Source organism: Eucalyptus grandis, chromosome 10 (assembly GCF_016545825.1).
Source record: "Eucalyptus grandis isolate ANBG69807.140 chromosome 10, ASM1654582v1, whole genome shotgun sequence".
Taxonomy (NCBI): domain Eukaryota; kingdom Viridiplantae; phylum Streptophyta; class Magnoliopsida; order Myrtales; family Myrtaceae; genus Eucalyptus; species Eucalyptus grandis.
In genome coordinates, this window is record NC_052621.1 from 10,993,688 (window position 1) to 11,055,912 (window position 62,225).

The 62,225-nt window shown below is 39.9% G+C and overlaps 6 protein-coding genes across 7 annotated transcripts in view; 5 read left to right on the forward strand and 1 right to left on the reverse strand.

The window, feature by feature from the left end:
- The first annotated feature begins 15,442 nt into the window (after positions 1-15,442).
- LOC104421710 (18.1 kDa class I heat shock protein) lies at positions 15,443-16,519 on the forward strand. The gene has a single exon (XM_010033768.3). The coding sequence runs from the start codon at positions 15,751-15,753 to the stop codon at positions 16,255-16,257; it is 507 nt and encodes a 168-aa protein (XP_010032070.1). The 5' UTR covers positions 15,443-15,750; the 3' UTR covers positions 16,258-16,519.
- Positions 16,520-18,264: 1,745 nt separating this feature from the next.
- On the forward strand, positions 18,265-26,604 carry LOC104421711 (ACT domain-containing protein ACR12). Its single transcript, XM_010033769.3, has 10 exons — positions 18,265-18,548; positions 19,047-19,101; positions 19,927-20,046; positions 21,127-21,221; positions 23,060-23,144; positions 23,275-23,334; positions 24,921-24,976; positions 25,110-25,215; positions 25,322-25,390; positions 26,196-26,604. The coding sequence occupies exons 1-10, from the start codon at positions 18,367-18,369 to the stop codon at positions 26,256-26,258; spliced, it is 891 nt and encodes a 296-aa protein (XP_010032071.1). The 5' UTR covers positions 18,265-18,366; the 3' UTR covers positions 26,259-26,604.
- Positions 26,605-27,417: 813 nt separating this feature from the next.
- LOC104421713 (germin-like protein subfamily 3 member 2) lies at positions 27,418-28,636 on the forward strand. Its single transcript, XM_010033770.3, has one exon. It carries the CDS (start codon positions 27,832-27,834, stop codon positions 28,468-28,470), a length of 639 nt encoding a protein of 212 aa, XP_010032072.2. The 5' UTR covers positions 27,418-27,831; the 3' UTR covers positions 28,471-28,636.
- A 1,378-nt stretch (positions 28,637-30,014) lies between these two features.
- Positions 30,015-32,250, reverse strand: LOC104421714 (protein trichome birefringence-like 36). The gene is made up of 5 exons (XM_010033771.3): positions 31,851-32,250; positions 31,549-31,720; positions 31,103-31,284; positions 30,765-30,923; positions 30,015-30,478 (listed from the first exon to the last, which is right to left on the reverse strand). Exons 1-5 carry the CDS (start codon positions 32,201-32,203, stop codon positions 30,181-30,183), a joined length of 1,164 nt encoding a protein of 387 aa, XP_010032073.2. The 5' UTR covers positions 32,204-32,250; the 3' UTR covers positions 30,015-30,180.
- A 3,397-nt stretch (positions 32,251-35,647) lies between these two features.
- LOC104423522 (disease resistance protein At4g27190) lies at positions 35,648-40,265 on the forward strand. 2 transcript variants are annotated; one of them, XM_039303237.1, is made up of 2 exons: positions 35,648-35,749; positions 35,920-40,265. In XM_039303237.1, exon 2 carries the CDS (start codon positions 37,255-37,257, stop codon positions 39,946-39,948), a length of 2,694 nt encoding a protein of 897 aa, XP_039159171.1. In that variant the 5' UTR covers positions 35,648-35,749; positions 35,920-37,254; the 3' UTR covers positions 39,949-40,265. The 2 variants fall into 2 exon arrangements, with proteins under 2 accessions (XP_039159171.1, XP_039159170.1); XM_039303236.1 differs by having other exon boundaries at positions 35,649-35,813.
- A 20,793-nt stretch (positions 40,266-61,058) lies between these two features.
- The window catches only part of LOC120285870 (disease resistance protein At4g27190-like), a 3,522-nt gene continuing 2,355 nt past the window's right edge, over positions 61,059-62,225 (forward strand). Inside the window, exon 1 of the mRNA XM_018864394.2 lies at positions 61,059-62,225. This exon is cut by the window's right edge and continues 2,355 nt beyond it. Coding sequence (XP_018719939.2) covers positions 61,485-62,225 — 741 coding nt within the window. The 5' untranslated portion in view covers positions 61,059-61,484.

The following is a 62,225-nucleotide window of genomic DNA, read 5'->3' on the forward strand; positions in this document are numbered from 1 at the left end:
GTTCGAACTAAAAAGACGGTAGTCTAAGGCCCCCAATTCTTAGGATACTGACCCATTACGGAATAAAGTTAGAAAACTTTCTTAAAAACCATGTTTTTGTGGTCTACACAGGCCAAGGTATAGGTAATCTCAGGGCCGACCTAGACCTGCCCGGTTAAAACGTTGGGACGAGCATCGCATCGTCTGGCATCGTAAAGGACAGCGACTTGATAAATAAATCGTCCGTAGGACAGAGCAAGGCAATGGTTGAGAATCGTTTGGCAGGATCGTACCCCTCGGCCTTTATCCCGAATTGGTGAATATTTGCCGACGCGGTGATTTTTTCGAAGCATATCCTTTGGATTCTCCTGTAGGGTGGGCGAGGGAGGAGCGTCTAGCAATGCCGACCGCCAAGCCACCAGAGACCAAGAGAAAGCGAGTAGCGCCTTGTATAGGATAGGTGGAGCTTGAAGAAACGAGCCCCTTTCGGATAAAGTCACTGTGCATAGCCATAGCGATCTAGGAGTCCTGTCCACATTCTCACTCAGGAGATCGGAACGTATGCCGGGGATAATAGGCTAATGACTCCAAGAGCTCTCATCGGCAAAGTGGTTTGGCACCCCATAATTTTTCAATAACTTTCTAAACTTTTAGGCCACGAATTTATCGAATCACTCTTTCACTTCCCAATAGCGGTTTTTCGGACAAGGATTATCTAAATCCTTCGGTACCCTTTCTTCGGTATCTCAACAACTTTCAGCTATATTCAAGTTACAAATTTCATAACCAACCTGTTCCGTAAAGGGAATATTAAAAATTTCTGAATGTCAATGAAGTTCAATAAATTACATAAATCATTTGACTAAATGACAATATAGCGGATCAAATATATTATATATATGTCACCCTAAAAAAAAAAAAAAGTGGTTGCAAGGAAACTCACTAGAGTTTGGAATCAAGTTTGAAAGCAGCCTGGATGGTTAAATTTGATGGATCATGTAATCTTACTCTACATATGAAAATGTTGGCTAGTCATCAGTCACCCATGGCTTCACGTTTGGAAAAGGAAAGGCAATAAAGGATAACGAAAATAAGTGAGATTTTGAAATTTTTGTAAGAAGGAAATGGAGGGAACATCTGGAAACTGGGGCATTTTCTCCCAAATTCTATTCCTCGTGTGCTCCCAAACTTCCTCGTGATGTCTGGTCATGCGCACACTCAGTTTTCTTATGATTTTTAAATGCATGTTTCATCTTTTAGCTTCGTTTTCATTTTGTCCGGCCTCTTTTGGGAAAAAGAATTTCTTCCAAATGACTATCTACCTTCAGCACATGGGCTCATATGCTGTAATCGTACTAAAAGACCAAATTGGCTTTCCGACATGTCAATACCAGCCAAAACATGATAAATTATTGCTGGAAGGAGAAAAAACTGCACCAGGTACGGAACCTTGAGGGATTTGATTGCATTTTTCAAATGCTTGGAGCTTGATGAACTTTTGGGGCAAACATTTTTAAATCGTAATTTTCTCATTTTATTTTTTTTTTTAAATATCACGTGATCATGGATGCTCAAGCGTTTATGCAGAAAAATAAAACTACAGTTGAATGAAAAGAGCTTGCGTTCCCTACTTTGGAGCTACAGAAGATTCTGAAGTCAAAAGCATCGGGACATCGATTACTCTAGATGACCAGATCCCGATTCTCTTTCGTGTTCTTGAACTTGCTGCTACATAACCTTCCAATTTCCATCAGTAATCGATGCAAAATCGACGAAATCAAGCAGTTGCATTGCCATACCATGATGATCCCATGTTGATCCGTCAATATGCTACCTTCCCCAAGGAAGATCAGCTCCCAACATCACAGAGGTTTCATGATTATTGTTGTTTCGAGGGGGCCGAAGATGGTAGCCAAGGGAGTGTTTCCACTCGATGGGGGCCATCTCCGGTAGCCTCTCAGTGGAGGGCCTGGCATTCCTTTTATTGGAAGTGAATATTTTTCTTCCTCACTATCCGGGAATACTAATGATTTTTATACTAAAGAGGAACAAATGTTGATAACTCTTCACTTCAAGTCATCGTTCTCCTTGAAGGGCCATTGAATGTGTAGAGAATCCAAAGGATATGCTTTCGAAAAATCACCGCAATCAGTACAATATTCACCTGGAATAAAGGCCGAGGGGTACGATCCTGCGAAACGATTCTCAGCCGCTTCCTTGCTCTTTGCTGTCGGACTATTTGTCATCAAGTCGCCGTCCTTGCGATACCACGCGATGCGGTAGCTTGTCCTCGAGTTTAAACCCGACGGGTTAAGGGCGGCCGTGAGATTACATGGTAGTTTTAGGAAAAGCTAAGGTGACTGCACCGTTACCCGTCCAGAGTAACGGTGCAATCTCCACCCAGCATTTTCTCAAGGAAACCGGATGACTTTTTTGTCCCTTGGGAAATCAAAATCCCAGTAGTTGGGATTTGATTCTATAAATAATAAAAAAAATTTGCTAAAAGTAATTTTAAAAGAAAATAAAAACCTGAAAATATTAATGAACAAAATTCAATTTGCTTCCCAAGAATGATTGTGAGGACGCGATATTTGCAACGCCCTTTGAAGCTTACATGGATTGACAAACACCAAATCTATAGAAAAACACCTTAATTATAAAGTGAGAAATGCTCAATGTGCTTGATGAATTTTGCTAAAACTTTATCCTATATCATTGAAGCAATGCAATGAATAGTTGCTATCGCGGTGATGCCACTGTAACAGTCTCTACTCTTCTTTCTCTGACCTAAGGTGTTGTTTTTATTTTAGCCGGGTCTTAGGATTCATTTTTGAACAAAATCATTTTAGGGAAATTGTTTTCCACTTTTTGGTGTTTAAATGATGGAAAACTAATCCAATCAATGAAAACGTTTTCATGAAGTGAAAATAACAAGTTTTGATTGAGAAAACTGGTTTTCCCTTCTAGCAAGAAAAGGAACCTTAATCTTCTCAAACATCTCAATGAAAATTTTTATCTAGGAAAATATTTGGGCATAAATTTTCATTCAATAATGAAAATATTTTTAATTAATTAATTATTTGAAGTGATACAAGTGATCATTTTTTGGAAAATATTTTTTAAATCATTAATTTTTTATGAAACAAAACACAGCTCAAGAAAAATTTGTTGTGGATGCTTGGGAGGAACTGCATGCTAATTGCCTTCTAAACTTGACATCTCAGTTAATAATGTAATTTGCATACATCAACGGAAATTTGTCCAATCGGTCTTAAACCTATTGTATAGATGCTGATTTTTTCTCAATTTTTTTTTTAATTTGATCAATTTAATCATAAATCTTTATGCAAAATTCTGGTATAATCCTTCCGGCCAATTTTCACCATAAATCGTTGATGTGGTGGTATGCCACGTATGACAACCTATGATGATTATATCACCACGTCAGTGATTTCCAACGAAAATTAATTGGATGGACTATCTTAGAATTCCAAAGATTAATAGGCAAAATAAAAAAGTTTAGGGTTAAATTAGTATCCGTACAATAGATTTAAGATTAAATGGATTTAGGTAGCACTGTGATTGTATGATCACCTCTCAAAGATCAAAGGTTGGAACATATGAGGAGATCAACACACCACTAAGGAGAGGCAAGCATTCTCTCCTTTTAGTTTCGTGATTTCTCTGTTTAATTTTCTCCCAAATTTCTTTCTTACCATAAAGATTAGGCCATCCACATTGGAAGATTCCTAAGAAAATACTTCCTTCTCACCCTCACAAGAGACTATATCAAGTATGAATTGAACCAGATCTCACGCTTCTTTAAATACATAATTTTGATAATTTTTCTCTTTATTCAAGCCACCACTAGAGGCATCTACATTTACTTATATCCCGAGTAAGTATACTTCAATAGTGTTTCGAATCAGTAATTCAAGAAGCATCTAACTTTATCAAAACTACGAGGAGCATAGAGGAAGTGGAGAGAGCCATGGCTAAGTGCGGCGGGTTCGAGATCTAGCGGATGGAGTATTGGTGGATCAGGGAGCACTCCGAGGAGAAGCAGGAGGAGGGTCCCGAGACCCGGCCTCGTGCGGCAGGTCCAAGGTCAACCTGGTCAGGGCCACCCTCGGGCCCATCGTCAGGCCCACCTCGGCTGGCCACTCGCTCGAGAGTCTTCAACAGAAGGCGAGTCTTTCGATCTTGGCCTCCTCGTGAAGAGGGTCATTGTGGTCTGTGCCGTTCGGAAATCAAGACGGTCGAGCTTGGTTTATTTACGAAAACACTTTACTATTGATATCACATCACATATAAGAAAGTGTCACTTTATTTCCGTATTGGGTCGGTGTCTTTCTTAATATGGATTGCCAGACACTAATAAATCTGTAGAAAAACACCTTGATTATAGGAGAAATGCTCAATGTGCTTGATGCATTTTGCTAGAACTTTCATGTATCATTGAAGCAATTCAATGAATGGTTGCGGTCGTGTGACACCATTGTAATGGTCTCTACTCTCCTTTCCCTGACCTAAAGCATTGTCTAGGTTATAAGGTTTGTTTGTTTGAAAGAAAACTATGTTCAAGAAGTTAGTTTTTCGACTTTTTCGGGTATTTGGATGACGAAAATCGATCTCGATCGATTTAAAACGTTTTTCATATTGGGAAAGACTGATTTTCCCTTCTAGCAATAAAGGGAGCCTTAATCTTCTCTAAAGATTTTGGTTAAAATTTTTCATTGTCCATGAAAATATTTGGGATAAATTGTTATTGAAAATAAAAGTATATTCCATTGATTAATTATTTCAAGTGATACAAGCAATCTGTTTTCGCAAAATATTTTTCAAATAATTCATTTTTTATAAAACAAATGAAGCTTAAGAAGAGTTTGTTGTGGATGCTTGGGAAGTATTACATGCTAATGGCCTACAAACTTGACATCTCCAGTTAAGAATGTAATTTGCGTACATCGAAGGGTAAATTGTCCAATCAGTTTTAAATTTATGTATGGATGTCAATGGTGTCCAATATTTTTCAATATTGTCAATTTAATCATAAACATTTGTGCTTAAGTCCGATGCAATTCTTACGGCTAATTTTTATTAGAAATCGCCGATGTGACGGTAAGCTACAAGCAGACGATTTATGATGATTAGACCACTATGTCGCGATTTTCGACAAAATTGATTGGAATAACTATATTAGAATTTTGCACAAAATTTTATGACAAATTGACAAAATTAAAAGATTAGGATTTAATTGACATATGTACAATAAATTTAGGGTTAATTAGTTTAGGTAGCACTATTGTTGTGTGGTCACTTCTCAAAATCTGGTGCACAAAAGATGATTTAAGTGACCACCTAACCTTTATGGCAAAAAGAAATTTGGGAGAAAATTAAAAAGAAATTATGAAACTAAAAGGGAAGGATATGCTTGCCTCTGCATAGTGGCGTGTAGATGTCCCCATATGCTCCTTCTCACTTCGATCAAAGATAGGTTATCCTCCGGATAACTTTGCACCTTTGTTGTTGTAGGAGCACTAACCCGCAAAACAAGGCTACATTCTAATGTAAGAATGAGGGTGTGTTTGTTTCACAGAAAACACAACATTTTGGAAAATTGTTAGTTTCCTTTATTTGGTGATACGTGACTGAAAATATTTTTAGTGTTCGACGCATATGAAAAAATGATCTAACAATTGACAATAGTGTGCCTCCTACTTCCAAATTAATTTGTTGAGTCCATGTTACTTTATAAAACGGATTTTTCTCAATCAATTTAGTAAATCTAGAATTTGAACTTGCAAAATAAAATGAAACCTGAATTCATGCATGTATTTTTTTTTCTCGGAAATGGACATGATTTTTAGTTACAAGAGCAAGTCAAATGATATCATTAATCGCTTCAATACATTTGGCTCTCTTCGATAGATGCGCCTCCCATGCATGATATTAATTAATTTGATAAAAATTAATAAAAGATAAATTCATTATAAATATACTAGTTTAGAGGTTCTTTGTGATAATAATTTATTTATAATAATTATATCGATTTGAGATCTTTTATATATAACATTATATTAATTTGTATTTTTTCATGATATTAAGTAGGAAGTAAAGAAAGCGAAAAGAAAGAAAAAGGGAGAAAGGAGGAAAACATCACCATCTGTCCATATAATCAGCATTAGCAAGCTAAAATCTCTTTCTTTCCTTTTCTTATTATATATATTTGAATATTTCCAAAGGTTGTGCTTCTTTTTAAATAAGAGGCAAGAAATTTGGGAAAATAAATAAAAGAAATACATCTAAAAGGAAAATAAAAAAATCTTAGAAGAAATGGAGTCCTTTTCAAAGAGAGACATAAATCGATCCCCCAAATGTGAAGCCCGCTCACGCACAACCATCCAAAATCAAATCCATTTTCTGCTCAAAATTACCAAAAAAACCCACCAAATAAAAAATTAAAAAAATGGGTTGTACACACACCAAACTCCCTCTCTCTCTGCTCTCTCTAGCTCGACGACACCCATGGCCAACCCGTCCTCCTCGCTGCCCTCCTTCGATCCCTAGCCTCCTCCCTCCCGCCATACTGTGTCGCCTCCGCCCCCCCCCCGAAGCGGCGGTGCCGTCGGCGCCATTGCAGCAAAGAAAGTAGCTGCGGATCCTCTTCTCGTTCCAGGCGGCCAGCCCTCCGAGTCACCTCCGAGTACGACGGTAGCTCTGTCTTCCTCCAAAAGATCTTGTGCAAGCTCCTCGACGGCCTCGCCAAGCTCCAAGTTCTCCTTCCGCAACAACCAAAAGGGTGAGGTCATGGAACCCCAGCTGGCCTTTGTCTCCAAGCACCTCTCCTCCATTATGACGTCGAAAAGTGAAAGAACCCGGAATCGTGTTGAGCGTCGTTGAAGAAGAGCCAAACCTTCAATGATGAAGAAGAAGATCTGGACGTTCAACGGAGAAGAAGATGCACATTGTTGAAGAAGAGCCGAAGAAGAAAGATGAGAGAAAGAGTGATGGGAGAGAGCGGTGTACCTCAAGAGAGGAAAAGTGAAAAGTCGGAGAAAAAAAATGAGAAGGAAAGTGTTTTCACCTTATCAGGCGGAGGAATTCGTTTTCCTAAAATAATACATAATATTTGTATTGACCAGAAAGTATTTTCCATTGATCAAATCTTTTTTAGAGAACCAAACAGCTGAAAATCCGGAAAACACTTTTTGGTAAAATACTTTCAGTGAAACAAACACATCCTAAGTATTTATACACTTTAAAACCAAATTTTCATTTAGTTACTGACACCATGACTAAAGATCACCCATCGGCTTCAGAGGAGTCAATCCTGCAAGAAAATTTGTCAATCCAAGAACCTACCTTGGACCCTCCTACTAACGTTGTGAATCAAGAGTAACAAATTCAAGCCCAACCTAACTAGGGATAGCCTATTCTAGGCCAACCTAATTTTGGACAATTTATTGGGGGCCAACCCGTCATAGCCAGTCCATCTAGTGGCTACCCATCCACATGGGACCCAACCCATGTTTTATAGGGCAGCACAAACAAGCCCATGGCCAACCAACCAAGGCCACATAGAGTAACATAGTGGAGGCCCATCGATTGCATTCAGGGCAAGCTTAGCCACTAGGTCAAATTTTTTTCCATACTGGTTATACGGCCGGGTCGGATACTATGGGTGCGGGAACGAATCCCTACCCGATTCCCCAACCCGATTTCCTTCCATACCAGATTGTTGTCACCAACGGCCGGCCAGAGCTCGGCGACCCACTCTACACATTGAGCACTAACGGAACAAAACTAAATCCCATTACCCAATAGTAATCTAGTTTGACAACTACTCCACTTGGTCGCGAGAGTTCCGGCGTGCACTAGTAACAAAGGATGAAGATGGATTTCTTGACGAAACGATTCCGATTCCGTTCGATGAGTGTTTGGAGTGAATTTGGAGGAAATGCAACCAACTTGTCCAAATGTGGATCAGCAACTGCAATACCCCTAAAGTCGTGACCGAACTTCCCCCAACTGAGGACTCGTAGAAAATATGGGAAGATATTAAATAAATGTATAAAAAATAGATCGAGTAACAATTTTTTCCTTAACTCAGCAAATCTCGAGTTGAGACAGAGCAACATGACCGTTGTTGCCGTTTACAACAATTTTCGGCCCTATGAAACGAGTTAGAGGTAGCCAAGGAAAAGTTTGAATGGCCAAAGCTGATTTTGCAACAGTACAAAACCATAGGGGAGAGAGAGAAAGTGATGAGGTTTCTCCTCATTTTGAAAGGGTCTTACCTCTTGTTTTGATCATAGATCTTGACCATGAAGCCCATGTTGATGCTTGGCCAAATCTACCAGCTTGTTGTTAAGGAGGAAAGCCAACATCTCGTCGCATTACACTACAACAAGGTTGGAGAAAGAGTGGTTTTGGTGGCGGTGACCCATTTCGGTGCTTCACCAAGAAGAAAAGCAGGCAAAGGACAAAGGGTTTTTGGAGGAAGAGCCGAGAATCTTCAAGAAAGGAACGAACGTTTCAGATTTCATGGGACGATCGAATGGCCCACAATCGCACTTGTCCCCTTTTGGATCGGATGGCCTGCACGCCTTCATCTCTTTTAGATCGAACGGCCCATACGAGTCAACATTAGCCCCCCTTTTTCAGGCCATCTAATGGTCCCTCTTGTGCCACGTCATCAATGAATAATGATTAGAACCTTTAAGGAAAAGGTAAATTATATTGCAATTATTGCAAACGTCCGCATTATATGATTGATAATTGCTGGAAATTGCATGGCAAATAAAGAAAAAGGGAAGAGGAAATTTTCGACTGCTTTTGATGGTCAACAAGGTGACAAGTCACTTACCAAAAAAAAAAAAAAAGGTGACAAGTCAATTAACCATGATCAATATCAAGAGTTGATGAAAGCTTTGAAGAAATTGAATGCTTTTGATAAAGTTAGGAGTTTCACAGGTATTTCTATATTGCTTGATGAACGCGATGTCCAAGGATGCATGGATAATTGATTCAAGTGCTAGAGACCACATTGTCTGTAATGAAAGTTTCTTTTTCAATGTCAAAAAATTACCTTTTCCTGTCTTAGTGCAACTTCCAAATGGAAATGTCACACATGTTGCGATGACTGGTACAGTAAATCTTAGTTCTCTTATTACACTCCAATACGTGCTTTATGTTATTGATTTTCATTTCAATCTTATTTTCGTTTCTTAAGCTTGTGAAAAAAAATTCTTGTTATGTAAGTCTCTTTCAAGCCATTTCGACTAGCAAATTGATGGCCTTTGGTAGAATATTTGAAGGGTTATATTTTTGGATTGATTTTCTAAGCAATTTAAATTATCTTTTGCTGAATTGAATAAATTATTGTGTAACACTGCTACCGATGATAAGAATTTTCTTAATCATAAGAGATTGGATCATACTGCTTCTTTACCCTATCCTCAATGTCCCATTTGCCCCCAGCAAAATAAGCACGTGCACCCTTCTAGAATAGCTACTTTAATGTAGAAGGTATTTTTTTCCTTAATACATGTTGATGTTTAGGGACCCTATCACACTCCACATGGTGATGGCTCTTGATTTTTCCTTACAATCGTAGATGATTTTTCACCTGCCACATGGGTATTTCTCATGCAATCAAAGAGTCAAGTCCTTTCTCATTTGAGAAACTTCTTTTCTCAATCAAGAAATCAATTTGGGAAATTGATTCAACGCATTCGCATTGATAATGGAAGAGAATTCTTCAATGGTGAATGTGCCTTTTTCTTTTCCTAAAATGAAATTTTGCATGAGAGTTCTTGCACTTAAACCCCACACCAAAATGGAGTCATTGAGCGTAACCACCATCATCTCTTAAAAGTAGCACATGCTCTTAAATTCTAAGCATCTATTCCTAGGACTTTTTGGGGAGATTGTGTGATCATGGCAGCTTATCTGATTAATCGCATGCCATCATGCATTTTAGACGATAAAACTCTATTTGAGTTGCTATATGGGAAGAAACTAGAACTAAACCATCTCAAATTTTTGGTTACTTATGTTATATTACTATGTGGGGCCTCAAGATAAAATGGGTCATCATGCCCATTGATGCATATTTATGGGATACCCAAGCCTCAAAAATTGATATTGGGTTTTTGAACTATCCACGAGAGAATTCTTTTATGAGCGGGGATGTCATTTTCATGAGGACACATTCCCCCTTCCAAGATGAGGCCTCTTCATTTGAAAATCCAAAGAGAATAATAACTAATTGTCAATTTCTGTCTGAAGAGGATTTATCTTATGGAGAATCATCTATTGTTCACTCCCCCAAAACATCAAACGCTAGCTACAATATCGCTTCCAACATCTAATGAAACTTATATAGCAGTGGGCTATTCAAATGAAAATCCACCCATGTCAACCAAAGAGGAGTCTCAACTTTTTCAAATGATAGCTCCTTTAGTACCAACTACTACTAAAGAACCATCTTTGATGTAGCAACATGATGCAACATGACGATCTAGTCATGTTGCTCACCCACCAACTTGGACGAAGGACTATGTATGTGCCACCTTCACTAGGTGCTTATTATCCTATCTCCTGATATGTTTCCTTTGACCAACTATTGTCAAAGCATATGTGTTGCATTAGTCGTATATCTGAGGAACGAGAACCCTCTAGTTACAATGAGGTAGTGAATGATCCACATTGGCAAAAAACTATGGAGGCAAAATTACAAGCCTTGATGGAGAATCATACATGGGATATTGTACCACTACCTTCCCATCACAAACCAATTAGATACAAGTGGATATACAAGATTAAATATAGAGCAGATGGTTCTATTGAACAATATAAGGCTTGGTTGGTAGCTAAAGGCTTCATATAGTGAGAGAGATTTGATTACCAGGAGACTTTCTCTCCTATGACAAAAGACGTTACAGTTTGTTCTTTTTTATTGGTTGTTGCTTTTTGTGACTGGTCATTACATCAAATAGATATCAACAATGTTTTTCTTCATAGTGATTTGGATGAGGAGATTTATATGGATCTTCCACAAGGATTATGGAGACAAGGGGAGTCCAAAGTATGTTGACTCTGCAAATTTTTTTATGTCCTCAAGCAAGCTTTTCGATAGTGGTATGCAAAATTTACCAATGCACTTACAGCTATGTGATTCAAATAGTCTAAATATGATTATGCTCTGTTCACATAGACAAAAATGTATGTTATATATTTACTTAATAATCTATGTTCATGACATACTTACCATGGGAAGTGATGAATCTACTGTGAAAAATCTTAAAGAGTATCTACATTTTACCTTTCACATCAAAGATTTATGGTCACCTAAATATTTTTTTTTGAAATTGAGATAGCCCATTCAAATCAAGGAATCTCTCTTAGCCATTGGAAATTCATACTAGAGATTATATCAAAAGTAGGATTATCATGGTGCAAACCAACCATTATCCCCATTGAACAGAATGCAAAAATTGACTACAATTGATTATGACGCTGGTATATTGTCTCCAAATAATGATCCATTACTCAAAGATCCATCAAGCAACCAGAGACTCGTTGGACAATTGATCTACTTCACAATGATTAGGCCAAATATTTATTATGCAGTACAGGTTTGGCGCCAATTCATACATAGCCCGAAACAGTCCCATTTGAATGCTGAAGGTTGTGAAGTACTTGAAGAAATTCCCAGGTATAGGGATACTTCTTTCTCGAAAGTGCAACATGGAAAATGACAGCTTATTATGATGCGGATTATGCGGCTTGTCCTATGAGTAGGAGATCTATCACTGGTTGTGTATCAAATTTGGGGAATCGTTTGCTTTCATGGAAGATAAAGAAATGGTCTACTATGTCCTTGTCATTAGTTGAGGTCGAGTATCATTCTATGACCAAGATTGTTTGCGAAATAGTATGGTTGCAAGGCCTGCTTCTAGATCATGGGGTACAAGTTAAAGGACCGACCTTACTTTTTTTGTGACAACGATTGGGCACTCAAACTTGTGGCAAATCCGATAGGACATGAGAGAACGAAGCATATAGAAATTGATTACCATTTTACTTGAGAAAAGATCCAAGAAGCAGTAATTGAGACAACATGAATTAGAACCACGGAGCAACCCATGGATACGTTTACTAAACATCTTTATCAAAGGCAACATGCATATCTATTTAGGACATACACAAGCCACTAGCTTGAGAGCGAGTGTTAGAAGATATATTCCAAATTTGAGAGATTTCTATGGATTGTAATTTAATACATTTAATCGGGGATTGCAATCAATCTAGGATAAGATTTGATACACCTAGATTAGAGAACATATTCTTTCTTTTTTATATTCTCTTCCCAATTTCTTCTCTTCGTTTCCCTCCTTCCATCTAAAATTGTGACACACATTAGAAGATTCGCAAGGACATACTTCCTTGTCACTCCGCCGCAAGGGACTACGCCGAGTACGAAATAAATTCGAGGTCTTAGGCTTCTTGACGTACATAGTTTTGATAATTTCTCTCTTTATTCTAGCCACCGCTTAAGGCTTCATTTCCTTATATCTCGAGTAAGCATATTTCAATAATCTTTCGAATTAGTAAATCAATTTTGATAAGCTGCCACGTTCTTGATATCCAGGATCAACCTCTCCAGATGGCGATATGACAAGCCTCCGAAGCCCGAACTGGTTCCGACAAGCTTCGTCATCTTCTCTGCAGAATCTCTAGCCTCACCATCGTCCCTCTTCGGATCCATCAGATCCCTCACCGCCCTCTCAACCACGGCTCTGTTGCACGCGTCTTTCGCGTCCACCCCGTTCCGCCACACTCGGCCCACGAACCTGCTGGTCGGCGAAGCATGGCCAGCAGATCATGGGGACGCCGGCGGGCACGGCCTCCAGGGTCGAGTTCCACCCGCTGTGGCTCATGAAACAGCCGATGGCCGGGTGGGCCAGGATCTCCTCTTGCGGGGCCCACTCCACTAGATACCTGTTGGGAACATGCGGCGATGGCGAGCTATTTTCAGAAGCGATGCATTGATTTTTAGCAGAGACATGCCAGCTTGGTGCGACAATGGCACAAAGCATCTATCACTAGAATTTCAAATGATGGGAAAGCTTTGGTTAGATTCCCAATGAGAAGATTGAAAATTCAACAGTACCCTTTCTTGTTCGTCGCCTCCGCGAGCTCGGCGCGGATCCGATCACTGCTGTCTTGCTCGGCCACCGAGTCCGGCCTCAACACCCACAAGAATCTCGCTCCACTGCTGACCAAACTGTACCAGAGCTCCATGACCTAGTCCCTAGTGATCACCGCAATGCTCCCGAAGCTCACGTAAACCACCAACTTCGGTGGCTGATTGTCAAGCTAACCCATGTAGCTTCTATCCTCTCTCAAGATCCCATTATTTCTCGAGACCAGCACATTGGCTCCAGCCACCGTCAGTCTCGATTTGAGATGGACGTGGAGGGGTCCGATGGCATATAGTTCAGGGAAAGAGCCGTGGTTGCGGATGTGAGTGAGGATTGGTGATTCGAGCTCTTCAAAGGTGTTGAAGATGAGCGCATCGGCTCTCGCGTTCTATTGGCTCTCGCTGGCGATGAACTGGAGAGTGGCCTTGGTCGCGTCGATGGAGCGACAGAAGCCTGGAAGATCCTGCCGTCTCAGGAACTTTTCCATCCCCAGTACGTTCTTCACTGTCTCGTCCAAGTCATTGCCTGGAAGAATTTCAAATTGAGTTAGATTCATGTGTCTTTACATCTAGTTTCACATCTTCATTATTAAACAAATCTGAGTGATACCCATAAATGGAAGCTCCCAGCTTCAATAAGCTCAGGAATACAAAGATTAACCCAAAAACGGGCAGCACGAGTAGTCCTGAACAAGAAGCGACGAACTCCGATCTCCTTCGCGGGAGGGCAGAGGCCTTTGGTGTCCCCTTCAGTCAAGAATTGGGGCCTTCCAGCCCATCCGCCAAGATGCAAATGACCAGCGACCTCGACGCGGACCTCAGTTGGCCTGAAAGCAGAATCTCCCTGAATACTGGCCTTGTCACTGCTTTCGTTGAGTGGAGCAGCTCTCAAGCCTCGAAACCGCAGCGCGGGTGGTCCTCCAGCAACCTGTCCGTTATCGCGGCGAACCAGAAGCCCGGGTACTGTCCGAAACGGGACTTGACGTCGGAGGACCGGAGCAGGCGGCTCTGGATGTAGTCGGAGTTGAGGAAGGTGACGTTGAGATCTGTGAGGCAGAGAAGCTCGGCGAGCTTGATCATGGCGCTCGCGTGGCTCTGCACTGGAAATGGGAAGACGAGTACGTGCGGACAGGACGATGTCGGGTTCATCTTCTCTTTGTCCTTCTTCATGCAAAAACTAGGGTTGCCTCTGTTTTCCAAATGTTTCTAACACTTCGTTTCCTTTAATAGCGAAAGGTTTCCGTCATATATACATGCAAGAGCGAAGACCATGTAGCCATCGGCCGCGAAGCAAGCGCTTATGGTGGAAACTCGGCTTATTTTCCGAAACATGCATTCCTGAACGGAGTCTTCTCGAGATGGCAAAACGAACGCAGATGTTTAGTGCAACCAGCGCAGACGTAAGGTCTTGAATATAATCGAGTTCGATGAGAAGTTTCGGGATTGATCATCGTGAAAACGTCACGAATGACCTATCATTGACTTATTAAAAATGTGATTTTAATCTAATTTGCCAAAATGAAGGAACTGGACTCTGAATAAATGTAAGATGAGATATAAATAGTGTCGAGTGATTGAGAGCGTTGAAGTTATGGATAGGCGACGCTATTAGAAGCTGGGGTTTGCAAGTACTAATGCTTGAGCACTCTTAAAAGAACCTGGGCAATTTGCGATCCTTCACCGAGTTAGCAGTTAAATAAGCGTTCTCTGATATCAAGATCTCCCGCTGCTGTCGAGATTTGACCGATGTTAGCATCCGAACCCTGATAGCCACACTTGAATTGCACGAGACGCCTCTTCTGTAGATGATAGTCATCTACGAGATGCGATTCATGTACTGCGTCTAGACTTGTCAAGACCTATCATAATTAGAAAGCTTGATGAAGATATGAACTAAAAAGCCCTTGAAGGAGTATTCGAAAATCATCACATCATGTGACAACCATTTAAACATGGATCTTACTTATGAATAACATCAAAACGCACCACTTATTCAATACAAGATGAAAATGTCATAAGAGACATTTTCCTAGATAATTAGATTGATTTTCACACAATAAATCTTGATCTTCATTGTCAGACAATAACTAAATTCAATTTTTATAATGATTCAAGTCTTTGGTATCCCCTTCTACCCATTTAAAATTCCTTTTTTCCCTTCAAATTCGGGTGAACCCATGAAAATCAAAGCTGCCTTTTTACTACTTCATATCGAGTTCGATAGCGAGCCCAGTCCGCTCAGTCCCCAAGTTCAGCCTCACATCGGCCCATTCAACTCCCTCGCCCTTCTGTCTTCCTCCGTCATCTCTTACACGTGGAAACATTCGGACTCAACCTCAGCTCGGAATCCCGAAGGAGCCCGTGGAAAGAGATCGGATAGACACCTTTCACTTCGCACCGATTACATGTCACCGCCCGGAAGCGCCATGAAACCACCGCACTCCCTCTCGCCGTCCGTATAAATTCCTGCTCCCTCACGTTCCTTCGTCCAAAGCCCTCTTGAAAAGCGCCCAGACCCACCGAAGCATACGATCACCGCTTCAAGAATTTCGTCGAACACCATGTCACTGATCCCGAGCTTCTTCGGCGGGCGTCATGGCGGCGTCTTCGACCCCTTCTCCCGCGACATATGGGACCCCTTCGAGGGCTTCGGCCTCGCCGCGGCCGTCCAGCCCCCGTCCGGCGGGGACCGGGAGGCTGCGGCCATAGCGAACGCGCGGATCGACTGGAAGGAGACGCCGGAGGGGCACGTGTTCAAGGTGGACCTGCCGGGGCTGAAGAAGGAGGAGGTGAAGGTGGAGGTGGAGGACGGGAGGGTGCTGCAGATCAGCGGGGAGAGGCGGAGGGAGCAGGAGGAGAAGACGGACAAGTGGCACCGCGTGGAGCGGAGCAGCGGGCGGTTCGCGCGGCGGTTCAGGCTGCCGGAGAACGTGAGGCTGGACGAGGTCCGGGCCAACATGGAGAACGGGGTGCTGACGGTGGTGGTTCCCAAGGCGGAGGAGAAGAAGCCCGAGGTCAAGGCCATCGACGTCGCCGGCGGAGAGTTGGAGAGGGAGAGGGCGGAGTGAGCTGAAGCTGACGAGGGAGGCGCGAGGAGAGAAGAGAAGGTGGTGTTCTGGTGAATAAGGCCAACGTCATGGCTGTGTTCCTTTGTTTGCTTTGGTTTTCCTTCTTGCTTTTTATCTTTTCCGGGGTATAATATCGTAGATGAAGATGAAGATGAAGATGGAAGGTTTCGATGTAAGGGTTTTTTTTTTTTGGCTAAAAGATGTAAAGAGGGGTTTTGTGAATCGCCACAGTGCGACTATATGACATAAGTGACAAATATAATGACAATACTTATGAAGCGAATAAATATAATGATGGACCGAGGAAAGTACTACCCCTATAAGAACGCACTTTTCGAAGTCTTTAGACAATTTTTTTTCATCATTTTTCATTCGATAAATTTTGGAATTTTTTAAAAAAATTATAGATTATTGGCATCGAGGTGCCCAATTGCCCATGCCCCGATCCCTGTCGGACTTGAGACTTTAATGCGGTTCTTCGATTGTGATTGTTCATTAATGCTCGAATCAGAAAAATATTTTTCAGTTTATTTTTAGGTTTTGGCAATGAAAATCAAGAAAATATTGTTATTTTTGAAAATTATTTTTCTAGAAAATGTTATATTTTTCGTGGACTTAAAAGTATAATTAATTTCCCCGACATTTGCCCAGCGGTAGTGGTGGAATTTCCAATTACTAACTAAGCGTAAGTGAGACATATGATCTATCCATCCATAAGGTATGATCGGACTTACAAAATGAAAATCAAACGGCCACCAAGAAGCTCCTTCAACCAAGCATTTTCCAATAAAAACAGAAAAGAATAACGGGAAGGAATCCTTGAGGTCAGCCTTCGTCGGCGGAGAATTAATCCACTGCATCACGAGCGCGACATTAGAGCGGACCGGTTTTTCTTTTTGCTTTTTTTTTTTTTTTCTTTTCTATTTTTTATTTTTTTTTATTTTATTTTTATTTTTAGCAAATATTTTTTTTTTTTAAGCGACTCTAATTTGTGGTCACGTATTGCCACGTGGCCTTTCATTCTTTTTTATAAAGACAAGTCGGTACTTTTCATCACACGGATCAGACGGAACTAATAGAGGTACATGATTATATATATTTTTAAAAAATTTAAAAAATTCTGTTGTATTTTCATGATAAGCTTTGCAACTTTTACTATTTTTCATTTTTATATACATGACATTGACATAACACATTCAAAGACTGCAGTGCATGAACATCAAGGCAAAGACTGCAGTGCATGGTATAAAGAAATTCTGGGAGGGAAGTAACTGCCGTATTTTTTAAACTATGGAAGAAAATATTTTAAACAAACATTTAGGTGTTAACAAAAATCAAGTGGCTTGCATTATTAGTTAGGTCATCAACTTTTTGTTTGTTTACTCCCTGTCCATGTCAGATGTTGATTTGGGGACTCGGTCACTAAGAAGTTGTTTGTTTACTCCCTTTGTTTACTCCCTGTCCATGTCACATGGTGGTTCGTGGACTCGGTCAATAAAAAGTTATTTGTTTACTCCTGTCCATGTCAAATATTGGACTTGGTCAGTAATTTTTATGGAAGAAGAATCGAAATCATATTAAGAAATTAATCAATGGATGTGCAAACGAAATTGAACTGGGGCTTAGCAATCCAAAAATCAGTTTCGAAGTTTTTGTTCCAATTTTATATTCAATTAGCTTTATTTTTTTTGTCTAAATCCGGACGGAAATACGGGATTTTGTGTGTGTAATCTTCCCTTTTTTTGTCCTTTCTTCCCTGTTTTGGTCGAATCCCTTTTTCTGTTCAATAGTCAAAAGCATAGGTAAGCTCTGGGAGCACATCTGTTACGCTGACGTGGCCACAGCCTCAAAGTAGGTCCCGCCAAAGTGACGCAATACCCCACCTCCAATCATGAACCAACTCGCGTGAGTCACGACTCACCGCCAGCTCGGACATCCGAAAACCCGGTTCAGCCCTCGAGAGTCCTTCAAAATTACCAAGAATGCCTGTCCCTATTCCTGCCATCCTCTCGCCTGGAATATCTCTGGGCCGATCCTCCGTTGCCACTCTGAACTCTCTCCATTTCTCCGCGTGCGTGACGGACGGAAGCTTCCGGAGCTGCTTCTCCCATGGCTTCATCGCTCGCCTCCTTCGTCGCCTCTTCGTCGCCGTCGTCTTCGCTCGCTCTCCGCCGCTCGAGAGCCTTCTCCGATCACCTCGCTCCTCCGCCATGTCCGCCTCTCGGAACACCTCGCGCTCCTCCGCTCGACTGCAAATTCCCCCTGCTCAGCATCGTATTCTGGCGAGATAGGTGAGCGACTGTTCTTTTAGCGTTCGTGCTGTTTTGTCCCGCTTAGGATTAGATTGAGATGGGAATCCGCAGCTGCGGGGACCTCGGTAGCTCTTCTGTTTTTCTTTGTCCCTGGATTTTGAGTACTTTGCGGCCGATGAACTTGACCGATCGTCGGGGCTCTTGATCGGGAGCGTCGATGGTCTGCGTCTCGGAATATAGTTTGACGAAGGAAATCCGGTTGGTTTCTCCTGTATCTTTTTGTCTGATCGCTCGTTTTCTACGCGCATCTGCGATCATCGCATTAAATAGCGTCGAGGAAATTGTGATCGAACGGTTGCCTGAACTCTAGTTTTAGTGTTCTAGTTGGCACCTATCTAAAGCGAGGATAGAACGATCCTGCAGAAAAAAGGCTGATATACACGGCTTCCGGAGAAGCAAAGAAGTATTTTGTTGTTGTTGTTGTGCGCGTTTTGTTCGGCTTATTTATTCTTCATATTCATTTTGATTATTATGCAGAAACATTGTCCATGCTTCTGCTAATGGCACGAATGCTGTGGATGTCACCTCAATGGTAAGTAACTCGAAAACAGTGCGAAAGTATTGGACATTTGAACCATGAAACACAGATGTCTCTTTTGATATTAGGTGTTGGTGCCTATTGGATCCTTTAAGCTCGTGATGAAATTTGTGGAGAAGTGGCCTTCCATCTAAATTTACTTCAATTGTTAATAGAGCTTAACTGCCAATTAAAATCAGTGTTTTTTTCCCTGTCTTTGTTGAGTAATGAATGCCTTCATAGTGGCCATTTTCTCTTCCATTGCTAATTGTTGGCAATAAACAAGCATCTTTCAATTGTGATGTTGAAAATCAATGTCTGGATGGGACCATCCTTTCTTTATATATTGAAAATCTGTAGCTTGGTTGACATATTGTGAAGGCGTTTTGTCTTTTATTTTTCTTTTCTGTTTACCAACTATTTTCTGCAACATGCATCTTCTGCTTACGTTATTCAGTTGTAAGATGGAGAAGCTGGTCTTCTGCTGTGGTCATTCCCACAGCTTCACTGAGATTTACTATATTGCACTCATCAGTCCTTCCACGTTTTTTGTCCCCTCTCATGTAGATGACGTACAAATAGGAGCCTAAATGTGATGTTCTGTCGTGATTTAGCCCTTTACTTGTTCAAACGTTTTCTTTGATAGGAATCTCAATAATGCGATAATGAGATTTTTTAAATTGTTCTTCAAAGTATGAAGTGCTATTAAAGCTACTTCACCTAACTAGACAGTAGTTTCAATAGAAGCATGGGTGTCATTTATAGTTCGTAGAGAGTACAAAAAGTGTCTCCACATGTTTCTTGTCTGATGACATGACGCAAGTGCAATTTTTTCTACAGTCTGATGACAGTGCTGATTATGTTCCCATGCCAGTGGTGCTGATTGATCAAAATTCAGATTCAGATGCAACTATAGTGCAACTCAGCTTTGGGGATCGCCTTGGGGCTCTTATTGACACGGTGAGGTGGCTTTTTATAAAGATTTTGTTGCCAAATCTTTCCTAAAAGTAGCAGGGGTATTGGTTTCAGTTTCAGGAATATTAGACTTGGAAACTAGTCATAGTCTCCATGATGAAGTTCTGAAAGCATGGTTGTTCTTAAACATCCACTCATTAGGAGGCAAAAGGCTTTTCTGGTTTTGCTTTTGTTCTCTATTATTCTTGCCCTTGGTGGCTGCCATATAATTTTTTCCAACACTTGGTAAATATAGTTGGGGAATTCAGGTATGGAACACGAATTTGAAGATTCATATTCCAAACTGGAAATTGGATCCAAATGCATATGGTAAATTCCAGGGCACATGTAGAAATCTTTTGCTTTTGCAGTAAGAAAGTGTGCCCTTTTTGTTAAATGCATTGCATGGCTAGTTTTGCCTCTTCTTTGCTACTCTTTCTGGTTGTGTTCAATAGCTTCACTGGTGTAGAGGCTGCCTTTGTATAAGTTGCAGGTTGCTTTAGTTGCATGCATGTGCTGCCAATGCTTGTTCCAGCAACAATTCTCTCAGTTTTTCCCCTTTTTTACTGAGTGACTGGATATGTCTGCTTGTCTGTCAAAATTGTGTACATCCTACCAAGAATGATGGCTAATATACCATTCCTATTGCCTTTTGGCGAATTGGTCTAATTAGGGCTTTTTCTGTGTTATTCTGCATTCCCGGATTGACTTGCTTAGCCATTTTACTTTTGTTTTAGGAACCAATCATTCAAAATTTTCTTGTAAGCCCCTTTTAGGCTCAAGACTCGAACCGGACTATATAGCATAAACTTGTGAGCATAGTGTCTTGTATCTTGGGTTGCACTGTCCAAATGGTTGAGTTATTCGAATAAAATAGCAATGAATCATCTAAATTGGTTGCTTTCCTTTGAGTTATTCTTTTGATATGAATGTGTATTTTCTTAGGGTTGGAAATGATTAGAGTACATCCATTGAGTACTAGAATAAATCTACCTGTAGAGAAGTTCTTAATGGCATAGGAATCTGGGTAGAGTTTTGCTTCCTTGTGTATTTTCTGATGAGATTAGATTGATGATTTATGTGTAGATGAGAGCATTGAAGGATTTAGGATTGGATGTATCAAAGGGAAGTGTTACCACAGAGGGAGCTGTCAAGCAAACAAAATTCTACATCACAAGACTGTAAGAGACTTCATCTATACCAGCCACACTTGACGTATTTTCTGACATAAAATTGTTTGTCTCTATGGAATTGTTGATCCATGTCCTCTATGCATATTCTCTCATATGTAATTCTCTGTGGTTCAATGTTATTTATGTTTTTGCGTTGAGGATCAACTTTTCAGTATTGTTAGCTGAATAAGTTGTTGCACTTGCAGTGGTCATGACTACTTGTCTGTTATCATCCATGCTTTAAAGATTTCATTTGTAGAAACTATAGAACACAACAGACTATTGTCCCCTGTGCCAGTGTTCTCTGGCCTTCTGCCATGTCATTGCAAGCATTTGTCTTCTCTTCTGGCAGCCACCATCTAAGAGTATTATCCTTGAAAAGAAAGAACTGAAATTAGCTAGCGGCATACATTGGTTCCTACAACTTTTTGCTTTTGTACTCCTATTCGACAGTTGGGTAGCATGGAGATCAGTGATAGAGTAACTTGTAACCTGGAAAAATAGACCTCCTAGCCGAAAGATATCTTCATTTCTTATTCTAGCTTCTACGTTTCGGGTCATTTTAAAGGAGACAGGTAGAAGGGCTTTCAAATATTTGTCTTTCATTCTAGCTTTTACTTGTTGGCCCGTTCCAAAAGAGATAACTAGAAGGGCTTGTGTAGGCACTTGAGAGGATAAGTTGCCATCCTCTTTGGTCCCAAGTTGGCAAGCTTATTTGACATGCATTCTATGGCACCCCCAAGTCCCGCATGAAGTTGGACTGTTGGAGGGAGATGGTTGAGTGACATAAGTAGCAGCCCAGCCCCCTTTTTTTTTTTTTGGGGGAGAAGCAGCCCAGCCCTAATGATCACCAACTTGAGTGCCCCTTTTGGGGAGGTTGGCTTGGCCATTAGATCAGGGTAGGGTCGTTACGCATTCCTCTTCGAGTTGTGGCCCAGAGAGAACTGACAGACGGTTTTTGCATGGATTGCACCTCTTGGTGGTCTATTGCAATTGTGTTTGTGTGGTAATGGGACATTGCCTAACTATCGGCAGAGTTACCTCTAGCATGTGCCATAAAAGAAGGCTATTAGTAAATTCCTTTGGTACAGTGTAAACTATATATTTGATGGCCGAATTTCTCGGCATTTAGAAAATTTTGGCTCACATTATTGGCCAGCAGTCGTACATTTACCATGTCCTGTAGTGGTTAGATAAGCTCTGTGAGTGGACAAGCTAGGCAAAGGGGCCTATTTCCGCCCATATTTTTCCACCCCACAAAAGAAGCAAGCATCACATTTAAGGACCTGAGAAGGCTTTAAACATCATTGTTTAGGTCTATTCTCAAGAATATGAGTGCATCTTTGTTGTCATTTTCTATCTTCTTGAAAATTGGTTGAGTCAGTGAGAATGAAAATTCTCAATAAAAATTGAAAATTGTGAGAACATGCTCATCGGTATCCATCAGAATCATGAGAAGTTATACTTCGGTTGTATCTAAACCCTCTTTTTCTCATTTAAAAAAAAAAAAAAAACTCAAAATAAAGAAATTGTATTCTGTTTGTAGGTTTAATTTTGCAAAACAGCTTACCTGTTTTTGCTGGACATTGCGTCGAAGATAATATCAGACATTTGTTGTGACCTATTATCACAGTCAGACGTGATTTGAAACAAAATTGTTGGATCTTCAACCAAACAGGCACTAAGTTTCTCTGTGGACTCAATTTTAGCTGTGGTTGTCTTTCGAATATTTTCTCCCTTCGTGCATGCAAAGATAGGTAAATTTTAGTATCACATTATGGGAAGCAGTCACTTATCAAAACAAATGAAAAGGGGTAAGCAGTCATTTATATAATTTTGTTCTTCAGGGACACTGGCCGCAAAGTTGACGATCCAGAGCTGTTGGAGAGGATCCGCCTTACGATTATCAACAATCTTTTGAAGTATCATCCAGTATGAATTTGGATTCTTGCTTCGTAGTGTTTTTTAAACTGGGTTCTTTGGTGAGAATATCATAAATATTTTCTAGTGGACATTAATACTGGTTGTGAATTTCTTGGTACCCTTACTATTTAACCTGTAGGAGTCCAGTGCACAACTTGCATTGGGTGAGGCATTTGGAATACAAGCTCCAGGGAAGAAGGTGATGTGCTTTTTAGATTTCTGCAAGTTACATTATCTCGGTTTGCGTCAATTTTACTTTGTCACTTCTTCGCTCATTCCTAGTGATAGAAAGTCCTATAAAAAAACTTAAAGCTTTTAGGTTGAGGGAGTTTTGTGTATATAAGGCCAGTGTAAGACCTATCAACAATTAATCTGGGTAGTTAGTTAAGCACATAAAATAGGATTAGCCAATTGTGTGAAGGTATGAGGAATTATCTGTTTTGTAACTGCTGGGGGACATACTTGTTTTGATATTTTGCTGTTCGCCACCAACTGGAACCCACTTGCTTCAGAATTTTGTGAGAGTCCATGATTCTTTTGGCATAAATTCAAATTTTCTCTTGGTTTCCTCCATACAAGCTTATGTCTCATCATCAGTGCATAATTTATTCATTTTCCTATTCCCATACAGAGGAAGTTAGTAAGTTTGGCACCATTACTAAGCCAGCATTGCGAAAACACTATAATATGCTACTGGTTGGAGTTGTTCACAGAAGAAGAAAAATATTCTGGAGAGAAGAAAAATCTAGGTGAAATTGCTGATGATTTTCGAATGATAAATATATAATAGAGATAAAATGGTTTTCTACTTTGTCAAATTATATCTTTTTCTTTTTTGGGAAACATGAACCTCATTCAGTCAACTTTAAAATTATGTAGGAACATTGAGAGAACTATCTAAAACACTACTTGAAGAATCCATTAGATCTAAGCAACATAGACTGATTACCTGTCGTGTCAAACTATTCTTGCTTCAATTGGTCCACGATTTTGTTGGGAGTCCGGCTTTTAGTTTGGATTGGTGGGTTTGCATTTGAGAGTGTTTTTTAGGTAATTTTGAGGTCTTTAAATATTACACATTCCAATGAAGCTGATCATTAGAAATGCTTAATCATTTTTTCCTTCATAGGTTCTTACTCTTTTTTAATCCTTACCATACACATTCTTCTGATAACTGTTGCTTCTGCACCTTGTGTGACTGTGTTAGGAAAGATGTGCTTGGACGACCATATAGTAGAACCATATCTTGGTCAAGAAGTAATCGCCCTATGATGGCAGGCCATACATCCAATTTAGCTTTGAGTGATAGATAATTCAAGTTGTAAATCACGCAGTCATCTAACAGTTTAAACTTTCATATAAATCTGCAGTAGTCTGATACTTTCTGCATGTGGAACATGATTCATCAAAACTGACATATCCCCACGGATAGCTGCAAAATTTCTGTGTTCAAACAGCAGGAAGAGGAAAAAAGATGCCATTTCTGTTTTTCAGGCAAATAAAATCTCTCCGTGCTCAGAAATGATTTGTTTTAACATTTTTCTCATGACGAATCTATTTCAAAAGTTCCCCTTCCTTGTTCTGGTTTGGCATGAAAGATATTTCATTTATTGCCTTATGGTACTTCCTGTTTAGGGAACTAGTAGTTTGGCCATTTCACATTCAGAGCTGTGCTATGACCGTGTATAATCTGATGTGCTAAGATTTTCTACTCCAACTGATAGAAATTTTGCACTTGTGCTGTGAAGTTATCTATAATGAGTGGCATTCTTTATCTTATAACAGCTTGATGTTGACATCACTACTCGCATTCAAGTGAAGGAAGATGGACCGAAGAGGAGGTATGCATTTTCATCAGACCATCTTTGTATAGCCAAATACTAGATTCCCTGGATTTTGGTAAATTACACATCTTTGTATTCAAGAGAGGTTATTAATAGATTGCTTATGCAAATTTATCCTGCTTTGGACCAGCTTGCTTTACGTAGAGACAGCAGATCGACCTGGATTGCTTGTAGACATCATCAAAAATCTTGCTGACATTAATATCAATGTCGAATCGGCAGAGATTGATACAGAAGTATGATAGATTAGCCTGTTTCTTGTATCACTTCTGTTTGCAGCTCTATACATGTTCAAGTTGTTTGTATATTATGGTCCCATTTAAAAGGTGTTCTCACTTACAGGGGTTGGTGGCTAAAGATAAATTTTATGTGAGCTATGGAGGAGCAGCACTGAATAGCTCATTGTCTCAGGTAATTGATGATGACTTAAAAAATCTTGCTTTCAGAGCATCTCAAAAGACTCTGTGCTCACATATTCTGTTGAATTCCTGTCAAATGTAGTGATTTGGGTGGAATAGATGGTTGTTAAATTCCTATTCTGGATTGTAAAATCATAAGATCATATGAGTTAAGAATAATATAACACAATGATTTGAAAGTGCTTATTCAGTATTCTCCTCTTCAAGAGTACAGAAAGAAGCTAATTTATAGGGCATAGAAATCAACACCCGGACCAACTACACAACAAATTCTCCAATGTGCCCCCCTCAAACACGATCTGGTGGACAAGCACACCAATTAAGCACAAATTATATCTTCAGTGCTATGTATTGAATCCCGAAAGCCAGAAAGCGGCTACAGTTGTGGATCTGAAACATAACCATGAGTCTATATCTTTAGAAGGATCTTCTTGGGTTCCTATCTTAACTGATGAAAACATGGGAGTGATTCTTCTGATCTCATGGGCTAAATTTGATATAATTACCATATAGATTACAATTCTAAAAAAAATATATTCATTCGAAATTTTAAGTTCATGAACTAAAATATATAGACCTTACTGATATTCTATTTCTAGAATTAATGTGTGTTTTTAAATTATTCATGAGTTTTATCTAATTAAAACCATTATTCGATAAAAATAATTATGTTTTATACCATGTAGGATCAAAATTTTGACTATCATCTTTGGGAGCACGTTGTATAAAGACCTTATCTATAAAGTCTGTTATTTGTACTCACAGGTTTTACTCGCATTATTATTCTGAAATTGCAGGTGCTAGTTAATTGCTTGCGATACTACCTTCGAAGGCCAGAAACGGATGTTGATAGTTACTAACAACTGGACCAAGAAATTGTGATGTAAACAAAATGTAACGATTCTTCTAGCACAAACTCTATTGTCTTGGATCAACAAATATACATTTTCATCAGTGTCAAGTTCGATGTGGAAGAGACGTGGCAAAACTTTTCCACCATGAACCTATGAATGAGAAAGCAGTAGATAGAAATGTGGTGTCAATTTCTAAAGGGCCATTTGTGCGTCATAGAGTGGCCGCTGTATTCTCATGGCGCATTCTCTTTCCCAGGAGGTAATTGATCCACATCATCTTGTGTGATTCTATTTCTTTCAGCCAGAAAGGATGAATATCATTTGCTTGGTTATCGTTACTTCACTTCTTATGCTTTTGATGTCTCTCCCACATTTGATTGGAATTCCTACGTCTTCCCAAATAATATTTATACATTGGCTTGATTTTCTTCGTATATTATTTTCTTGAAGCACAATGGCCGCTGCTGTCACCGAAAGTTGACCTTATTGTGTTTATGATCCAGTCAATGGATGCATTGACCAGCACGGTAAACAGTTGAATCGATATAAGTACGATGAACTCGTAATATCATCATGGAATCTTTCTCAACATTACATTAAGGTAGTGACTTTTACTTGAAAAAAAAAAAAAATTGCCTGACTTATTTATACTCGTTCAATCTATTTCTTAATCAGTATGTTCGAACTTCAAACATCTTTTCCGGAAGTCTTATGTCCACTAATATTGACGGATGGAAAAAATTGTGTACATCTTTTGCTTAGTGTGACGACCTCTTGCCTAATAAAAGTTCTAATGTAAGCAAGATTTGTGACCAGTGACTAGACACAAGCAGTCATACCTGCTACCAGCGTTGCTTTATCTGTTATCTATTGTCGAAGCACTGATCCTGCCATATTCACAGCTTAAATTCAGTTGCCCAAAAAAATTTGCTTGAATACCTTGGAATTGCAATGGAACTTAGTTGACAGTAAAGCCCTAGGACTATCCCACCTTTTCTAATGATCATTTTTGTGCATCCTAAAGTCACTACTCTATTCCGTTAAGGGTGAGCACTAGGCAAATGCTAGAGTTATCTGTATTTGTTTTCTTCATAATGGACTCCAGCATAATTTGCAGTGTATCTCAACATGTGGGATGAGTGGTTGGCGGATCAGAGTGAGACAACGATGTCGATGATACTAATATACTTTGTCAGGAGGAGTTGGAGAGCCATACAAAAGAGTGGCTTTCTTCAATTTGCTTTCTTTATACTCTTCAAGCATCGAATATATGGTATAAGACAAGAACACATCGATATATTGTACGAAGTGGCCACAGAAAGGCGGCCAAAAGTGAGCCTGAGTGACAGTTGGTGCCATGTTCAAGTGAACTACTTCCTTCTTTTCAAAGGAAAGAGTTCTGTTTTTTAAGAGGAAAAGACAGAATAATGGCGTTCTATTATCCAGGAAACAATCTGCCGTGCTTGTCCTGACGTAGAAATCCTCAAATGTGCAGTTTGCATGTCTTGATTCTTGCGGAGAAAAAACTCAAATCCCAGCTTGTGCAATTCTTGCTTCTCCCCTAAAGAAGGGCAAACAAATGTCCCCCAAATTTCAGATTTTGTTCGTGACGCTCCTCCATGTTCATCTTATTAGGGGTTCTGACCCTGATCCTATCCAAGACTTCTGTATACCCAGCAGAGAAGAATCTGCGACCACCATCCAGTGCAAGAATTCATCGCTAGTCACGGTAGAAGACTTTGTGTTTTCCGGGATAAAGTTCCCTGGAAAGTTCAGCCAAACAGGATTATCAGCCACATCGGTGAATGCAAACATCTTCCCGGGGCTAAACACGCTCGGTATGTCCTTTGTAAGGGCGGATTTCGATATCAACGGGATTAATGTCCCGCATCTTCATCCCAGAGCAACCGAGGTGGCTTTCGTGGTGGAGGGAAGGGTTTATTCAGGGTTCGTCGACACTCAGAACAAGGTCTTTGCCAGAGTTCTAGACAAAGGTGAGGTGATGGTTTTTCCGAGAGGTCTAGTCCACTTCCAAATGAACGTGGGAGATAAGCCTGCCACTATTCTGGGGAGCTTCAACAGCCAGAACCCTGGACTGCTGAGAATTCCATCTGCCATTTTCGGGTCCGGGATCAGGGACGATCTCTTGGAGAAGGCTTTTGGGTTGAGCTCTGAGGACATGGCTAAGTTGAAGAGAAGGTTTGCTCCACCTACATAGGGTTGAAGTGGTGCTAATTTCCAAATTTCGAATAAGAGGTTAAGATTGCTTGTATCTGTCAATCAGACTGTAGTATTATGTATTTAATAAAATGAAGTGATCGAATCAAGGGTTCCGAACATGAAAATTCATCGCATGTTCTTGGATTCCCTTTATGTTCTCGACTCGATATGGAACAAATGCAGTCATAAGTACAGATTGGTCTCCTGTTCACCACCCTTAATTACTTCACATTTTCTTCAACAAGACTCTTTCTTCCGGTTGGTAGGATTAAAGATGAGTCGACATGATTGAGTACGAGGGAAAAAGGCTGGCGGGTAACTCATTTTGTCACTCCGAATGTGCTGTACTGAAAAAAGCCATCATATCTGCTCATGTCAAAGCCATCATGTCTCCTTTACTAAATTGAAAAGGTAAAGGCAAACCTTCCGTATGCGTCTATCGCGTCCCTTGATTGCTGCTCTCACCTGTGAGAAAAATAATGTGCATCATGACAAGAACATGGATCACAATTAGTGAGAGATCTCTTCTGCTTCTTTTAGTTATGTTCCTTCTGATCTCTAGTGGTCCAAGTTAGTCGCCTTGAAAGTGGGATCCTATGCCCTAAAGCATTTTCCCATGGATATTGCTCTCTCTCTCTCTCTCTCACGGTGAAAAAGTAAAGCTTCAGCTCTAACTAATTTTTCATCCACAAAGGAGTGGTCCAAGTTATTCACCTAATCCCTAATTTGTGCTTCTTTTATGATCCATCCATAGAGGAGTGGTTGGCTTTTCCTACAGTTCTATGAATGGCAACCTAATGCTGGATGACATTTTTCAAACTTGGAGAGAGAATTCGATGTCTCGTGACTGATGACTGTGGAGACTTTATAAGAGTTCTTCTATATGGGATACATTAATTGATATTAAAATTTATTGTTTTACGGATTGGTTTAATGATGTGAAATATAAAGATTTTTAATTAGTCTAACATGAAACTGGCTTGTGTGGATCGAGTAAAAATCAACCAATGATGAGAGGGCCTGTGGCTTAAAACTCTAAAAGTGATGCTCAAATTTCTTCTCTAAACCTAATGATGCACAAATAATGAGCATTTAGTAAATGCTGAAGGTAAGGGGCAATCTCATCAAGCCAATGACACAGAGAGCAATAGAGGAGGAATACTTGAGTTTTGGATTATCGCTATTCTGCATTAAGAATCATGTATTCCAAATTAGGTGCATAAATTTCTTTTTCTCCATTAATGCGTTTTAGATTCTAGTTATAGAGATTTTGGGTGCTGTTTTGACGGCTTACAGACTTGTCTACATAATACTAACATACCCGATTTCTTTCATTGTGGTGAAGTCACATTCAAGGACCGAAACAGTGTTTGTGCATTGGACCTGTATAGTTTATCTTATGAGACCTAATACCATTCAAATAACAAGTTGGAGATGCTTGGTTCGATCTAGATTTTGACATGCCCTACGACACTCTTCACCTGACATGTGCATCTGGGCAAGTATATCGGCTTGTAAGAAGACGAGCATGGCAAGCAGACGCAGAGCAGCAACCACATAACAAACGTGATGACAACCGTCAACGATGAACATCACATTCGAATTTACATAGATGAAACTCGAAGAAAACACACCATCATTCGAAGAAGCAGTTCTACAAGCCCGAAAACTAGTTCCTACTCAAATACTTGAACTAAATTTCCAACGCTTAGAGCAAAGCAGTTAGCATTTCGTTCCAAGTATCGGGCACGCCTGGGAGGCACCAGTGGCTGCAATCAGATGAGAAGCCTCTCGGATTCTGCCTCTCCTGCTGGTTCATCGCTCTTCTGTACACTGAAGGATGCCCGTCTCTCCTTAGTGCAGACATTGCCGTTATGTCCTGCAAATACACAGGGAATCTCATCCTCCTCACCACTTGTTGCAGCACGACCAGCTGCTCAGGGACATGCCGGTGGCTGAAGTAAGCCAGAGGTTGCTTCTGATTGTAGCATTTCCACCCATTTTCCCTAGCCACACAAGGGGACAAGTCAAATGATGCTCTCATTATAAAGAAGATGGTATTTTACTTTGGACCTAGGTTTTAATACATTATAAGGTCATGCAGTGCTTTTACTAACAAAAACCAAACTCTGCCTCTCTCTGTCTACAAAAAGCAATTCCTCCTCGTCTTCTTTGATGCCGATTCAGGACAAAGCTCTACTACTTTGAACTAGGATACGAATAAACAGATAGGTTTCTTTTTTTGCAGTCTTTAATGAAAAGAGTTTAAAGTATAAAAGCAAGTGCAAGTACCTGTTGTGCCTAGGTGACATGCTTCTGAAAATGACTCTGGTTCTCCGAGGATCTAGATTCAAGTCCACCCATTTGGCCCATGTAGTGAGTCCTTTTTCATAAGCCACCATTGGATTTATGTTCGTGAACATGGATCTTCCCTCCATGTAGTAATCCCACCTGAAATTGATGGTTCCACATTCTAAAATCAGCAGAATAAACTTTTTTGGCTCTACAAACGTCATGTTGGCTACATAACGATGCTTCTGATATGGTCTTCGAGAAAGGGGAATGAATTCGCTTTTCAATCTTCGGAAGACTAAAACAGAAAAAAGGTAAGTGGCAGGTATTCATCTTACGAACTCCATTTGTCGGAGTGAGTCCACCAGTGAGCAGAATCGAACACAAGGACGTCAACTCCTCTCCAATACTTGGCATTCTCCTCAATCAAATCCAAGTGCAAGATTCTCTTGTTTTGAGGCCCTTTGGTCAGCTCCACAAGCAGTGGAGCCCAGGAAAATTCTATCGACGTCTCGAAATCCTGCCAAGAAAGTTATGCGCATTAAAGAAAAAATTCAAGTGGCGTTGAGTTTTCTAGTAAAAGAAGCATCGACAGATGAATAAAAGTTATACAGCACAAGAAGGTCAAGTAACAAATTTGAGCTTTTTTAGATGAGTTGGTTGATCATTATTCCACCATAGCTTTCAATCTTTTAGGTAAGACAGACTGCTTGCACTAGTATTAACACAGAAAGAAGTTTGGGAAGTGGGTAAAAATCAACTTCCCAATGTCAAGGTCTCTCACCATTGCATGAAAAGCCATGGAAGGGCCGTTGTAAGACACTGTTTTCCGGCCGGTCGGAATCACGCCTTGCACTAAGCACACAAGAGACTCCCACTGATTCCTCATTATGGAATCGCCTACCAGCATTATTCTCTTCCTTCTTATCTTTGCCAGAAATTTCAGTGCATCAAACCTGAAAGACAACACTCCCAAAGACTATAAAGGCCTTCATATGGTTCAGGCAAAGCAAGAACAAAGTCATAACATTTCCCAAGTTTTTCTTCTTCTTTATCAGAAAGAGGATGTGATGATGGTAATGATACCTCGGCAGTGAGCATGCATGGGGCTTCCACCTCCACTTCTGGTAATCCGAATCGGGTCGTCCGTTTCTCTGGCAAGTCACGGTGCTGCTGAGGTAAGGGCAGTTGGAATCGTAGAGAGGGTACGATTCGTCCACCACCCACTTCCCGGTCGACATGTCGCAGCTCTGCCTCCGAGGATCGTGCCTCGACTGGACCATGTCCACTCCATCCTCTTCGTCCGGCCACGAGCTGTCTTCTTCCTCCACCAGGTCGTTCACGAAGTGCGTGGACTGGCAGCGCTCCAAGTGGGCGAGACGGGCAATGCAGAAGAAGAGGAGGATCGAGAAGAGCTTGGGTCTCACCACTTCGGCCATTGGAGAGCTGAAGGTCCCCCCTTGAAAGGAGTAGCGAAGTGAAACGTCCACTTAAAAAGGGAAGTTGACCGCAACATTTTTTCCATCAAGGCATGATTTGCGGTCTCGAGAGGTCCCACATCTCCCTACCTCCCTCCCTCTCTCCCTCTTTCCCTCCCGTGATTTCCATGTCTTCTTGTAATGATGATCTCCAGCACTGTCCTGGATCGACCGTGATCAAGGACTGGAGCCGCGTGGGCCGTTCACCGATGTTACTCCTTCGAAAGGGAGATGAAGGAGGACGATGAATGAGCAAGACTTCGTACGTACTACGTACGTCGACCGATGTTGTTTCGCAAAGATAAACACCTGCTCCTAGCTTTGTTCCTCGGCGAATCGACCGTAGAGCAATCGATGGCATAAGATGCTGTCCTCCCTTATTCGTACAGGAGTTGGTGCGGTTGAAAAGGTGAAAACGGAAAAGCAAATGACCATCTCGGCCCGTGAATTGCGGACGAAGGGCACTCCTTCACCTTCGCTTTTGACGGACGAAAGAGGAGGGGGCACTTCCTTTTTCTTTCTTTTTATTTATTTAAGGCTGAAAACAACACCACACCCAACAACAACGACATAACTACCGAGATTACGGCAGTGGCCAACCTCTCCACTTTGGAAGGGGATTCCCCCACGTGGGGGCTAGGGCCCAGGGGTGGAGGACATGTGAGCGGGGGGAGTGGGGTTTCACAGCCTGTACATAGCACAGGCAGTGACTTGTACAATAGATATAGGATTAAAGACCGGACTAGGAAAAAGAAAGAATTGGAACAACTTTGAAATTCGAGGTCTGTTAGTTTTTTTTTTTTTGTCAGTCCATGCTTATTCCCGTTCTACACTCACTCTCGACTTTTCTCCCTACCTCTTGAGCGTGGGAGTCGAAATTCGCGTCCTTACCTCATTCCTTAAGGTGGGAATTTGAACCCCTCATTTCCCCATTCCATGTTGGAAGGGTGGCCACTGGGGCGAATCCCAGTGGTTCGAGGTCTGTTAGTTAACTGACCTAATAGTAATTAATTCTATTTTTGGTTCTTGAGAATAAAAAAATATATATGAAATCCGTTTGATAAATTTTTTGTTCTCAAAAATAAATTTGTTCCTAAGAATATATTTGAAACAAAAACACGAAATAAAAAAATCACTTATTTGTTTTCGGGAACAATTTCAAAATCAAGCTTGACCTATCTTTCTTCTTTTCTCCTTATTTGTTTGTCTTCCTTCCAACTGATCACTGGCCACTACTGGACCTCACCTAGCCGATCACCGCAAGCCTCGGCCTCGCACATTTGGCAAGGTCCAATGAGCTCGCCGAACCTCGCCTAGTTGATTGTCGGCCATTGTGGCCGATAGTCGGCCACCGTTGGTTGGCAGTTAGCCACAAAGGAGGAACAAGGAGAGAAAAAGGGGGGAAAAGAGAGAAAAAATAAGAAAAATATAACAAAAATATTAAAAAATTAAAAGAAACAAAAAAAAAAATTGAGAGTTCTACTAAGCGTATTTTTATTCCAAGAGTAAAAACTTTGGACAATTACCAAGCGTCTTTAAATGCTTAAAAATTGTTCTCAAGAACAAATTAAAAAAAGAATCATTTATGAATGGAAATTGTTTCATAAAATATAATAGTTATCAAATGTATCCTTAATCTCTTGATTTTGTAACAGTGAAAAAGGCCTCTTCGATTTAGTCAACTTTGACAAAAAAAAAAATATATATATATATATATATAGTCAACAAATCAAGCCACAAATTTAACACTTGACCTAAGAATCCTTGAGCAGACCACATGGTGCCACTTCGAGGCAAAAGAGGCCTCAAAAGATCTGAACATGACCCTTGTTCTAATATTATGCGAAATTAATATTTAAATATTTTAGTAGTAATTGCAATAACCCGCTCAAGTGTACCGCTCGCAAGTTAGAAATAGGGACCTATTTTGACACTTCCTGGACCGTATTGGAGGAGCTCTGTACAAAAAAAATGAAAAAAAAAAAAAAAACCAACGCTGATATGGATTGGAGAACGTGCATCGAATTGTATTAATTTCATAAATATGGATACAATCCTTGTATTTGAACCTCATTGTTCATTCAAAGATTTCCCATCCGTAATATTGAATTTAAAAAGGTAGCGAAACTATTTCAGAATTATTTGGATAAACGTCAGTTTCCACCCATAATGGATCCATACAAAAGTCCAATCTGTTGACTTGGATAGATTTCAGATTTGATTCATATGTCAGCCCCGATTTAGGTTATGTTTGACTAATTTTCTTCGTTGCCGTTTTAGTTTAGTTACTTAACAATTCAAGACAAATTGTCCTGTTTTAATTGGAAAGTTATGCCAAACTCGCATGGATGACAATTTCTCCCTTTACCCTCAAACTACGGCTGAAAATATTCTAGTTGCACCATATAAATTTGCTACGAAAATTGAATTTTGATGGCATTTACTCGTAGGCTAAGACCTTGTTTAATAACTAGTCAAATAGTATTTGATTTTATTCTTTTATTTCCTAGAACAAAAAAAAAAAAGAATAGAAATCTATTTGGTAACTCTTTTGTTCCCACAAATAGATTTGGAACAGATAAAAAAGTATTAAAAAAATTTATTTCTTTATTTTGGAAAACAACTCCATAATCAATACCACTTTCTTTTTTTCTCTCTTCTTTTCTTTTTTTCTTCTTTTTCCTTTCACTAGTACCGACTAAATGAGGGCCAGTGGCCTCATCAAAGCCTCGCCGATAGTTGGGCAAGGCTCGACCTCACTAGGCCACGACGAGGTCGGCATCACCTGGCCATGGTGAGGTCAAGCTTCGCGGTGGCCCAGTAAGATCGAGCCTCATTGGTTGCTAGGCGAGCTCAGGCTTAGGCCGAAAGTCATAAAAGAATTTGAGGTTCATATCAAATGTATTTTTATCTTGGAAATATAAATTTTGGATAATTATCAAATGCTTAAAAAATTATCAAAAGAGTTGAATCATAAAAAATCATTTCTAAGAATAAATTGTTTCCAGAATAGAATAGTTACTAAACGAACCGTAAAGAGCTTTCACCATCTACAAACTCGTATAGGCTAAATAGTTTATCGAGTATCGACTATCTACCTTCATTTCACTCAAATTGGTCAGTAGAAAAGATTCTCCAGCGTTACTAAGATGCATCTTCTCCGAATTCAGTAGTAGTTAGAACTGATCTTTGCTTCCTTCATTCGATATTGCATCTTTGAGAGTCAAAATGTTAAGATTTGAAAACCAATCTACTCAGTTAATGACAAGATTTTCCAAATTCTCTTGAGGATTGCAACAATTGTCCAAGGCTTAGAGAACACTGATTGAACCGCATGGGCCCAAGCTCAGACCAAAGTGTGGTTTTGGGCCAAGCGAGTCCATCTCCTTGCAAACATACTGCTAAAGAAGCTGTGTACATCTTGACCACTGCCCGCCCATCGCCGCCTCCACTCGTTGTGGCAGTCAAAACCCATGAGCAAGCGAAGCTCAAAGTCAGCGGCCTCTGGTATGAACCGAGATAGTCCTGGAGCCGAGGTGGTCACGACCTCTCGCTTGAGCCACCTCCAATTGTAATCCATCGTTCGACAGCGTTTAGATCCGGGTTGTTTTGCGTTTTTTCCACTGATCGTTGAGTTGAATCTAACTCCGAGTTTTTCCTCTTCGTTTTATGTCAAGCTCTCGGGATGTCGTCGATGAACATCGAGCTGGAGTCGTCAATATCAGTCTTCGTTTCTCGGTGATACCTGCGACCGAGACCTTCACTGTGTTAGTCTTCTATCCTATTTTCTTTGATGTGTGTACATATGGTGGACTGAAATGGCTACTTGAGGGAGGAATTGATGACCGATCGTAGATGGATGTAGTTCGGGGATTGGAAGTTATCGCCTATAATGTGCCGTGATGGTCGGAGTAGAGAACCGATGAAGGAAACCCGGCGATTGAGTCGGGTGAAAAGCCGGCGAAGAGTTGATCTGAAGAGAATATACTCTCGGCCGGTTCTGGGTGAGGGACAGTGGTTCTCGGTGTGGGAGGGGAAAGATGCAGTAAAAAGGAAAGAATTAGAAAATAAATAAATAAATAAATATATGAATGTAGTTATACTTTTGTTTATGTTTTTGAATGGACTCTTTGTTCAAAAGATGTATTTTTTCATAAGAATTAGAAAGATGAACATTTCTTTCTTCAGTAGTTATGACATTGTCTGATTTTTTGAAAAACTTCAATTTTGATTGCTTGTATATTTCCTTAAGTTGTATTTTAGGAATTTCCCAATTTTCTATAGATTTGTTGAAATCTTCTATCCTTACTTCTTCTCTATGTATAGGACTTGGATCTGAGTCCATTTGTGATAGAGAACTAGAGGAAGATGTAGATCTTCTATGTAAGCTCATACTTAAGAATATATATTCGGGTTGGATGTGTTGTGAAGTCGTGCTGGAGGTCGGCTGGATCACAAGGGTTGTAAAAGGTCTTATTGGACAGAAATGTAAATGACGAGAAAAGTTTAGGTAATGAGACTGAAGATAATTAAGTTCAATCATAGAAAAGGTTGTGGAATGTAAAGGGCATGCTGACAATTGGGTTCCCCGTCAAATTCATCCATCATGTTCCGTGCTTTCGGCGAATTTTCCCTCCAGACTTTTGCATTCGGTCAACTTTGAGTCGTGACGCTGACTAGAAGAAACCGTGTTTGTAGTATTATGTTTCCATGGCCATCTCTTCCACGAGCTTTACCTGCACCTGCCACCAACGCTTCTCAAGAGCCTCAATCAACAGGAGGACTAAACTTCCTTGATCCTATGTGTTGCTCATCTCTAATTTTGGAGTGGGGCACCATTTCTATCGTCGCGTTTCCATCTTGATTACTTCATATGTGGAATCAATTCGTCTTACCTCTTTGTTTTTTTTTCTGCAATCCAATCCAAAAGTTTCTAGCATTTGCAGTCGATCCTTGTTACAATTTAAGGCCATCCTACTTAATCTCGTTGGCCTACGTTCTTCGCCTCTCATATGGAAATTGTTGCTTCCGTTGTGTCCTCACTCGTGGTAGAAGGCGGAAAAATTGTTTATCGTTCAATCAGTTCCAAGATCAGGAGTTGCTGGCATGGAGAAACGATGGGAGATGCCGCTGATTCTCACATAAAGGTGGCGGAGCTTATTCCCTGCCCTTCGATTAGAGACCACACGACCGCATCACAGACAATGGCTCGTATTCTACAATTGTTACACGATGATAAAGCACGGAGAATTGGAATATGGGGAATGGGAGGAGTAGGCAAAAGCTACCTGGTGAAGAACCTAAACAACAAGCTCAGCAGCACTTCGTCATCACGGAAACCTTTCAGCTTGATTATCTGGGCGACTGTTTCAAAAACTACCTCATCCCAAGAGCCGGATCTGAAGAATCTGCAGAAGAAAATAGCCAGTCGGTTAAACTTGAAGGAGGAGGAAACCATGGAAAGGACAGCTATACAACTTTTGGAAAGGCTTAGAAGGGAAAAGTTTCTTCTCATTCTTGATGATGTATGGGAAGCCATCAACTTGGATCTTGTTGGTATCCCGCGACCCGAAAGCCATTTGGGGTCTAAGATTCTATTGACGGCTCGGTCTTTGCATGTTTGTCGAAAAATGATGACCGATGTTGAAGTTAAGGTAGAAGTCCTGATGGATGAAGAAGCATGGGAATTATTCAAGGAACACGCCGGAGAAGTAGCTGATTTGCAGAGCATCAAACCATTAGCGGGAACTGTCTGCAAAGAATGTGGAAAGCTGCCACTGGCTCTCATAACCGTGGGTTCAGCGATGAGACGGAAGGAGCGGGTTGGCCTGTGGGAGAATGCCATAGATGAGTTGAGAATGTCAAGACCTTCTATTGACGGTATAGAGCCCAACTTGTATAGCTCATTGAAGTTGAGCTATGACTCGCTGCAGAATGAAAAACTCAAATCTTGTTTTCTGTATTGTTGCCTATATCCAGATGACTACTCCATTCTCATAAGCGAACTTGTCGAATGTTGGTGGGCCGAAGGTCTGATCGATGATCAACTTACCTATCATGCCGCATTAAACGGGGGAATTGCCTTGATTGAGAGTTTGAAAGACTCATGTTTATTGGAGACCGGTGATTCAGATGATAGCATAAAGATGCACGGCGTGGTTCGTGACGTTGCAATATGGATCGCAACATGCGCAAATCCAGAATCCAAGTTTCTTGTTCGAGCTAACGTCAGAATGACTAGACTTTCAGAGTTCGAGTTGCAAAGAGATCTGGAAAGGGTTTCTTTAATGAGGAATAGCATAAAGGCGTTGTCTGATAAGGAAATAGAATGTCCTAAAATGATATCTATTTTCCTTCAATACAACTCCTTCCTACAAAATATTCCAGAGAACTTTCTGCGAGGATTCGGAGCTTTGAAAGTAATGAATTTGGGAGGAACCCAAGTAAGGTCATTACCCGTTTCTCTCCTCCATCTACGAGATCTTCGTGCTCTGCTTCTGAGGAGTTGCAACCATCTTGAAGAATTGCCTCCGTTGGGAAGTCTTACCAAACTCTGTATACTTGATCTCCATGATACAAGTATCAAGCAATTGCCAGAAGGGATGGATCAACTAACAAACCTAAAGAAGTTAGATCTATCATACACGCTCAACTTGGAATTCGTTCTAGCAGAAACAGTATCTAAGCTGACTTCCTTGGAATTCTTAGACGTGATGGAAAGTGGTTACCGCTGGCTCATCAAGCCCAGACCTCCAATGTCCTACTTTGAGATCTACTTGCAAGAGCGCCACAAGGAGCAAAGGGCGACCGTGGAGGATTTACAGTCATTGCAAAGGTTGTCTGTCCTATATCTACGCTTGTATGATACAGTGACAGCGTTTGAAGAATGCGATGTTTATTGGATCCAAAGGCTGAAAACGTTTTGCTGCTCGATGGGTCTGACGTATTTAGCGCCTGATACACCAAGACCAACGGAAAAAGACCTCTCAGGAGACAGTATAGAATGGTTCATATCTCACGCAACTTCTCTAGCTTTTGATAATTGTTGCAATCTTCATGAGATTCTGGAAAACATCGTCATAAACCGAGTGGACTGTTTTACTAATATAAAGATACTGACTCTCAAAGATGCCATGCTGAATGAAGGAAGCAATGCTCGGCTCGACCTACTACCGAATTTGGAAGAGCTGTATCTTGATAACATTGGGAAGATGAAGAGCATATCGGTATTAGCTGATCGCTTGGGATTGATCTTTCCTAGATTGGAAGCTTTGGTGGTAACTGGATGTGACGAATTGGAGAAACTGTTCTTCTTGGGGGATCGGATCACAAGCCTACCCAAATTGAGCAAAATCAAGGTAGACACTTGCGTCCGTCTAAATGAACTCTTCCAATACGTCCTAGGAAGCGCGAAGGGACATGCTGCTGTTCCTAACTTGCAAACGGCACGTTTAAGCGGGCTACCCCAATTACAATGCCTCTGTAGGAGAGAGGAGTCGTGGCAGAGTCTTGAGCAACTCGAAGTCGTGCGTTGTCCTTTGCTCAAAAAGTTGCCATTCAGGACCATAAACGGCAACTCGATAAAAGAGATTAGAGGCGATGCACGTTGGTGGAGCGAAGTTCATTGGGATACTGATGATATCAAGTTGCATTTTGACAAGCATTTCAAAGAAATGCTTGATTTACAGGCCAGCCTTGGCAGGTAAATTGGTCAGACAAAGGTCGGTTTCTCATGTTTCTCTGTATTAGAAAATTGCTGACTGACTTATCGGATGCGAATCTGGGAAAACTACTTCGTTTCAGTTGTCGCGAAGTCATGTTTTGGCCTCCATGTTCGAAGACTGCCTGTATATGGACGTTGTTTCCTCACGCAGTTTTCTGCGGATAAGAGTTTTTTTGGCATCTAGCTGCTTCCTCGTGCTCTATTAATAGGCTTCCTGTGTTTTGCAAATTTGGAAAGGCGTCGCTCACTCACATTCCCTTGGGGACAAATGAGTTGTCCCTCGCAAGTTATTTCAGCCAATAACTCCGGCAGAAGTACAGCGCGTCCATAAGCTTGGCGTGGAGGGACGTTTAAGTCTAACTTTAAAATGATATATTTGAGTGCCAATTTTAAAGTTAAATGGGATACTTAAGTGCCACTTTGACCAAAATCCGCCAAACGGCACGTGGCGGAGAAAATGCAAAAACGATGCCGTTTCGTGTCTGCGTGTAAATAATAATATAAAAATTAATTAAATTAGATTTAAAATTAATTTTATTTAAAATTAAAAAAATTAAAATTAAAAAAATTAAAAATTAAGAAAATTTTAAAAAATTTTAAAAATTAAGAAAAATTAAATAAATAAATAATAATTAAAAAGGGGGGAGGTCGAAGGGGCGGCTAAGGGCTGAGCCCTCGCCGCCGCCTCCGCCGTCGCCGAGAAGGACCGGCGACGGAGGGGGAGGTTCGGCCGGGGTCGCGGCCGATCGACGATGAGGGCTCACGGGCCCTCGCCGCCTCCCCGCCGCCGCGAGGGAAGGGCCAACGACAGAGTGGGGAGGGTTGGCCGGCGGCCCTCGCCGCGATCCGGCGAGGCTCACGGCCCTCCCCGTCGGTCGGCCGGGGCCGGCGACCCCGCCGACCCTCCCCCTCCGTCGCCGGCCCTTCTCGGCGACGGCGGGGAGGCGGCGGCGAGGGCTCAGCCCTCAATCGCCCTTTGAACTCCCCCTCCCTTTTTTTTTTTAAAATTTTTTTTAAAATTTTCTTAATTTTTTTAATTTTTTGAATATTTTAAATAAAATTAATTTTAAATAAAATTAATTTTAAATCTAATTTAATTAATTTTTATATTATTAATTACACGTAGACACGAAACGACGTCGTTTTTGTATTTTCTCCGCCACGTCAGCGTGCAAAACGACGCCGTTTTGAACCAAACTCATCGGAAAATTGCCACGTCAGCCATTTGGCCGGATTTTCGCCGGAGTGACACTTAAGGGTGCGTTTGGTAACGTTTCTGTTTAAAAATTGTTCCAGAAAACAGAAATAGAAAAAGTGTTTCTTCCGTAATAATTTCGAACAAAAACGCGTTTGTAGCTTCGCATAAAATTTCTGTTTCGAAATAGAAAAAGAACAAACACGTTTGTAATCTGCAAAAATTATGTTTCTAGAATAAAAAACAGAAACACGTTTGGTAATGTACAAAATTTATGTTCCAATTTTTTTTCAATTGTTCTTTTTTTTTAAATAAAGTGTAAACTTGGTATTGAATTATCATTCTCATGAAATGCTCATCAATTTAATTTTGTTCATATTAAGTGAAAACAAACATTTTAAACTTGATCATATTTGCTTACTTGGAAGAAATTTTTTTAAGTTTGTACCAAAATTTTCCCTTTTTTTTTTAAAAAATAAAGTTTAAACTTGATTTTAAATTCTCATTATCATAAAATGCTCATCAATTTAATTTTGTTCATGGTGAGTAAAGTCAAACATTCTGAACATGGTTATAAGTGCATACTTTGAAGAAAATTTTATAAATAAACTTTATACCAAATTTTTCTCACCATTTTGTTCACAACACACATGACTAGAAGTTCCTCGTGTTTTGCATACAAAGACAGGCATGAACTCCCACTTTCGACTGTGTGGGTCTCTTACATTTTAGTCCTCCACGCTCCAACCCGCCAAAGCGGGGGCAAAAGAGCGGGGAAACATGGCGAGAGATAGATGTATGTTTCTTCGGGAGCAACAAAATTTGTTGAGGTTACGTGCTATTAAGTGTAAAAGTAAGCTAACATGACCTATGGCTCTCTTCCAATGAATGACGGCTTGCTTCGGCCATTTAAAGGCATATGTATGGACTGGACACTGCCGTTCAGAAGAATCCTCCCTCTCCTCAATCAAAATCGCAAAAGGAATCGTCAGCCCTCTACACTTCGCTCATCGGCGAGCTCCGGTTGCTATGCTCCCGGTGGTTCCTCGATAGTGTACCGCCGATTACACTAGGCGTTGAGGAGGAAAGAGGAAGCTCAGGTCTGGCACCATGATTTACCAGCGTCGTGGAACCTCACCTCAATGCATCAAACACGTTTGATCCCAAGCAGCCTGAAAGAATCCGGACCCACTAGAAACACATGCCTTGGTGGTGAATACCGGGAGATTACTGCTCCTTCATATGCTGTCCTTGGTACACCTTCCTGCACGTGGGAGAAAGCATCATATCTTTTGTGCGAGTAAGAGAGAAAGAGAGTATCCAACTCTAGAATCATTAATACAAGCAAGGACAATGCGTAAGGGAGCCGTTATAAGCCCTCTACCATGAGCATGACCGTGAATAATCAGTTATAAATTTACATACTATATTATACATGCAAAACTTGCAAAGTAACTGCACAAGACTGAAGTGACCACACATCAGAGTATACGTGTTCTAGCCGAATAAATTGTCGACCTTGGTGGTTCTCTTGTAGCCTCAACCAGTCATCCCAGAAAGTTAGTGTTGTCAAAGAAAATTTCGGGAGACACATGAGCTATAAACATATGTGATCTAAAACCAATATATCAAACCAATAAGGATATGCCTTAGGCCACTTTGGGGATAATTCCTTCCATGTAGATCTGGTCAACAGCCATCCCAGTCCAGGAAAGAAATTAGATTGATAAAGGATTTCCGCAAAATGTATTTAAAGATTACAAGAAAAGAGAGATGGAGAAGGAAACACATATCTTCGACAAGAAAAGGTTGATAAGGCTGTGAAGATGAATAAAAGAAGCTTCAAACTTGAAATAAAATGAACTATAGCATCCCTCTGTCTAAACAGTCCCCCATTAAAACTTCTTGGATCAATCATTAAACACAATACATGGGAATTACTAGCATCATTTAAGTGTGAATCCTCTCAGAAGCTACTCCTCCTGAAGGACAGCAGCACAATAAAACCATCTGAAGACAAAACTAACCAAATAATGTAATGGATCCACCATTAGTACTTCTTGACTAACCATAAAAACACAATATATGAGAATTACTACCATCACTTGATGGGGTATAATATTCTCACTTGAACGGATTGACTCTTCCCAATTGATATTTCAAGCAAGACAGTAAATTTACTAAACGTAGGATGAAAGAGAGATTCAGCACTCAGCGTTTTCAAAAATTTTGCTCAATATGACAAATTCAGAAAGGTTCCTCCCACACAGCAAGGAAAGGGTTCCACCACACACTCAAATTTCTTTTTCAAATTCACTAGGCTGAGTGAGTTGCAGATCTAAATTCACCTAAGCTTATAATTACATAACTTAAAAGTCTAGATGCTGGCTGCACATGATAATAACAAATTTACCGAGTACATATCTTAATAACTGAATGTGTATCTCTTGGAACAAAGCTAGAGGTTCAAATGGCCATCGATCCAGAAGTAGATACCAGGATGAGGTAATAGGATGGAGACTTCCAACAGCAGCAAGTTGATCAGCATGTTCCAATTGTGTTGTGAAAAGACACATCTGCGGGAGAGAGGGAAAAAAACAAAAACAGAAAGATAAAAGTCAAACGAGGAAACATATAATTTTGGTGGATAAACAAATGAAGTAAGGACAACCATTGGATAAACATACCAACGCAAGAAGAATTGATCACGGAAGCCAACATGACTGCTACATACATATGTACATTGCTTGATGCTGGAGCATCTCTTTAAAGCCAAAAAAGACGATAATGTTGGGGAAGAAACTGAACTGAAAGATTTAACTGAAACTGGAAAAAGAAAAGTTTAGCACAAATCTTTTTCCTGGCCAAGAACCGTTTTGGATATCTGTTTGTGATAATCAAAAGATAAGCATCTCCCTAACCATCGAACAACAGTTTATACATGAAATTGGAGAGCTAAAGGGCTAAAAAGGCAGCAATTGAAGGTGAATCGACAAAAAAGATAGTTTAAGTGTGGTTATAGAAAATTAGTATGTTTTAGGATTGGATTACTATAATTCTTGATGGTAACTTGATGAGTTAAAATTTATGAATGGGGCACAAGGCCATACAATTCTGTACTCAATCATAAGATGTCATGTCCTTTACTAGAAACCAGACCAGCGAGAGGAAAGAAAAACGAGTTTCACCAAAATACTACAGCTACAGCATCAAATACCTGAGTTAATGGACCCATATTTTGCCTCTTGAATCAAAGCATCTCTTAATTTTCCTGCTGAAATTCCTAAAGTACCACATGTCCATGGTCATCAAAGCAAAATTCCTACAAAGTAACCCCACAACAGAGCACAAGGCAACGAACATCTAAAATCACGCTATTCTATAGTTACGAGACTTTCTGCAATTAATAGACGGCCCACAAACACTATAATTTTCTACATCTTTACTAGGAGTAGACAATCTAGTGCTATCAACCCCTTCTCATTTGTTCTACATCGAACACTTCTTTCACATGTTAGGAAAGAAGCCTTAGTCCTTCTATCTCGCATGATTTTGTAAATTACTTTAGTTCAGCGACCGATGCAAGCACGCGCAAAAGGAACATAATCTCTGGTCAAAATACATAAGCTAAGATAAAGGTGCAATTGAATTCCGCCCGCATTTTCAGTCCATCAGCATTAGCAAACTGAAAATTCAGCAGACGAAACAACTTTTGTTCCATTTATTCGCATCGGTCTTCTGTTTTACACGCGAAATGGCGTTTAAGAAAGAAGCGAACAACAAAAACCTACAAAACCACACAAAAGCAGCCGCGAGCACATATGCACGTGGATCGGTCACACAAAACCGCAAAATTCCAGATCGCGTGAGAATCGGGACCAAGGAATCACCTGGATGTGGATCAACGCCACCGCCGCGGCGAGGAGGAGGAACCACCGGAAGTCGCAGAGGAACTTGCTCACCATCGTCTCTCCGGAGCCGGCGGGGAAACCGCCGTAGCAGCTGAAGATCACGCGGCGAAGGCGTCGCGAGCACCGAACATGGCCAAGCTAGCGAGAGGAGCTTGAGGATTTCGAGAAGGCTTTGATGGCGAATCTCGAGCGTCGAAGGTGGGGTGCTTCGTTCTCCTTGAAGCGACAACGGCGACGGCGACGACGACGACGACGACGACGACTAGGAGCGGCGAGTCAACAAAGCCAAGCCGAGGCGGGAGACCGGCTTCCGAAGCCGGACGATCGGCGCCGGCTGACCGAAGCCTGTTTGGAGACGAGGCTCGCAGGAGAAGAGGTGGTGTTCGAAGGGCTGAGCAAGAAATAGAAAAGGAACACGATTTTGTTCCTTTTTTGTTCTTCAAATATGTTTCAGAAATAAGAAACAAAAATTTGTTGTTCTTATTTCTGTTTCTCTTTTGTTTCTGGGAATAAAAGAACAAAAAGGAACAGAAACGCACCCGAACATGTTTCCGTTTCTTTTTGTTTCCAGGAACAAAAGAACAGAAAAAGTGTTCAAAAACTAAAAAAAAAGAAATGCAAACAAATAGGCCCTAAGTATCTTATTTTACTCCGATATTGGCACACCATTTTAAAGTTATGGCACTCCAGGTGTGCCAACCTCCAATAACTCTTTAGTATGTCACCAATAGGTTTTGAAAACTACAACCATTCATTTATTCCAAAATTACCCACCATTTTAATTATCCACTCGACCCTTATTTTTGTGTTTTACCAACATTTTAAAGTTGGGGATAATAACATAAATAGTCAATAAACTTTGACTCAATATACAATGTGATATCATTAAATGAAGTCCTTAAACTTTAACTCAATGCGCAATGTACTCATTGAACTTTTAATTTATTTGATGTGATCTATGGATTTTTTGTATATATTTAATATAGTCCCCAAAATGTTTGATGCTATCCTTCAATTAATTCAAGATTAGAGACAACTAGTCCAATGACTAACTTGAACATGTTTAAAAAATTCAAGGACTATATTGAACAAATTAAAAGTTCATGGATGATGTTATATATCAACATAAAGTTCATGGAGCAAATAAAATAAATTAAAAGTTTAGGGATCACATGGCACATTAAGATAAAGTTCAAGAACCATTTGTGTCTTCTCCATAAAGTTAATAATTGTTGTCATAATTTACCATGATTTATTCTTGGAGCTCATCAACGTGCTAAATTCACTTTTTTTTTTTGGCCAACTTATCTTTGATTCGAGTAGCAATTAACTTTAAATATATGTACTCGCATTTGAGTCACAAACCGGCTTGTATATCGTCGCACCAACAATCTACGAACACTTATTTTCGGACCTTAGGAGCATCAATTGTCAAATTTACTAGCTCTTATGTAGAAATACCAATTCTTATGTCACCAATGTTCCTTTCTTTCTTTTTTTTTTTTTTTTGCCAAAAGCAATGTTATTTGGATAGTTTGAGAAATACTAACTCTTACCTATGAAGCACTGACACTCTCTGAGAGTCATCGTGTCGTATCTGAGATTTTGACACGAGTCCGACACTTTCGGATACTTGGTCAATACGTATTGGAAAATCCGACACCTAGTTAACTTTCCCGATACTCTCCGACACTCGAGTCAAAATTCCAACATGTGAATTTCCGACACATGAAGTCAATTTTAAAAATTTTCAATAAATGAGGAGTCAAAATATATATGAAAAAATAAAATAAAATAAAATGTTAAACAAGAAAAGAAGAAAAACATAATATTCTCTACTCTTAAGACTCTCACTTTTTGTGATACATAATTCACCCCCAAGTTATTTTTCTCTTCTCTTCCGATATATCTAACATGCGAGTCTAGAATGTGAATTGCTTATTTATTTCTCCAATTTTTATGAATTATTGGAAGGGATAAGCGTAATAGAAATCCTAAAACTTGTTACAAAATGCAATTGAGTCATAAAACTTGCATAAAATGCAATTAAGTCATAAAACTTGTCAAATTATTTTAATCGAGTCCTAAAGTTAACACCGTCAACCTTTTAACGGAAAATGCTGATGTGGCATTTAAAATGAATTTTTCTTTTCCATGTGGCTTTTTTAATTATTTTTTATTCAATTTTTAAAAAAAAAACTAGATTTAAAAACTAAAAAGAAAAGCTAAAATTTATTTATTAAAAAAAAAATAAAAAGACAAAACGGTAGCTCCTCCCCACCGCCGCCGCCACCCGTCGCCCGAGGGGCCGGCGATGGTCGCGGAGGAAGTGTTGGCCTTTTTTTTTTTTTTTTTTTGAACTGTTTTTTAAATAAATTTTAACTTTTCTTTTTAGTTTTTATATTTAATTTAAATAAAAAATTTAAAAAGCCACATGGAAAATAAAAATTCATTTTAAATGCCACGTCAACATTTTCCATTAAAAAAGTTGACGGTGTTAATTTTTAGACTCAATTGAAACAATTTGTTAAGTTTTAGAACTCGATTACACTTTTTATAAATTTTAGGACTCAATTGCATTTTCTTGACAATTTTTAGAACTTCTATTACACTTATCCCTTATTAAAATGAAGTTAAATGTGTCAAATTGAAATAATAGATGATATTAATGAACATGGATTAATTTTTTTAGTGTAAATTCATTATAGTTTCATTTTTATTTATTTGTGAATTTGAATCAAATTAATTTGATTAACATAATCCTTAAAATAATAACTTATTATGTATATATAACAATTCTAGACAAATGTTCAACTTTAATTGGAAAGTTATGACAAACTCGCATGGATGACAATTTCTCACTTTACCCTCAAACTACGGTTGCAAATATTCTAGTAGCATCATATAAATTTGCTGCTAGAAATGAATTTTGATGGCATTTACTCATATGCTAAGACCTTGTTTAGTAACCGGCCAAATAGTATTTGATTATATTCTTTTATTCCCTATAACAAAAAAAGAATATAAATCTATTTGATAACTTTTTTGTTTCTGCAAATAGATTTGAAACATAATAAAAAGTTAAAAGAAAAAAAAAGTTACTTCTTTATTCCTAAGAATAACTTCAGAATTAAGATCACTTTCTTTTTTCTCTCTTCTTTTCTTCTTTTCTTCTACTCTTCTTCTTCTTCTATTTCCTTTCACTAGTACCGGCTAAATGAGGGCCGGTGGCCTCGTCGGAGCCTCATCGGCGGTTGGGCAAGGCTTGACCTCGCCTGGCCACCACGAGGTCGACATCGCCTGGCCATGGTGAGGTCGAGCTTTGTAGTGACCTAGCGAGGTCAAGCCTCGCTGGTGGTTAGGCGAGCTTGGGCTCGGGCTCGGGCTCGAGTCGACGAGGCTCAGCCTTGTTGGGGGCTAGTGACACTTCGGTGAGGTCACCGACTCTCATCTAGTTAGTTGCCATCTAGGGACCAATTAAAGGAAGAAGAAGTGAAAAATAAAAGAAAAAAATCATAAACTTGTTAAAAAATTTAAGTCAGAAAAAAATTTGAGAGTCGTATTAAATGTATTTCTATCTTAGGAATAGAAATTTTGGTCATTTATCAAATGTCTTTAAATGTTCAAAAACTCGTCGAGAGAATAGAATATAAATATATATCATTTTTGAGTAGAAATTGTTTCATAAACAGAATTATTACTAAACAAATCGTAAGGAGTTTTCAACATCTACAAGCTCATATAGGCTAAATAGTCTATTGAGGGCAATTAAATATTAATAATATTGCTCGCCTATGTAACTCGCCGAAGAGCTGACTCAGCTCTGATTCACCCAAAACAACGTTGTTTCTATAGTTGGCCAAAATAAAGCCCTTAAATCGGCCAAAACGACATCGTATCCCCAATTGCCCTAAATCTAAAACCTTAAATCGGGCAAAATCCTATTGAAGCACTGGAGCTCTAATCTCGAACCTTAATTCAATTTGCCTTAAATTCTACAGTTGAATATTGGAAATTGAGAGTATGACTTTCAGCAGCGGCTCAAATTCCTCTCGCCAAAGCGAAGGAGAAGGTGAGCGTTTATGTTTTTGTGGGTTATCAAGTCCAAGAAGAACATCATGGACTCGAATAAATCTCGAGAAAAGATTCTATGGATGTGCCCAATATCGAGAATGGTTGAAGTGCAAATATTTCAAATGAGTCGATGTGAAATTCTCTCGCCGAGCCACATAGGTAATATTGAACTTACTTGATGGACGTCATCAACCTTAATATATGCTTGTGGACAACTCAATGCAAGCTCAAGCATCTTCTGCTAACCATTTGAAGAATGAAGTTTCAATGATGAAAATTGAACGGAAGTGTTACTAAGCGTTTATTGTGTTACTGCTTTTTTTTATCTATCCTATTTTATGATGAATTGTAAAGTACTGGAAGATGAGAAGAAGTTTCTCCGACTGCCATAGTTGTAAATGAGTGAACAAATGTACTTGTTTTGGATAAAATGTAACTTTTTTTTTAAGATGAGAAGAAGTTTTATGTTGTCTATAAGATCATTGTGACTTCTTCTTCTTTCTTTTTTCTGTGCTGTCATATGTATTATGTGTTACTTCTTATGATGTGGGGAGGTCAATGAAAGTGAATAAATGAATGAATAAGATATTGTTTGTACTATATTTTTACTTATTCTTGAATATAAATTGGCAATGATGGAATGTATATTAGATTAATGCGTAGTGGCGAGTTCTTTACTTGAACTGGAGTAGCAAACATTGAATTGAATGGAGTTACCATAAGTTGAACCGAATATATAAACCAACAGTTTCTCTAGTTTGCTGCAAATCAACATATACATAAGACAGAAACAAGTGATTACTTCAATGTTATAAGTTGTATTTAGTGATCATTTAAGTGATAGTCGTGATAAAAAAAAAAAAGAATCATTTAAATGTCAAGTTATTATTAAAAGTGATCACTTAAGTGCCAAGTTTTTTAGAATTGATCATTTAAGTGCCAATTTTTTTTATACGTTCCTCTATAAATTGCACCAACTACCACCAGCTATCACCAGCCACCACCATCACCCACCATTGGCCACCATTGGCCTCTAGCCATAACCACCGGCCACACTAGGCATCCTAAGCACCCACTTAAGCCATTACCAGCCACCATTGTGATGGTGGTATGTTGTTGCAAAAGTTGATGGTGCAAGATGCCTTACACCAGCTTGCACTAGCACTACCTGATGCAAAATGTACATATTGCACACTTGCATTTTGCACCAGGTGCAACACTAGCCCCCAACCCAATCCCTATAATAGACCCATCATCACCAAGTATCAGAACTCACCACTAGCCACCACCACTAGTAATACCAGCATCCTAGCTACCACACCAACATGCGGCCATCACCATAGACCCACCATTAACAACCACTGTTGTTGGTGGGTGGTGGGTTTGTTGCAAAATAGACTCGTGCAAGCTATATAGAGTACTAGGTGCAACGAGAGTCCCCAACCCAACCCCTACAATAGACCCACTACCACCAGGTTTCACTAGCCACCACCACCAGCCACACGAGCACTCCAACCACCACCACAGATCCACCACCAGAAGTAGTAAGTAAAAGTAAAAGCAAAATTTTTTAAAAAAATGAAAAAGACAAATGACAAGCAACGAGATTATTCCATTAATATTGAAATTAAGTCTTACTAACTCAATGACAAATTATATATATAAACTGACTCCTCAGCCCCACAAACCATATGTTGTCCCATTTCATCAATCAATATGCACAATGCCTCATGTTCATGCTTCTTTTGATGGACCTTTAACTTAATTCATAATCCTTGCACTTTTTTCTAACTAGACGTGCGACTTTTTCTTCAACTGTCTAAGGATGCATTAATTCTGATGAAATTGTGATTGTCCTAGGCTGAACTAATTCAAAAGGAGCTGCAACTGTCATAGGTTGAATTGATTCAAATAGACTTGCAACTAGGGTTCTTCTTAATCTTCTTTCTTGTTGATGTAGCCAATGTCTTCTTCTTTGTTAGCCCAACCGTTAATTCTTGAGTTGAGTCTTAAGAGATAAGAATCTCCGAACTTCTCTCAAACTACAAAAAGAAAACTCAATTATCAATAAAAGTTTGTACCATAAATTAAATTAAATGCAGCCTATAAAACTTACATTGAGAATGATTGTTCCAATACACTCATCTATATAAATACCATAACCATATTATTTTAGTCTCTTCCCAAGAGCTCTTATTGTTTGAAAGGGAACATCACTTTCAGGTACTTGTGATTGGTTAGTCATTCTTCTCACCTATGATTTCTTGGGCTCTTGTTGTGGCTGTTCAGCCATAGTAAAGGCTTCTTCAGCTAGGCGTCTTCTAGATGGCCTTCTTGTAGCTAGCCCTTGATTTGGCTTTGTTATGGTTGTTTTTCTATTTAGTCCTTTTAGCTATAGTGACACATTCTATTGCTTTTGTGATGGTATTTGTGATAACCCTTCTAGTGGCCTTTGTGGTGACCTTTGTGATGGATCTTGTGGTGGCCCTTCAGTTGGACCCTCTATTGGCAGCTAAGCTCCAGCTTACCTTCTTCGAATCTAAGAAATAGGCAAAGGACATCATAAATATAATATCAGGCCATATAATAACATAAAGAAAAACTAAACACAAATTATTGAACTTATTTGATATTTTTTTTCTCTGTTGTTGAAGAATAGTTGACTTAATTGGCCCTTCGGTTGCTTGGCCAATCCTTCAGCTGGTTGTCTTCTACCTTGCCTTCTTCGAACATGTTTTTTAGTTTCAAGTATAGTAAGGGCTTCAGTCAATCCTTCATGTGCCATTCTCGTGATATAACAAAGACAAAAACATTATATACATGTCAATTGTATCTATAAACCATAAAGTAACATAAACACAAATGTCATGACTTACTAGATTTCTTGTTGTCGACTGAAGAACAGTCAACTCACTTCACCTTTCTATTTGTCCTTCTCCAAATGTCTCTTCACTAGGCCCTTCAGCTAGCCTCAACTGTTCTTGCTGCTTCCATAATTAACAACCTTGAGTATTGTGCCATGCTATGTGACAATAAGAGCACCTCATCTTTACACATGTCCTACTCATCCTAAGTTGACCTAAGACCTCTCCTTCCGTCATTCTTCATTTTCACTTTAGCCTTCCCATTTTATTCTTTAGTGGCAAAGTTGAGGTGCTTCGCGATCTGTTGGCTCCCAGAACTTGCTACTTCTGATTGGTCGCATCATGAATTGGTACGAAATAAGATATTTCAGTTTCTTGTACCAATCATCAATGTAGTCCCTGATGTTGTGGCTCTTCAATTGGATGGCACATATGGTTTGTACACAAGGAATTTCACTTAGTTATTATACTCTATATGAACACTTCCCCGTACCTAAATTGACAACATACTTATCGAAACCCTTCATTATCTCATATCCTTCATCCTAATTCCAAATAAGATGACAATACCTACTTGCAGCCAAATTCTCATCGAATTTCTTAGCAATCCTAAGACCACATTGCCTAGTCCACTTTGCAACATTGTCTCTTTGTTTATGCAGTCGAGTCATGACCATAACCCGTATATCTTCAAGCATCGAGATGATTAGTTTGCATCTAACATCTATCATCCCCCCATTGAATGCTTCTTAGATGTTATTATCGATGTTATCGCACTTGAATTTCTCGTTGAAGAACGCCCTACACCAATACTTCGATTCTGTTTGGAATAGTGCATCATAACCTTCATTTGTCAATTAAAGCAGTGTCACGCCTCAATCCTCTTAGCGCGTGCCTATCCCACGGTGGTCAATTAAATTGCAACGTCCTAGAACATGTCGCTGACCCATTCATTTTAAATGCGCATGTAGAAGCGAATAAATAGATCCTCAAATAATAGAAAGATGAGATAGAAAAGTAGGGCCGCAAATTTTGAAACCACAATACACATTTATACACAACTGACTAGTTTATTTACAATACTAGTCTAAACACAAAAGTCTACAAAAGTTCGGTCCTCAAAACAAAGTTGTCTTATGACCAACTAGTCGGACTCATTCGTCGATTTTTTAGTCTCCATAGGTGCCAAGGGTGTCGGGTCCTCCACCAAACCATTTGGAGGGTCAATTGCACTCTCCCCTAGAGTGGCATCGATTATCCCAGCGGGGATTTCAAAACACCTGAGGGGACCCACCCGAAATCCATTTGGTCCATAGCGAAACCATGCTCTAAATCGATGAGGAACCCTATGAAGTAGGTCATCTTCGACCCAGACAGTTGTCACCACAAGTTCATAGATCCAGTGGCTTCCGGGATCGGAGTAGTTATAAACCCACTCAGTGACCCTCATCGGCCGACCAAAACGTTTCGGAGGAGTAGCCATCTACGAACTTGAAATGGTTGAGCCATCGATAGGGTGAGACAATGTTTCAACAAGTTCACCCCTAAACTCCGATTATGAAGGAAATACACCTAAAGGCATCCAATGGACACACAAAAGATCCACTCGATTCAATACCAGTAATACCATCTATAAATTTGATCGGTACAATCACTGCTCACCCAAACTGAAATAAATGATATAGCTCACCAAAGCTGATATATAATAATGATGATCACCGAAGCTGAAATAGATATATTAAAATTCACCGAAGCTGCTGAATCTATTATTACTCACCAAAACTACTAGATAATATTGTTCATCAAAGCTGTAGATAATATAACTCACCGAAACTGATAGATAATATAGTTCACCGAAGCTGATATAGTATACTGCTCACCGAAGCTGACATATCAAAACCCACAGACTGATATAGTATATTGTTCTCACTAATTGATAATTCATCGCTTTTATAATACCCGAATAAAATAATTGTGTGTGGGTACACAATCGGCCTAAGCCAAAAATGCAATATATTTCTTTTAGAAAATTTCACTATTTAATATAGTTCATAAAGGTATTTTTGGTGCTATAAACTGACTTTCGGTGTTTCCTAATTAAATACTGAAATTACACAATTTTGATATAAATACCCAAAATTACAATTACCACTTGAATAGCACAAATTAGCATTCAATTAAATAAACCATGCATACCATTGCAATTAGCACGAAATTCTGGTCACCGGCTATCCCGGTCTAACAATTAAATGCTGAAAATATAAACTTAGGCCGAAAGTGCCTAATTAAATACCGAAACGGGCTTGGAAAAATTATGAACAAACCTAGATAAATAATACAATCTATCTACTCTCTAATTAAGCCATTCTAACCACTTAACATGCATAAATGAATAATTAAATTGTTAATCCGTTCTAACTAATCACCTAAAATATACTTAGCCTAAACTAATCAACCATTAAGCATAATTAACTCAATAAGTAAAATTTAGCAAATAAACTCACTGGTTTTGAAATATTATGAGTTCACGGCGACGGTGTCGCGAGACGGCAACCAACTCCAAAGTGACGACACCCGACGAGGCTCGGAGGAGGTCCAAAATGGACCTCGAAGTCCACGGAAGCTTGCTAGCCTTTGATTCTGGTTGATGGGCCGAGAGGCTGCTCAAGCGACCAAGAGTGGCAAGGAGAGTCAGTGACGGTGTACCGGGGCTAAGGGGACAGTAGCGGGGCTTCACGACGGCGGAGGCAAGCTCGGCGGTGGCCAAGGCTTCGACGACGACCAGGGACGGCTCGAGACAAGCAGAACGGCGACGGAATAGGCGGGATGGACGGCGAATTGGCTCGGGGGCGCGACACGTGTGAGCGGCAAGCAGCAGCGACAGATGGTCCAACGGTGGCTTACGACGACAAGGAGGAGTGGTTGGCTCGGTTTTCTGGTTCTTTGGAAGCTCCAACTCACTAAAAATGGGGAAAGCAAGTTCTAGAGAAGAAGATGAAGCCAGCTACCCAAGTGGAGGATCCCGAGGCCAAAATATCCTTTAGATTGATCTTTAGATGGCCCCCCACCTTGTCTGTCCCATCCTCAACAAAAATGCAGCCAACAAGCTTCTCTAGGAAGCCATTGAAGTGGTCCAAAAGTTCCTCTCCCTATGGCCTACGAATTTGTAACATTTTCCCCTAAATCTACTTCAATTTCTTCTTAAATTGATTCAATTTGGCCCTCATAAATCCAACTAAGATGCCCACACTCCAACTCACATTTTTCCTCACCCATAGAACCAATTTGCATCCAAAAAACACGATAAAAAATGGTTTTATGAATTTTCCGGTCAAAAACAGTCCTAGATTGAATTTTCGCCAAAAAATCTCTATTTGCAGAAAAAAAAAATTGGAGGATGAGTCGATGGTCCTAAAATAAATTGTGACATGGTGGAACTTTCAATTTCTAAAATCGAATTCAAATTCGTGGTTAAATTCAATCTAACGCGATTTTAACGTGACCTAGCCTACTGGATAGCTTTTAGAAATTTTTAGTATAATTAACCCGTGATCTATGAAGCACGGACACGTACAACATGCCTCCATGTCGTGTCCGACATGCGGTCAACGCATGTCGGATTTTTCGACACGCGGTCAATTTTTTTCGACACGTTTTGACACGAGTGTCGGATGGAAGCGAGGGTGAGGGGGCGACGGCGAGCCCGCAACGGCAAGAAACCACCAGAGAAAGGGTAGAGACTGAGATGAGGGTGGCTAGTGTGATGCTAATCGGCGACGGGGCTACTCTGCAACTGTCTCAAGAGGAAGAGGAAGAGGAGAGGAAGGGGTCATGTCTCAAGAGGAAGAGGAGAGGAAGGGTTTGTGCGTCGAGCGTCGAGCGGCGAGGAGAAGGAGGAGAAGGGGCGCTAGCTAGTTTTGGAAACTTAAAAAGATTAAAATAAGAGGGACTCTGATGGGGTGAAATGATAGCCTGTCACGTGGAGGGAGGGGGGAAAGTGAAATAAATGTGGAGTGGGGGAAAGAGTCTGACGTGGGGAAGGGAGGAAACAAAATTCAAATAAATTTGGGGGTGGGGAAAATAAACGAGGGGGTGGGGAAGAAGGGAAGGGAGGGTTGGTGGTGGACCCCTTTTTTTTTAATCGAAAAATAAATAAAAATAATTAAAAATAAAAAAAAAATAATTAAATTTTCAATGATGATAAATTTTGATCATTGTAAAAGATCATGGATTTATTTAAATAAGTTGATTCTAATTTTTTATTAGTCATTGATTTAATCAATAAATTTTATTAAAGTTAAAAACATATTTCCATACATAGATACGTATTAATAATTAATGTCTTTCGAATTTCTAATAAATTGATTTATTAATATTATTAGTGTAAATTTATTGTAGGCTCTTTTTTAATTAATTATTTAGTTATGAATTTGAATCAAATTATTAAAAATAAAAATATTTGTTTAATATACAACGTGTCCCAACGTGTCGGAATTCTCTATTTTTGAGAAATGACGTGTCGACGTGTCGTGTCGTGTCGTGTGTCCGTGCTACATAGCCCGTGATTGATTATTTTCGAGCCACATTGTAGATCTTCGACACATTTGCGATTTTCGGTTGTCGTGAAAATCTCGAGATTTCAAATGCAAACACAGGATACCAAAACGACAGAAAAATCGGTCTAGTGCCGATCGACGAGAATTTTGTAATTATGTGAAATCACTCACACTTAATCACATGGCTTAGTCGAGTCGACCCATCTCCTGTCTCTAATTGATTTTTAACCGTGCTGTAATGACCCTTGTAAACTAACACGTTAAGCAGTCGATTCCTAGTCGAATTCTCAAATCTATTGCATTATAATCCCTTAATGGCTTCCTCAAATAGACTAGTTATTTTGTGGGTGATCAACTCAAAGAATAAAACTATAGGTGCGTCGATGAAAAGCCCAACTAATTCAATTGAAAACAAGACTGGAAATTCAAGATGTCACAATCAGTTCTTCTTTTGCCATCCTAAAGTCAGCCATAATCGTGTTCTTTGCTAGCTGCCAAAATTACGACTACAGCTTGTCTCATTTATAGATCTTTGCTCAATTTGCATATATATGTCACACACACATTCAATGTTCGGCATAAGGCAATAACTTAGCTACTGCAAGAACCAATCCCTACAATAATTCAAAATAAGAAATGTAAGCAAATGGCATGTTAATATCAAAAAGCAAACAATTAACCAAATTTTTCAAAAAACAAACATTACCTTTTGTCGGTCGCTCATAAATGCCCACCTTTCCCTATTTATTATTTCCAAATCATTCATCAGATTTTTCAAGAACTAGTACCAATTGTCCTTATTCTCTACCCTCATAACAGCCCAAGCTAGTTGAAACATTTGGTTATTCACATCTCTTCCAATTGCAACCAGCAATTTTTCCTTACTTAAGCCCTTCAAAAAGCAGCCATCCAATTCTATGATCTGTCTACATCCAGATAAAAATCTCCATTTGCATACATTGAAGCAAATATAAAACTTATCGAACTTGGTCCCACTATCAAGAAGTGGTCTCTCCACAACCTTTACATACATTTTACTTGAATGATTTTGCAGCCTACACTTCCAAGCAGAATACCACAACTGTTCATATCGCTGCTATACTAACCAATGAGTATCTTCATCACCTTTTGCTTCAATTTTTTTACATTGATTCTTGGATATATTGATGCCTACACGCTCCTTTACCAGCATCCTAAACTCATTATTCTTCATCTAGGGCATCAGCTTAATCAGATCAAATAAGTGCATGGACAACCAAACACTTGTTATACTTTTATTTTCAAAATTAATTGAACAAGTATGTTCTTCTTGGTAGACTCTAATATGGAATGATCTACTTTTTCTAACAAATGTGACATAGATCTTTCATTGACAATTTTGCTTCGAACACCTCACTCTTACAAAGGTCATAGTGTTTCTAATGAAGTGAATATTCCTTTGTGCAGCAATGAAGTTCTTTAGTATAGATTCCCTAAATTATTTTGCATCTTGAAATTTCATACCTACCAACAAAATAGAAAAGGCAACGGATGGATCATAAGAAGGAAAATTATTTTCCTTCTATGCACAGCTCATTGATATTCTTCAAGCTCATCCTAGAAGTAACATCCTTGATGCTTTCTTCATAATCAGTCTCCTCGCCAGCAGCACCAGCATTCATAGGGCCTTCGACCTTGTTTAACTTCATCATTAACCTGCAAAGCTGCAAACTTATTTGTCAAAAAATCCCTTTGCTTTTTTCTTGACTGTACAAGCTCCTCCTCGTTGTCATCGCTTATGAAATTTTCAGCAAGCAACACTTCATCATCATCATCATCACTGGATTTAGCTACTTCCCAATTTAATCCAATGATTGTGACATCTCCTATATCATCATCACTTTGGTGAACTACATCTACGCCCCTCTCCTCTCCATCATGTCTATCCTGCCCTGCTTCATCCCTAACCTTAGTACTATTTTGAATACCATCTCCTTCTTGTCCTACTTGGGCACTCTCTCTATTATCATCTTCGTCATCACTATCACTATTGTACTCAACGTATACTTTTACCTCTTTCGCTACAAAGATAATGATATAGAATATCTCTAAAACCATTATCATCTTCTAAGCTTCTCAAACCATCTTTTAAGCATTTCCCATGAACACAATACAGTAACTTCTTAATTTTACAATGCAAATAAGTCATTATATCCCTAACAAATCCTATATAAGATGCTTTTTCATATCGACAAAGACGGTGCCCTCACTTCCACCCTCACACTCATATTCATCCTTCTTAATCACAAAATCCCCATCGTAACAAACTATGATAGTGACATAATCCTTATCATAAGCTATTTCTACACCAAGAAAAAAATAATTACCTTTTGGGACCACATCCACAAAGAACAACAAACAATTGCACATAGAAGTCCCCCTACTCTCATAGACTTTATTAAAGAAAAAAGAAGGGGAAGAGATGCACATGTTAGGCCATTTACTAGAAATATACCATTTACGACAAAAAGAGGTCCCCACACTGACAATATGCCCTTACATGATAGCCAAAATAGAGGTCGCCACTTTGATTATTTGCCTTTCATTCTCTTAAAATATTAACTAAAAAACAAAGGTCCCCACGACAAATACAGGTCCTCACGATACTCATTTCAACACCTCAATTTAAAAAAAGTGACAAAACGTCCCCACAACAACCACTCCGAGCAGTCAAGATTGCTGTTGCACATTGTATCTCACTCTAACCCCTAAAAATCGCCCTCACACATCACAATACCACATCCAAGCTCTAAACACACATCACAATAGCATCGTTCTAAGTCACACATCACAATAACAGCACATCTTCAAGGTCGAGCCCTAAATTGCCAATACGAACCCTTATTAGGGTCGCTTCAAACCCCTAAATCGCACATCAAAGTACCATTCGAGCCGACCTCCACATTTTCTTGCCAAGCCCCAAATTTTCCATCGGAGCCCTAATAAAAGAATTCGAGCCCTAATTTCATCATAAATGAGGGAAATAAGGGGTCAAACCTGGAGGAGCGATGATGGCGAGCGGCAACGACGACCGACAATGGCAATCAATGACCACCTTTGGGCGTGAACAGCAACGGAGAGAAGGGCCTCAGATCTAATGTGAACGTGAGTGAATGGGGAGGAACGGTGATAGCCAAGCCCGCTTAAGCCAAAATAACCTAAATGACGTCATTTAGCTTCAACGAAAAACAATGTTGTTTAGGTCAGCTAAGCCAGCGAGGATGGACGACATCGTTTTTGTCGTCCACATGTGCTTTTTTTTTAAAAATGTTTGCCACCTCAGTAAAAGATGTCGACAGCAAATGCCACATATACAATTTAGTGATTTTCTCGCCGATGGCACTTAAGTGATTCATTTTGCTCTAATTTTGACACTTAGATGTCACTTTTGTAACTTTTGGCACGTGAGTGTCTATTTGTGCCAACTTTTGGCACTTCAGGGGTCTCGGTGTCGTCTATTGAGTATCTAGTATCTACCACCCACCTTCATTTTGCTAAATTTGGACGGTAGGAAAGATTCTCCAGCATTATTGAGATGCATCTCCTCCGAATTCAGTCTGAACCGAGCCTTGCTTCCTTCATTCGATGTTGCATCTGTGAGAGTCAAAATGTTTAGATTTGAAAACCAATCTACTCAGTTTATGACGAGATTTTCCAAATTCTCTTGAGGATTGCAACAATTATCCAAGGCTTAGAGATCACTGATTGAACCGCACGGGCCCAAGCTCAGACCGAAGTGTGGTTTTGGGCCAAGCGAGTCCATCTCCTTTCAAACATACTGCTAAAGAGGCTGTGTACATGTTGGCCACCGGCCATCGCCGCCTCCACTCGTTGTGGCAGTCAAAACCCATGAGTAAGCGAAGCTCAAAGTCATCGCCACCACGGCAGCGGCCTCTGGTATGAGCCGTGATAGTCCTGGAGCCGAGGCCGTCACGACCTCTCGTTTGAGCCACCTGTAATCCATCGTTCAACAGCGTTTAGATCCGGGTTGATTTACGTTTTCTCCACTGATCGTTGAGTTGAATCTGACTCCGGGTTTTTCCTCTTCGTTTTATGTCAAGCTCTCGCGATGTCGTCGATGAACGTCAAGCTGGAGTCGTCAATCTCAGTCTTTGTTTCTAGGTGATACCTGCGACCGAGACTTTCACTGTGTTAGTCTTCTATCCTATTTTCTTTGATGTGTGTACATATGGTGGGCTGAAATGGCTACTTGAGGGAGGAATTGACGACCGATTGTAGATGGATGTAGTTCGGCGATTGGAAATTATCGCAATGAGACTGAAGATAATTAAGTTCAATCATATAGAAGGTAGTGGAATGTAAAATACTGGAAATTAAAAAAAAAAAAAAAAGAACATTAATATTTTCATTCTTCTGTGATAAAAATGAAACCTTAAAACAACGGTGGAAACCGAACCGTTCTTTCCTTACTGAAGGGGACGCTGACAATTGGGGGTCCCCATCAAATTCTCCCATCATCCGTGCTTTCGGCGAATTATCCCTCCAGACTTTTGCATTCGGCCAACTTTGAGTCGTGACGCTGACTAGAAGAAACCGTGTTTGTAGTACTATGTTTCCATGGCCATCTCTTCCGCGAGCTTTACCTGCACCTGCCACCAAGGCTTCTCGAGAGTATCGATCGACAGGAGGACTAAACTTCCTTGATCCTATGTTGCTCATCTCTATTTTCGGAGTGGGGCACCATTTCTATCGTCGTGTTCCATCTTGATTAGTTCATACTCTGGAATCAATTCGTCTTAACTCTTTGGTTTTTTTCTGCAATCCAATCCAAAAGTTTCTAGCATTCGCAGTCGATCCTTGTTACAATTTTAGGCCATCCTTCTTAATCTCGTTGGCCTACTTTCTTCTTCGCCTCTGATATGGAAATTGTTGCTTCCGTTGTGTCCTTACTCGTGGTAGAAGGCGGAAAATTTGTTTATCGTTCAATCAGTTCCAGGATCAGGAGTTGCTGGCATGGAGAAAGGATGGGAGATGCCGCTGATTCTCACATAAAGGTGGCGGAGCTTATTCCCTGCCCTTCGATTAGAGGCCACACGACCGCATCGCAAACAATGGCTCGTATTCTAAAATTGTTACACGATGATAAAGTACAGCGACTTGGAATTTGGGGAATGGGTGGAGTAGGCAAGAGCTACCTGGTGAAGAACCTAAACAACAAGCTCAGCAGGCCTTCATCGTCACGGAAACCTTTCAGCTTGATTATCTGGGCGACTGTTTCGAAAACTACCTCATCCCAAGAGCTGGATCTGAAGAATCTGCAGACCAAAATAGCCAATAGGTTGAACGTGAAGGAGGAGGAAACCGTGGAAAGGACAGCTATACAACTTTCGAAAAGGCTTAGAAAGGAAAAGTTTCTTCTCATTCTTGATGATGTATGGGAAGCCATCAACTTGGATCATGTTGGTATCCCACGACCCCAAAAAAAATCAGGGTCCAAGATTATACTGACATCGCGGTCTTTGGATGTTTGTCGAACAATGATGACTGATGTCGAAGTTAAGGTAGAGGTCTTGACTGATGAAGAAGCATGGAAATTATTTAAGCATCAAGTTGGAAAAGAAGCTGATTTGCAGAACATCAAACCATTAGCGAAAACTGTC

Excerpts from the sequence above, each read along its gene's own strand:
- LOC104421710 (XM_010033768.3), top strand. The coding sequence starts at position 15,751 with ATGTCACTGATCCCGAGCTTCTTCGGCGGGCGTCATGGCGGCGTCTTC.
- LOC104421711 (XM_010033769.3), top strand. The coding sequence starts at position 18,367 with ATGGCTTCATCGCTCGCCTCCTTCGTCGCCTCTTCGTCGCCGTCGTCT. Across the intron at positions 19,102-19,926 it reads CTGTGGATGTCACCTCAATG|TCTGATGACAGTGCTGATTA; the intron begins GTAAGTAACTCG and ends TTTTTTCTACAG. Across the intron at positions 23,145-23,274 it reads ATCTTTTGAAGTATCATCCA|GAGTCCAGTGCACAACTTGC; the intron begins GTATGAATTTGG and ends TTTAACCTGTAG.
- LOC104421713 (XM_010033770.3), top strand. The coding sequence starts at position 27,832 with ATGTCCCCCAAATTTCAGATTTTGTTCGTGACGCTCCTCCATGTTCAT.
- LOC104421714 (XM_010033771.3), bottom strand. The coding sequence starts at position 32,203 with ATGGCCGAAGTGGTGAGACCCAAGCTCTTCTCGATCCTCCTCTTCTTC. Across the intron at positions 31,721-31,850 it reads CATGCATGCTCACTGCCGAG|GTTTGATGCACTGAAATTTC; the intron begins GTATCATTACCA and ends GTTGTCTTTCAG. Across the intron at positions 30,924-31,102 it reads CACTCCGACAAATGGAGTTC|GTGGGATTACTACATGGAGG; the intron begins GTAAGATGAATA and ends CATCAATTTCAG.
- LOC104423522 (XM_039303237.1), top strand. The coding sequence starts at position 37,255 with ATGGAAATTGTTGCTTCCGTTGTGTCCTCACTCGTGGTAGAAGGCGGA.